This window comes from Cornus florida, unplaced genomic scaffold (genome assembly GCF_030987335.1).
Source record: "Cornus florida cultivar Cherokee Brave unplaced genomic scaffold, ASM3098733v1 CherokeeBrave_3.0.0_Hap2_Chr11, whole genome shotgun sequence".
Taxonomy (NCBI): domain Eukaryota; kingdom Viridiplantae; phylum Streptophyta; class Magnoliopsida; order Cornales; family Cornaceae; genus Cornus; species Cornus florida.
The window spans coordinates 100,085,760-100,157,081 of NW_026775581.1; the positions used below are offsets into that span (position 1 = coordinate 100,085,760).

Here is a 71,322-nt window from a genome sequence, read left to right on the forward strand (position 1 = left end):
GAGGGGCATCGTTCCCTCGAAGGTGACGAAGAGAGAGGTGACATCGAACGAAGCCCTACTAGGTTAGACCAAGGAGAGCGCGTCACCGCATGCATTTCATGAGGTGATACCGTTGTCTCCAGAGATGAGGTAAAGGTCTTGGAAGAGGTGAATGTTAAGTATCCCCAAACTTTTGGAAAGTCTCCGAGGGGCCAGGGATCGTTCTTTAGGCAAAAAAGAGCTCAACTCCCTAGATCGCCTTCTTATAAATTTGAAGAGAACACAAATTGATGTGACCTAGGCCGAAGATATCTTTTCATAGATCAAGGCCTTTGGGGAGCGCGAGAGAATGGTGGAGGAAATCAAGGATCTTTGTGATCAAGTCCTTGAAGAAGAAGGTATTCTTAAAAATGAGAGGATTCGTTTGGATGAGCTACAACAGCAAGTGAATCTAAGGGAGCAACATATCGCCTCTTTGAAGAACGAGATCGAGCACAACTCAGCACAGCTCGGCCTTGCCCTTCTAGTTCCAGGCGATCTACACTAATATTGTATTACTGAGAATAATTTATGTAACGAAAAAATTATGGATCAGTTGTTTATTAATGAATAGTTTTTTTTATTAATGAAGCAGTTGATCGGTTGTCAATTATACATCAACCTTTGCAATATCACAAATCATTGTAAAATAGGGTTATTGGTCGGGTAAGTCGAACCACTAGGACTGCTAGCTTATGGCAACCTAAGTGTCTAGAATCTTTTTAGAATGATAAGGGGGTTTATAGAGGATTTGTTGGATTGTCACTAAAACTAAGAATGTGAAGTTCATAAAATGAAAGCTTGCAGGAATTAAAAGAGGTAAAATACAAGTTAAGAAGACTAGGGAAGTGAATCTGCCTCCATCCCTATACACATGCTAGGTTAGGACTAATTTAAGGGAAAACAACATATATGATGGTTATGATACATAGCAACTCTTGGTTTCTATGTATCCTCAAGAAGTTCATTAAATAAAAAGCCAAGAATAAACCATCAAAGATTCACATGATCAACTACCTAAACTAAAATGTAGCCTAGAACATGCTTACTAAGTCAAGGATTATCAAGCCCTAAATTAAATGATGAAAGCACATAAAGCTAAGAATCAAGTATAGACCATCAAATGGGAACCCTAAGTAATGAACTATTTAGGTTCTCCAACTCTATGTCATTAAACCATTCCATGATCTAACTTCCATTGTCACTATGAAAGTGTAAGCAATATGATTAAGAAAGGTAACCATCTAAGACAACATGAATAACTCAGAATAATCATTTATAAACATTTAAAATCCATTACAACAAATATGGGGCTCTAAATCATGAAAAAACAAAAAATATACATTATAATCCCCAAAATAGAACCAAGCTAGAACATGCTTACAAGGGAGGGCTTCATCACCTCCATAGAGGAAGGTTTAGTTACCCATAGGAGCAATGGATGAAGGAGAAGAGAAAGCTCCACCCTCCATTTTCGCCTTTCAACCTTCAAGACCTATCAAGTCCTTCAACACTCAATAATTCTCTCTCTAAAACCTTCCAAAATTATGAGATGCCCCCCTTGTAGCCTCCAGCCCTTCTTTTATCCTTTGGCCTCTCCATTTCCCCCCCATTTTCGTGCCCTACCAACCCTAGGAAGATTAGAGCCACAAAAATAAGTCAAGGGGACAGCATTGGGAGCAGGAATACAGAGCTGTCTGCAGATCAGCGGGGGCCCGCGGGGCGCCGGCGGGCACTCACAGGTCCTTGGCTTCGCGAGGGTGGTACTGCCCATTTTGGCAAGCGCCCGCGGTGCGATGGTGGGCGCCCGAGGGGGCTTACGGGGGGCCTTCGCGGGGGCCTTGTGAGGCCCCGCCACATGAGGCAGAGAGGATGAGGGTTCGGCGGCCGCCTGCGGTGGCTTTACGGGCGCTCGCGGGAATTTGCAACTGCACCTTTTACACTTCTTGCAAGTGTCATCAAGCTAGGCTGTGAACATGTTTTCAACTCAGAAGTACTATGAACTCTAAGCCATGTCTTCACAGTAACAGCAACAGAAGAGGTTAGGTCCCGAAGACGACTTCCCAACACGGCGCACATATTTTAACACAAATGATGTCAAAACCGCTTCATTGATCATTCTCGGGCAAAATACCTGAAATTAGAAATACATACATAAATGGAGTTAAACTGTACATTATACTCCATTCATGGATTTAACTAGTGCAAGAAAGGGCGCTTGAATATGCAATATTCGGTGCTTATCAGCAGTTCTTTTTTTTTTTGTGTCATCCATTTTGCCTCCATTTAGACATATGTTAAATAGAAATTATTACAGATGTCCTCTGCAAGCTATGGGGCAATCCAGAAATCATAGATGGCACCGTGATTATGAAAAACCTCTTCCAGGGGTAAGACAGGTTATAGGCTCATACGAATGCCCATTCAGAGTTCTATTACACGTGTATTTTTATGACCTTTACCAGGGATGAGGTCAATCCAAGAATTAGATTCGAGAAAAAAAAAAAAAAGGAAAATTATTCAGACATTAGACATTGATAGGGAAGCATAAGGTCCCTCGGGCTCTTTTAAAGTTTTACACATTCTTACAGTAGTTTGAAATTCAGGATCTCAATACAGTCACAGGGCCTTGAGTGAGGCCTAGAAATTAAGAATAGTATTTCTTCAACCACTTGACATTGAAAGTGCCTAGTATCTTGTTGCTTCCCATTCTCCAGATGTCATAGTATCCGCTGGGGCTTCAGCCTTGATTTCGAAGGGGCCTTCCCGTTTCGGAGTGAATTTTGGCACGACCAAGTTTCGCATTACATGCATTGCGGCCTTTAGAACCAAGTCACCTTCTTAAAATGCTCAAGGTCTGACAGTGGCGTTGTAGGCCCGAGCCACCCTTCTCTGATAAACCACTATCTTACTATTTGCCTGCTTCCTCCGCTCCTGAAGCCCATCGAGTTCCCCAATCCGTTGATCAAACTGTAGTTGGCTTCGCTCGGTTAGACTCCCAGAGGGGATTGCTACCTTAATTGGGAGCACTGCTTCTGTCCCGTATACTAAGGAAAAGGGTGTGGTTCCTGTAGCTCCTTTTGTGGTGGTACGGTAAGCCCAAAGCGCGAGCGGTAACTACTCAGCCCATTTGTTGTGCTGCTCCTTCAACGTTCTACTCAAAATATGAATCAATGTCTTATTAGTGGCTTCGGCTTGTCCATTACCTTTTGGATGATTGGGTGTTGACTTTCAATGAGCCACCCGATACCTTCGAAGAAGCGCACGGACCCTGCTATTGACGAAGGAGGTTCCATTATCTGATACAATGATCCGAGGTATGCCAAAACGGCATATGATATTTTCTTTGATAAAGTTTGCCACCACTTGTCCAGTTGCTGTTGACAAGGCTATCGCTTCGACCCATTTAGTATAAACCTCTGTTGCCATTAGTATTCACTTCATCTTTTTGGACTTCGGTGAGATTGGTCCTCTCTAATCCATGGCTCAAGTGTGGAATGGCCAAGGAGCCTCCGTGGGATGTAGCTCCACAGCTGGCGCGTGGATCGCATGATTGTGGACCTGGCATTTACGGGTATAATCTTTGCTATCAGTTTGCATCATAGGCCAGTAATAGCCTAGCTGTATGATGCGATTGTACAATATCTTCCATCCCTGGTGTTCGTCCTCATGCGTCTGCTTCAAGACTTCACGGGCTTTAATCAAACTGATGCACCGCTTAGCATTGCCGTCAAAACCTCGCCTCATTAACTCGCCATTACAAATGAAGAATCGGCCTGCGTCTTTCCTAAGTAGCCCAGCCTCCTTAGGATCTTGTAGGAGCAATCGTTTTTCAAGATACTCCACATACTTCTGCCTCCAGTCTTCCTCAACATTAGCTACACACTAGGCTTCCTCAAGCTGTTCTTGGCACTTAGGACATGCTTTTTTGGACAGCCGCTGCATCTTTTGCCATTGTCAGCCAGTATTATCCCTACCTTTGTATTTTTCGATACAGGCTTAATGAGTTGTCGACACACGTGTGCTTATGAACCTCATTTAGCACTCGGCTGGCCTCTTGTTTCCCAATGCATCTTGCCAGGGTCCCACCAGGTGCTCTAAAATACAATACTCCAAGATACAGAGTAAAGTTTCTGAGTACTTGCAAGGGAATTTCTCCCGCACTGCCCTTCAATTACGATTCGTACGGGCTTCGCCAGTCTTCCTCGTTCTTTTGTTCAACAAATTCTTCATTATGCAAGCAGGATTCCTCTTTTTTCTAGATTCGAATGTCAACTGATTCTCTTGTAATTTCAGCTTTAGATCCCAAGGTAGCCAGAGCATCCGGGTGTCGATTGGCCGTCCGAGGTACATGAGTTATACAGAGCTCATTAAAGTTACTGCTGAGTTTTTAAATGATTGTTCTGTATGCCGCTAACGCCAGCTCCTTGATGGCATAAGATCTATCCAACTGTTTCACCACCAAATTCGAGTCACCTTGGATGCACAACCGCTTGATCTTAACTTCCCGTGCTACCAGTAGGTCTAACACTAGAGCTTTATATTCCGCCATATTGTTGGAGCATCCAAAAGTGAGCTTGAATAAGAGATTTTGGACTTTCCCTTCCTCGGGTGTTAATACCACTCCCACGCCACCTCTTGTGGAGGTTGACGATCCATCAAATGACAGGGTCCACATCATGCTTTGATCCGCACAACAAACCGACTCGAACTCATCATGAGGCAAGTCATCGTGCAGTGGCTCGAAGTTTTCAGAAGGGAATTGAGCAATCATGTTCGCCATGGCCTGACTCAGGATGGCGCGAGGTGCAAGGCACTGGATATCAAACTCGGCCAATATTAGTAGCCACTGCGCCACTCGCCCTGAAATGATGGGTCGCGAGAGCAGGTACCTCAAAGGGTCATATTTGGTGATGAGGTGGATGGTATGAGCTAAGAAGTACTGGCGAAATTTTTTGGCTGCGAATGCTAGAAAAAGATAATGGCGCTCTATCGGAGAATACTGCACCTCGGCACCTTGTATGACCCGACTTATGTAATACATAGGACATTCTCAGCCATCATTTTCCTGGGCGAGAAGTGCTCCTATGGAGCGTTCAGTCGAAGTGATGTAAAGCCTGAGGGGGACCCCTATCTGGGGAGCTATCATTGTGGTCGTTAACGCTAATAACTTCTTGAGTTAGTCAAAATCCTGTTGATGTCCCTCATTCCACTTAAACTCGGAGCCTCCTTTCATCAAGGTGCCAAAGGTGTATGTTACCTCGGCAAACGCCGGTATGAAGTGTCATAGGTACGAGACCCGCCCTACCAAACTCTTCAGCTATTTGAGGGACTGCGGTGGGGGCATCTCCATGATAGCCCGAGCCTTGCTTTCTTCAATGTCCACACCTTGCCGATGAACCATAAAACCCAGGAATCGGCCAACCTCGACACCGAAGGCGTATTTCAACGGATTCATCCTTAGCTTGTACTTTCGACACCTTTCGAAAACATTTCTCAAGTTAGCCAAATGATCACCCCGAGCTCGCGATTTTACCACCAGATCGTCCACATAATCTTCCATTTGCCTGTGTAACATATCATGGAAGATAGCTATCATGGCTCGCTGATAAGTCGCCCCAGCGTTCTTTAGGACGAGGGCATGACTGTGAAGTAGAAATTCCCCATGGGGGTACGAAATGCCGTTTTCTCCGCATCGCACTGCGCCATCCTGATCTGATTGTACCCGCTATATCTGTCCATGAATGAGAACACGTCGTGCCCCGAAGTGGAGTCTACCAAACTATCAATCATGGGTAGCAGGAAATCATCTTTAGGGCATGCCTTGTTCAAATCTCTGAAGTCAACACAAATCCTGATTTTTCTATTCTTCTTCTTTACCGGGACCACATTCGCCAACCATGTAGGATACTGAATCGGTTTGATAAAGCCAGCTCGTAAAAGCCTCTGTACTTCCTCTGTTATTTGCAACTCAAGCTCTGACCGAAAACTCCTTTGCGCTTGCTTAACCGGGCATGCGTCTGGTCGCACATGAAGACAATGAGCCACTACCCGAGGGTCTAATCCCGGCATTTCTTTATACGTCCAGGCAAAGACGTCTTCAAATTCTTTAAGCAGGGCTATCAACGCCACCTTTTCATTTTGTTTCAACTGCTTACTTATATAGACCACCCGGTGACGGCCGTCGTTGGCTAGATTAACTTCTTCCAGCTCTCCCTGAGTAAGCCGGACAGATTCAGCTGACTCCGTTCTAACTTCCTTCTCATGGCCCGGAGACTTCACTTGACATGACTCCACACGGGGGCACGGTCTAGCCCAAGGTTGTGCCCCCCAACACCGTCATAAGCGATAAGCGATCCTTCCATCGGCTAAATGTACCCTTTTGCAAATAGCTAGCCTCTTCTGATTGGCACTCGCTCCTGGCATCTTTTTACTTCCTTGTCGGTCAATATCCTCCCACTTCAGTAGAGGGCAAGCCTTCAACGGTTGGGGTTCCTCCGCGTCCTCTAACTCATTAAAGAATCCAGCCTCCACCATATGAGACTCTCTGCTAGTGAACAGTCGGTCAGAGCAGCGAAACGTTACTTACTTCCCGTTCTAGAACCTTTTCATACACTGATGGTACGAAGATGGGACAATCCTAAACTTATGCATCCAACCTCGACCCATAAGTAAGTGGTAAGAGGTGTTTGAATCAATAACATGGAACTTAACTGGACCTTTGAATTTTCCAATAACCAGCTCGGTTGTCACATATCCCTTAGTCCTTCGGATATCACTCCCAAACCCGGCGATTTCAGTCGACTTTCGGATAAGTTTCTCGCTCGGCAATCCAGTGCGACAGAAGATTTCCAATGGCATGATATTGAGGGATGAACCATTGTCAAGAAATGCCCGCTTGAGCTCGACCCCATTGAGAGAAGCCGTGACATACAACGGCCTATTGTGCGAAGTAGGAACACATTTGTCTTCCTCAGTAAAGATTATGGCCAATCTGGATGATCTCTGAGGTACGAGGAGTGATGTGATTGATGCGACTTCCTTTACACCCTCCTTCGCCGCCAACCACAGGAACTTAGCAATTTCTTTCTGAGCAAGAGGAGAGAAATCCATCTTTTGAAAGATACTTTTGACGGGGGCAGTTTCCAATAAGCAGAATGCATTGAGATCGTCTTCCCTAACCAGCGCGACCTGGGCAGCGCTGTCCCCATGCTGATAATAGTCATCGCTAGGCAAGAAAACATCGTGCTCGGTTCTTTCCCTGTCATCTACCACGCTGGAGACCATCATTGCAGTTCTTCGATCATGTGCAGGAAAAGGTTCCTCCCTTACGTCCCTGGGAGGGAGGATGAGTTCATCATTAGCAATCTGTCTATGAAAAGTATTTCGCAATGCCCAACAGTCGTAGGTAGGATGGCGAGTATGTCGATGATACATGCAGTATTTGGGGTGAGCCATTTCTTCTGTGGTGGGCTCGCGAGGAACCTCAGGCAGTCTGATATCTCCATGTTGGATCCACTTCTTAAGAATGGTTTCCACCTCTTCCGTAGTGCATGGGAATGGAGGAGGCTCCTCGTCCAGATTCTTTGCTCAAGGGGCGCGGGCTGGTCTCGCACTCCTTTTGCTGTTAGGCTCGTCTGCAGCTGAAACCTGAGGTCTATGTCTGCCTCAATACTCTTCTTGTGTAGTGCCCTGCACGCAGATAACAAGGTTACTCGCCAAATTTCGAGATGCCTCTATCAAATCAACAAAAGTGGGGAGTTTTAAGTTAATGAGATGGATTCGGTAGGATCCCTGCATACCCTGTATGCAAATTTTAGCCAGTGCCTCTTCTTCATGGGTTTCGTAACATTCCATAGCTCGATCATGAAATCTATAGACGTACGTAAGTAAGTCCTCACCAGGACCCTGAATCTCCTTAGTCAAGGAGAGGGTAGTCACCTTTTCCTCTGCCTGAAAGAACTTCGATTGGAAAATCATGGCTAATTGGTTCCAAGAAGTGAGCGACCCGGACTCTAAATTCGCATACCATTTGTAGGCCCTATCCGTGAGAGTTTTTGAGAACTCTCTAAGTCGCAGAGTATGATCGTTTCCGAAGGGCCCCAAGGCTTCAATAAACCGTACCACATACTCTCGCGGATTCCCTTTTCTTCCATCAAATTTGCTGAACTTAGGGGTCAGATACCCCGGGGGGTAAGGGAGAAGCGCGATGGATTGCGTGTAGGGTGGCTCGGGAGCTGTTTCTTGCATCAGCATATTTTTTTCATTTCGCAGCAGCGTTTGCAGATCCGCCATAGTTACATACGGCGACCGCTGCGCGAGATCCTGTTGACATCCGAGTTCTTCTGAACCCATGCCCCCATACTATGCCTCCCTTCGGTTGGTACTTGGCATACTCAATCTTGCGGGTGCCATGAGGGGAGTACTAAAAAGAGTTCGGCGGGCCCGTGGCGGTGCGTCTCGTGACCGTCTATATCGGCCAGCGGCTCGTCTTACCTCAGCTGATGATGAGAGTGTACGTCGCGTCACATTTTTTGGGGTCGATTGCCCCCCCAGTGAGCTCGATGGAGGGAACACCGCTCGGACATGTCTCTCGTCGAGGTACCCCTCTATTAACAATCTCCCGCAGTAGTGTCACCACCTCTCTTTACGTGCTCTCTAACTGCTCCATCCTATGTGATAGCGCATTGTGGGCTTCAACCAAGGCATCAGGATAGATAATCCTAGTTCCAGGAAAATACGATCCAAGCATACTCACAGATCCGTTATAGCCCTCATCTAGAGCAGGGCTAGTTTGGGAAGGTGGACTGATCTCCCGTATGCTTGACATATGCGAAGCGCTCCTCCCCAGTGAAGTCGCCAAAATGTTGATGATGGTTCGTGAGTAGGATGAGGAGATCACTCTACGTAGGCCAAGAAGTCTGAGATCAGTATCTAAGTGGAGATCCAAGCAACACAAGAGATTCTCTAGGTATGGAGATTAAGAAAGGGAAAGCTAACTTTAGTACCATGTGAGCTCGAGCTTGTCAGAGAATAGCCGTTAATGTGGTAGTTGTGTCTTAAAAGGCTGATTAACACCCCTATTTATAGTGTTCACCTCATCGGTCAATGTCTTTTGGTCCTTTAGCTGAGCCCGTTCTTACCCAAAGGTTCGATGGTCTCTTCTTCAGACAGATGAGACATTGATGGATGGGCCGCAGCGCTTTGCCCCCCGGTCAAATGAGGTAACAGCGCTCCCTAATTAATACGGGTTTTGTCAAACGTCTTTCGCAATTAATGCATTTATTATCCTTCATTGCTCGAGCTTAGGTACCAAGTGTCCTTTCCCCCTTGTGTTGGCCTCGAGCTGAGGTGAGCCCTTAGATCTCAGCCACCTATCCACATGTCCTCAGATTTCCGTGCTTCAGTGGGGATAAATCCCTTTTGAGGTCCTACCTTCATGACCTCACAGGGTCCAATCTCAATTTTATCCCGAGGTCCTCTTTGCCGAGACGGGAAATGTGTAAACAGGTTAATCGAGGTCGCTCTTTCAGAGAGCGTCCTCGAACGAGCCAGGGGGGGAGGAGCCCATCCAACTAGAGCGGGGCACGTCCACAGTAGATAAAGGGTAGCGACCCCTTCCTCGACCAGTGAGTTCAGTTATCGGATAGGTAGCTCGAGAATACCTAATCCATCATGGACACGCCAGGTCAGCACTGGCCAGTTGTGTCTATGTTACAGAGGTGGCGCCACTTAATCAGCTATCATGGCGCGGTCATCAACAGTATTTGACAAAATATATTTTGTTTTACAAGGTAAGTCTGTTCTTTCACAAGCCTAATTTTGGCATCCTTGATGAGTGCACCAAGTATGCAACAAAAACTTGCTATTTTTATTTTTTTTCTCCTTTAAAAAAACAGGGCTTATCTGTGATCTCATGGTATCTTGCTATTTTTTTTTTTTTTCACCCGGATCCTCGATGGCAGTGCTACAAGTGTTGACGTTGAAGAACACCTTTATAGACTAGCAACTGATATGGGCATCACGTTCATAACATCCTCACAGGTAAGTAATAATATGAATGTTGTAATAGTAAATTGGTATGCATCAAGTATTGTGAGCAGTGATGCAATAGATCTGATCATATGATAGATTGGGCTGTGCTAGATTAGCCGATTTTTTTTTTATTATTATTTTTTTATTTTTCAATTGATCTACCTAGTATACATCATGATTTACTCTCCCTCCTCATACTTTGTTTTATAAAATATTTTTTGTCTTACATGGTTCATAACTTTGGTTCTGTATTACAACAGCGGCCTGCTTTAATATCGTTTCATTCGAAGGAATTGCGGTTGATTGATGGAGAGGGTAGGTGGGAACTTTGTTCTATTAAGCAGTGACTCGAGAATGTGTATCCCCATGGCTGTCTTGCCCAAATGTAATGTAGTGTAATTTCCTACATTTGGTGGAGTGAATGGTAGTGGGCGCAAGCCAACGTAGACTGAGACAGACGTCCAGGAGGAAGTGATTAGTTTGCTCATACCACATGCTGTGTGGTGGCATCCCATGTGAAATAATGAAGGGCCAAAAGAGCAGAACCAGGTGGTACTATTATTATATAAATTGTTGAATCAAGTCATAGAAAATAAGGTTAGAGCATAGAACATGTATTGATTTTTTTGTAATCTGTGGGAAAAGGAAGAAACTATGTTGTGGAGGGAAAGATCTCCCTCCAATAAGAATGAAACACGTCACCATTATACCAATCTGCATTTGGAAGGTCTCAGAAGTTGCGCTGTGCTTTAACCCATTATCATTCATGTTGGGCCTCCAAAACCAGGTAAGAGTATCGATCAGCTTAACGTCACCGCTGTTGAAGTTTTGGTCCATTGGTCAAACCACTTACACCAAACCACACCCGGCCCAAATATAATTAAATATGGCTTAGTCCTATTAAGCAAATGAGTCAACCCGGAAGGAAAGTTTTTATACAAAGCAAGTTCTATGTAGGAAATATTATACAATGGAAAGAACTCTATTTGTAAAGAAAGTCATGTATGGGAAAACGTGATTTTAGGGGGGGTTTCTTCACAATATTTTTCGGGAAAATGCCATCTCGAACCCGAAAACCCCGCGTAAAATCTGATTTCCTATGCGCACTTACACTATTTGAAAAAGTCTGTTGTAAGGGCATTTTGGGGATTTCACGTCAAAAATAAAATTTTCTTTTGATATGGTCAGCTTGGAAAAATTATTTTAAGCGGGGTTTCTTCTTCGTGTTTTTCCAGAAAATATCGTTTAGTACCTCAAAACGGCACCCGAACTTCAGCATTTTGCTCAGGTTACTACTCACGGCCGCGGTGACGTCAAAACTTTGTTTTGACTTTTCTCTCCCTTCCGGACTCCGAATCAAGTGATTCTTGAGTCTAACTTAATTAATTTTTTGCTGTCTTCCCAGTGATGTGCTCGGTAGTACCCGATTTTATATTTTTAGGAAATGACCATTTTGCCCTTGGGACTATTTTGTCCGATTTTCTTGTAATTCGCTTCCGCTACTTTCTTTTGAGTTCCGTGAATTTATGGGATGTTACGGATGTGTTTCGGGAATGATATACATTCTAGGGACATCATTTCCATGTAAAATGACTATTTTGCCCCTAGGGACTTAATTATTATTTTTCCGATCTTTTGCTTCCGCGTCAGTTCTCATTGAGTTCCATGACCTCATAGAAGGTCATCAAAGTGTCTTAGAGGTGTGTTGTGCCTTGGGAGATCGTTGACTTGTTTCTTGCTTCTGCATCTGGATCTGCTATCGGGTCAATCTTCAGTTCATCACTATAGTACCGGGTTGAATCAAAACCCGGGTTGTTACACACGACCTGCCCTCCCAAGGATACATGCTGACTGGTTTCGGCCAGCCTTGGCCTCGTTAGGGGAACGGCTCCAGCTCCTGACTAGTTTGTGCAGGGATAGTCAATTCCCTTCTTCATAGTCAAGTTCACGACTAGCGACAAGCTCCTCGCACTCAACCGAGTCGACCTGCCTGAACTCTGAAGATGTACCATCCTATGGTCCTACACCCCCCTTCACTGGAACTATTCCCAGTCAAACTCTGCTCTTTTCCAACCAGCATGTGTGTCTTCCATCCTCCAAGTGTCTTAAGAATCACTTCGTGACACCCTCCCCCACCCAAATCCTGCGACGCCCTCGTCGCAGTGCGGCGCTTCACGACTGCGTCCAATCCCTTCCAAAGTCTGCCTCCAAGCGGTATGCTCGCCTTCCCACCATCGCTTCCTTGTACAGCTCCCTGCACTGCACTCGCCCAATGATAAGCCTCGGACCAAGGGGACGTCCACTCCTCAAGGACGTGACTCTTCTCTATCATGCCACCTCAGTGACATCCCGAGCAAGCAAGGGCCTCCTGCCGACTTGATGTTCGCCCTTCACCACGGTTGCATCACCCAAGGATTAAGCAAGAACTTTGGTGCGCACGGCCCTTCGGTGCGTAACTTCAACAGACGCCTCTTCCTGGGGAGATGAAGGATCTCCCCCCCCCCAACTGCATTGATTCTTCCTCATCGACGCAACTTCAGTGCACCGTCTTCATTCTCAGACCCCTCCCGGATCGACAAGGGGGCACCCCACCGTACTTTACCTCAAGTCCAGCTCTGATACCATTTGTCACGGGCCTAGAGATTTGGCGCAGCTACACGGCCAATGCGTCACCAAGGCGTTGTTTCAGCTCGCGCAAGCGCCCTAGTCAGCCACCATGACCTGCCCTCCCAAGGATACATGTTGACTGGTTTCGGCCTGCCTTGGTCTCGTCAGGGGAACTGCTCCAACTCTCGACCAGTTTGTGCAGGGATGGCCAACTCCCTTCTTCATAGTCAAGTCCACGACCAGCGACAAGCTCCTCCCACTCAACCGAGTCGACCTACTTGAACTCTGAAGAGGTACCATCCTGTGGTCCTGCACGCCTCTTCCCTGGAACCATTCCCAGTCAAACTCTGCTATTTTCCAACTAGCATGCGTGTCTTCCATCCTCCAAGCGTCTTAAGAATCACTTCGTGACACTAAGCTTGGCATAATGGCTCTAGATTATCCCTGACATCAGTAAAGGGTTAAGTCCGTTAGTGAATGATTTTTAAATACCGAAATTACCCTTTCATAAAGTAAAAATACTTAAATAACTGTCTGCATCCTAAAATAAAATTTTAATTAAGCCATATGTTGTTGGTTGAAAGAAGATCTTAATTAATCCAAATGGCCATAGTTGATTAGAAGGTAAAACATTGCGAAGGTATTTGCATTCTTTTCTAATTTAGTCATGTGAGCAAATATAAAGGTTGATCTGTCACGTCATCAAGTAAATTGATCTCATGTGTTGAAGATGGATTCTGCGCAACCCGAATCTGATCTGAATTCCTGAATAAAGAGAAGAAAAAGTGATCCTACAAACACCGGTGTGTTACCGGTGGAGTAGGCTCCGACGAACAAGTCAGTGTGAATGATAATCTCTCTGGAGAAATCGAGATATTGAGTTAGGGTTTTTTGCCTACCTCCAAACGTCGATTAGCCCTCCCTATTTATAGGACTTGGGTCAGGATGTTACGTAGCGTCCACGTCGTCCTTAATCCTTATCATAATCTGTTGGTCTAATCCTTATCGTATTCTGCAATTCTTATCGTAATCTGTAACCCTTATCTTAGTCGTAATCCTTATCTTAGTCTGTAGAGTCTATCTCAATCTTATGAGATAGCGCGTTACTTTAACGATCTTCCCCTATCCACGGGTAATTAAATTATAATCATCAGTTGCCCCCCCGTTTCGGAGGATTGCTTGTCAAACCATCGGAACGTTAATTCTCAAATATGACATAATAACAAATAGCTGGAATTGTAGAACTGTTTACCCTGTATTTCTACAATAAGTTGGTTTGATTATGAAATAGTAGAGCCTTATCCATTAACTTGACTTAGATTGCCACTTCGCGGATACAGTCGGGGGTTGAGCTGCCTTTGAAATATTTGTCGTAGTGCCTCATTGGCAGGACCGTAGTGCCACATTGACAGTTTGTATATATGGCAGGTTGCCATGCTGGTAGCCTATCTTTTGGCACATAGGTAACTCATGCAGGGTTGCCAGTGTGGTTGTCCTATTCGAACTCCGAATCCTATTCTACCTTGTAAAAGTAAAATAGCCCGCAAAATAGCCCGCTGAGAGCTACTTGTCCCTCACGAAACAGATTTTTGTTAGAATTCCACCAGAAATACTTTCCTTATCTGTTTACGTTCTTCTGCTATAAACCGAGATGGTTCGAGTAAAATTCATTCAAATTACTTCCATCATCCAGAAAGCCAGGTAGTGCCAGTCGTAGTGATGTGGTAAGTTCCATGCCCTCGTTTTCTTCCTGCTTCTATTTAATTCGTTGTTGTTTTTTCCTCCAACTCAGTATACCAAGACCAAAGTTAGAAAATTTTATAAGTCACTGTGAAGCTAGGCTCTTGCATACAGTAGCGTGTGTTACTACAAGTATGTTTTACCCATAATCTAACACTATGTCAGACGAGGAACACCGCCAGTCTGATTCGGCTCCGTCAGAGACACATCTGGTACAGGATATAGCAGGCTCCCTTACCTCATAGGATCTGGATCGGATCAGGCAAACTTATTCAATTCCAGACAGTGTTGCCCTCAGACTTCCTTCACTTGATGATAGAGCGTCCTCCTTTTACCCAACTGATATTTGTTTCTATGAGTCTGCTTTCATTGCCGGATTGCGTTTCCCAATCCCTCTTTTTATTAGGGAACTGTTGCGTCACCTTAATCTTGCTCCGACTCAACTATCCCCGAATGCCTGGAAAACAATGATGGGTTGTTTAGTTCTGTGGCGACCTTGTTGTAATACCTCGCTCACTATCCAAGAGTTTCTTCATTGCTACATTCCCAAAAGGGGTGACTGGCTGTACTTCTCCCCACGGGACAGAATTCTTATCTCTGGAATTCCCCTTAAGCACAAACCATGGAAAAACAGTTTCTTTTTCGTTTCTGGTGATGGCTGGGAGTTCTTTCCTGAAGAAAGTGTTTTCCTACGAATAGGGACTTCCATTCCTCGTGCGTGGTGTAATCAGAATTCCACCGATGAGTTGTCCATAATGATACCCTCTTATGTTTTAAAACTCAAAGTAAATTTTGTTTGAGTTATTAACAGAGTTGTTGTTCTTTCAGGCGTTAAAGAGATTGCCGTTTCATCTGATGATCTCCAGCGAATAAAAGGAAGCCTTTAACTACCCAGTGAGGGACTGGTCTTCACTCGTGACACCTCAGACTTTGTTTACCCATGGGATTGGTCCTCAGCCAGTTGGCAAGTCCTCTGTAACTATATCCCGAAAACTTAATAAGAGGCTTCTAGCTCAGTTCAAAGAAGGCTCAAGTGACTTCCCACCTAGTTTCCCCGCCAAGAGGAAAAAAAAGAAGCCTACTGTTACAGCACAAAGGGTCTTACCTGTTTCAGTTGTTTCTCCACACGAATCCGACTCGCAATTCCCTCATCAGCTTGTGGATGGGACTATGCCACTCCTTACTGAAGCAGCGGTACTCCCCTCAGATCCCTAGTCTTCAGCAGCATCTGTTCTAGGCAATGCTCAACTTGCTTTTAATAAGATAAGCGAGTCTTTGTCGAAGGAGGATATGATGTATTTGAATTCACGCCCTCCAACTGAGATTGTAGACAGACTCATGCATGATCTCGCACGGGTTAACTTTCGCACCATCCTCTGTTTTTATTTAGCTTTTCTTTTCCTCTTCATTGTAACTTTTTATTCCCACGTGCGTACAGGTGAATACACACGCGTATTACTTATCGTGTCTAGCTGTAAAAGGAGGAGAGCATTACACCAATATGTTGGCTTCTACTCGCTCCCAACACCAAGCCGATTTACAAGTGGAACGTGATAAACATGAGGTCGCTCTACAAGCAATGCGTGCTGAGTTAGAAACAGAACGAGCTTGTCATGCATCTTATGTGCAAAAACTCAACAAGGAGATGTCCCAGAAACTAATGGTGGAAAGAGCCAATGCAGTGGGTGAGTTTAAAGCCTCACCCACCTTCAAGGAGATTATGTCGAAGGCCTACTTTGACGGCTTCGAAGATTTTCGGAATCGTGCTGCTTTTGAATTTGCAGACCAAGACTTCTCTATCATTCAACTAGATGAAGCGAGTGATTCCGAATAGGATAGATGTGTAGCCATTCATTTATTTGCTCCCATGTTTCTCTTTGTGCTTGAAACTTTTCTTTCTTTACAATCAGTTTTCATTTATATTTGTAGGGTTGATAAGTAGGAAGGACAGTTATGTTTTACCATTACGACTGCCGCATTATGTTATTTTATTGACATCTTTGGTCGGCTCATCCCTTTGATAAGGAAAGTAGATTAAGACGAGTTTTACTCAGCTCGTCTATGTAATGAGGTAAGTAGATGTATACGAGCTTCACTCAGCTCCCCCTTTAACAAGGGAAGTAGATTACTATGAGCTTCACTCAGCTCACCCTTTAACAAGGGAAGTAGATTGCTATGAGGTTCACCCAGCTCACCCTTTAACAAGGGAAGTAGATTGCTATGAGCTTCACCCAGCTCACCCTTTAACAAGGGAAGTAGATTATTATGAGCTTCACCTAGCTCACTCATTTAACATGAATATCTTAACATATCAAAATGATAATGAATTATTTGAAACAACTGATCCAAGTAGGGAATACTTTATTAAAGCCAAAGTTGATAACAAGGCTATTGAAGACATTCATTCGTAGAGAATGAAGTAATTATTGCAATTAGAAGTATTAACAAAAATAAATAATAAATTGAGACTAAACTGAAATTGTTTATTGATAATATTTCTTTAGATGCTCAACATTCCATGGGTGAGGCAGTGGCTTTCCCTTTAAGTCCTCCAACCAGTATGTTCCTGGTCGCTGACATCGCGTAACTTTGTAAGGCCCTTCCCATTTGGGACCTAGTTTCCCTATGGTTGAATCCTTAGTTGCTTGAGTAACTTTGCGGAGTACTAAATCTCCTACTGAGAACCTCCTAGGCTTGACCCGAGCATTGTAATACTTGGAAACCTTCTGTTGATAGGTAGCCATCCTAATCTGGGCTAGGTATCTCCTTTCTTCGATTAGGTCCAAGCTTACTTCCAACTCCCTTTCGTTCTGCTTGGGCTCGTAGTGCTCCGTCCTAAAGCTTGTTAGGCCAATCTTTACAGGTACTACTGCCTCACTTCCAAACGCTAAAAGAAAAGGGGTTTCCCCTGTGGGAGTCCTTGCAGTAGTACGGTAAGCCCACAGTACACTCGGCAGCTGCCTAGGCCATAGTCCCTTTGCAGCATCAAGTCAAGTCTTGATCATCTGAAGGATTGTTCTGTTAGTGACTTTGGCCTGTCCATTCGCCTGGGGATGTCCTGGCGATGAGAAATGAATTTGAATCCCGAGCTCGGAACAAAAATTTTTGAAGTCAGAGTTATCGAACTGTTTTACATTGTCTGTGACAATCACTCTAGGAATCCCAAATCTGTAAACTATTGATTTCCATACGAACTTCCTTATATTGTTCTCTGTGATCTTGGCCAGAGGCTTAGCTTCTACCCATTTAGTGAAGTAATCAACCATAACAATGGCATACTTAGTCTGCCCTTTGCCTTTGACGAGAGGGCCAATCAAGTCCATTCCCCATTGAGCAAATGGCCATGGTCCTGACATGGGAGTCATTTCCTCTAACGGTTGTCTCGGGATGTTGGCAAATCGTTGACACTTGTCGCACTTTTTAACGAAGTCAAGTGCATCTTTCTGCATGGTGGGCCAATAGTATCCTTGTCGGATGGCCTTGTTTGCAAGTGACCTACCCCCAGCATGGTTTTCACAAACTCCTAGGTGGATCTCCCTCAAAATGTAGTCAGCTTCCTCGCTAGAAACGCATCGTAAATACGGCATGGAGAAGCTTCTCTTGTAGAGCACCCCTTTGATAAGCGTATACCTAGCTGCCCGTATCTTGACCTTTCGAGCTTCTGCTCGGTCTATTGGTAGCACCCCATCCTTGATATATCTGATGATAGGATCTGCCCATTCCACACTCAATATCGCTTGTTGCACTTCAATTTGTCTCTCCTGAGATATAGATGGTTTATCCAAATATTTCAGTGGTATATTCTTATTGATCTCAGGTTTTAATGCAGTAGCTAGCCGGGCTAAAGCGTCTGCTTTCCCATTCTCTTCTCGTGGTATTTGATGAATTGAGAATCTTTGGAAGTGATTCTTTAATTCATTCACCTTTTGTAGATAACTCTTCATCTTCTCGTCTCGTGCCTCATATTCCGCTTGAACTTGTCCAGCGACCAGCTGGGAGTCGGTGTACACCTTTAATTGCTCAACCCCTAGGGCATTTGCCACTTTTAATCCTGCTATCAAGGCTTCGTACTCTGCTTCGTTGTTGGTTGCTTTGAAACCAAACCGAAGTGCGTACTGTATATTTCTCCTTCTGGGGAGACAAGAACAAGCCCGGCTCCGCTAGCCTGAGCAGTAGATGACCTATCCACGAACAAGTCACAGACTACTTCTGGGCCCATCTGCTCACTTAAACTTGGTTCTGTCAAAAATTGGGGTTGTTTCTCCTCTTCTGGAGGGGTAAACTCAGCTAAGAAATCAGCCAACACCTGAGCCTTTACTGTTGTTCTTGGCTTATACTGAATGTCGAACTCCCCTAACTCTACTGACCATTTCATCAGTCGACCAGAGCTTTCTGGCTTATGTAGGACCTGTCGAAGGGGTTGATCTGTTAGGACCACTATCGTATGCGCTTGAAAGTATGGTCTCAGTTTCCTGGGGGACACAATTAAAGCAAAGGCCAACTGTTCCATCCTTGGATATCTTTCCTCCGCACCCCTAAGTGCTTTGCTCACGAAGTATACTGGCCTTTGGACCCCTTCTTCTTCTCGTATCAGAGCTGAACTGACAGCTGTCGTGGAGACTGCAAGGTATATGTATAGTTCCTCTCCCGATATGGTTCGAGACAGTAGTGGGGGAGAACTAAGGTATTGCTTTAGTTCTTTGAATGCCTGCTCACATTCTGGGGTCCATTCAAAAGCCTTCCTTAGCACACGAAAGAAAGGTAGACACCTGTCAGTTGACCGAGAGATTAGCCTACTCAAGGCAGCAATCTTCCCTGTTAGTCGTTGTAGATCCTTGGTTGATCTTGGTGATCTCATGTCAATGACTGCTCGGATCTTCTCTGGATTGGCCTCAATTCCTCTTCTGCTTACCATATATCCCAAGAACTTTCCTGAGGAAACCCCAAAGGCACACTTGCTGGGGTTGAGTTTCATCTTATGACTCCTAAGTACCTCGAAGGTCTCCTGCAGGTCAGTCAAATGGTCTTCAGCTTTTAAGCTTTTCACCAACATGTCATCAACATATACCTCCATGTTTCTACCAATTTGATGCTTAAACATTGCATTCACTAGCCTCTGGTATGTTGCACCAGTGTTCTTGAGCCCAAACGACATTACTTTGTAACAGTACAAACCTCTATCAGTGATGAAGGCCATTTTTTCTCTATCTGAGGTGTACATAGATATCTGGTTGTATCCAGAATATGCATTCATGAAACTTAATAGTTCGTGTCCAGCCGTTCCCTCAATGAGCATATCGATTCTTGGGAGAGGAAAGCTGCCCTTCGGGCAAGCTTTGTTAAGGTCGGTGAAATCCACACATAGCCTCCATTTTCCATTTGTCTTCTTCACTAGGACCACATTTGCCAGCCAGTCGGGGTAGTACACCTCTTGAATAAAGTCGGCTTTTAAGAGCTTTTCCACCTCTTCTGATATAGCCTGATTCTTTTCTGGAGCAAAAGTCCTCCTCTTTTGTCTGACAGGTTTGAAGTTAGGATTTACATTTAGGCGGTGCTCCATGATAGTGGGGTCTATACCCCGCATGTCTTCATGTACCCATGCAAATACGTCTTGATTCTTCCTGAGGAATTGAGTAAGTTCATCTTTGATACCTGGGGGGAGTAAAGACCCTATACTCACTTTTTTCTTGGGCTCACTAAGGATGACCTCTTCTAGCTCCTCTGTAGGTTCCGCTCTGTGAAAGTCTGGTCTGTCTTTCCCTTCCAGCCCTTCAATCGTAAATGCCTCTTGCGGTTTTATTTTTCTGAGAGAGGCGACATAACATTCACGAGCCATTGTTTGGTCCCCTCTTATCTCTCCCATACCATATTCAGTTGGGAAACGCATCAGGAGATGGTAAGTGGACGTGATTGCTTTCATAGCATTCAATGTCGTTCTCCCCAGGATAATATTATATGATGATGGGCAGTCCACCACTACAAAGTCCACCATTACAGTGACCTGCTTTGGATTGGCTCCTGCAGTAACTGGAAGGGTAACTGCCCCTAGTGGATATACTTTGTCGCCTGAAAATCCCACCAGTGGTGACTTCATGGGTCGGAGTTTCTCTCGGCCAATTTTCAATTTCTCGTACGCCCTAAGAAATAGTATGTCAGCCGAGCTACCATTGTCTATTAGTATTCGTCGAACAGTGAAATTAGCAACGACTATGGAAACTACTAGAGGGGCTGGTGAATTCCCTTGTCATCTTCTTCAGAAAAGGTTATGATCGGCTCCTCAACTCGAGGTAATTTGGTTGGAGGACTTGTCATTCCAACTTCATTCACCTCTGAAAAACTCCGAATTCTCCTAGCATGAGCCTTCCGAGCTGAACTCGTCTCACCACCACCAGCGAAGCCACCCGATATAACTTTGATCTCACCCATTGGTTGGTGTTGAGGAGGGCGATCATCTCGGCCCTTCCGGGTTGGGTTGGAGCCTCCTTTTCCATTTCTAGTTGTGAATTTGCGTAAATGACCTTTACGAACAAGGTTCTCAATCTGGTTTTTGAGGTTGAAACAATCCTCTGTGTTATGTCCATGGTCCCGGTGAAACCTACAGTATTTATCTCGAGACCTCTTTGTTGGATCAGCTTTTAGTTTTGGTGGCCATTTCAATGATGCGTCATCTTGAATCTGCAGAAAGACTTGCTCTACAGATGTATTTAGGGGGGTATAGTTATTATACCTGCCTGGGCTCGCTGGGTGGCGAAACGATCTGTCAGCCTGGTTGTTTGAGAATTTCTTGTACTTCAATTCCCTTTCCTCCCTAGTGCTAGGTGCTGGCCTTTTCTTATCCGACCTCTTATCTTCACTATCTTTGTTTTTTCGTGCATTCATAGCATCGTCAGCGTTCATGTGCTTTCGCGCTCTAACCATCAACTCTGTCATGCTTGTAGGGGTTTCCTTTGATAAGGAAAATAGGAACTTAGAAGTCTGTAGTCCTCCCATAAAGGCTGTGAGGGCAACCTTGTCGTCCACCTCTTCAACTTGCAGCATTTCAGTGTTAAAACGACTTATGTAATCACGAAGGGACTCTCCCTTCTGCTGCTTCACATTAAGTAAATGTGTTGCTGGTCTCCTGTGCTTCTGCCCAGCGATGAAGTGTCCTATGAATTGTTTGCTCAACTCTTCAAAGTTTTCAATGGAGCCTGGCTTTAATTTATTGAACCAGAGACGAGCCCAACCCTTGAGTGTGGTAAGGAAAGCCCTGCATATAATCTCGTCCGGTACGGCTTGCAAATATATAAGAGCTTTGTAGGTCTCCAAATGGTCGAGAGGGTCCGGCGTCCCATCGAAGCTCTCAAGAGTTGGCATCTTGAATTTGCTAGGTAGAGGACAACTCATAACAGCTGGGCTAAAAGCTAGGTTAGTCTTTTGTACCATATAGTTCACTGCAGCCTGGCCCTTCCCTTTCATCACTTGCATGACATCGTCAACCTTGGCTTTCAGATCCTGCAACTCTAGATCGAACTGAGTGGCGTCCTCAGTCTTGTCTCTAACATAACTAGAAGTATCTCCACGGAGCCTGTTGGTATTCCGTTCAGGGGACCGATGGTGATGGCTTCTCTGTTGACCCCCTATTTGACTAAGCTCAACATCGTTGTTAACCCTACGGGAGTCATCGTTGGGTACTTCACTGTTTCTCTCCTCGTTGGGGGCGGCTAAGCGTTGCAGAATCATCGCATTTTGCTGGACTAACTGGTTCACCAGTTGTTCCAACGCTGCGACGCGTTCCTGATCATTTGGAACGACGGGGGGTTGCCCCGTTGAAGTCCCTGCATCAGAAGCCTGCAACCCTTCGCCCTCACCAGCAGCCAGACCAGATCGCAATAGAACCATGCTTTGTTTAGAGAACAAAAATAAGTTCCCACAGACGGCGCCAACTGTTGAAGATGGATTCTGCGCAACCCGGATCTGATCTGACTTCCTAAATAAAGAGAAGAAAAAGTGATCCTACAAATACCGGTGTGTTACCGGTGGAGTAGGCTCCGATGAACAAGTCAGTGTGAATGATAATCTCTCTGGAGAAATCGAGATATTGAGTTAGGGTTTTTTGCCTACCTCCAAACGTCGATTAGCCCTCCCTATTTATAGGACTTGGGTCAGGATGTTACGTAGCGTCTACGTCGTCCTTAATCCTTATCATAATCTGTTGGCCTAATCCTTATCGTATTCTGCAATTCTTATCGTAATCGGTAACCCTTATCTTAGTCGTAGTCCTTATCTTAGTCTGTAGAGCCTATCTCAATCTTATGAGATAGCGCGTTACTTTAACGATCTTCCCCTATCCACGGGTAATTAAATTATAATCATCATCATGTAACTTGATAATTGGCACAATAACACGTGTTTGAAGACGAAGATAAAGACACGTTTGGTTATATTTAAATTCAAAGAAAATGTTTGATTTCATAATGGAAGTTCCAAATGTTAGGTAAACTGCTGCTAATTGACTGAGAGATGCAACTATAAATATTACCAGAGGATAATATGCAAGAGGTCCCCGACCTACACAATTCTGCATTTACTTTACATAATGTAGTTTTCACATATAGTCTTTTTCTTGCATTGTATTTCTTTTTTCTATAGGAGTAGTGTTGTTAGAATCAAATTCTTGTAAGTACGCCAGAACTTTAGTGTTCCCTCTAACATTTATGTAATAAGTTTTTCATTTATTTTTAAAATTTTTGGAATAGATGAATGCTTGTGTAATTCTATTTGCTCCCATTCATCCATTCCACCATTATTGCAAAAAGTCCTCTTCATTGAGACATTGAAGAACCCAAAAAAGAAAGTGGTAATCCTTGTTTTCCTAACAATTTTCTATTAGGACTGATTTTCTTTTTCGGTCAAAAGAATAAATTTGGTTACTTTCAATTTGAGTCAAGAGACTCCACTGTTAAAAAAACAGCCAAACAACAACATAGCTAATAAATGAATAAAGTGATCATTTCAATCCATTTTAATTGGACAATAATACTCTTCCTTATATCTATATAACCTACCCCCACTTTCTCTTCTCTCTTTCATCTCTAAGATCGGCACCTAAATTTGACAAAACCCGTATTTAAGTCTTAAGGGCTCAAGGTGCGAGAGACTTCCAAAGAGTAAGTAGATTGCCTTGTGGTGGTTTTTTGAGTTTATCAGCCCCCCACGTAATAAGCTGTTTTGCGAGTGAGAATCCACCGACTCTAGCTGCTCATCAATCACATGGAAAGCAATGGGTCCAAGATATTGCTGAAGGATTTGAGTTCTTTCAAGTGGATTTTTCTGATTGCTACTAATTTTTAGTCATTTGCTGATTGGTAATTTTATTTACATTACATTAAACCAAATTAATAAAAAAATATATATGACCAGTGAAATGTAATTTTGAATGAAAAGTTTTAAATTTGATTTCCAGATTCTTTGTTTGCAAATCGGTTGGTAAAGGGTGATGAAGTCGCCATTGTACAAGAAATTCTCACACTGCTTGGTATTCACTGCGACGTTAGCATTGCTATTGAAATTTCTCGATACTCTTTACATTTAATGAGGGCTGCTATATCGCCTGCACAAATGCGTCATTAACATCCAACTAACTGAAAATAAAACAAGGCATTGGAACTCTATCTGCAACAAATGGAATCGAAAAGCTTATCATTAAAAAGAGTAGAATTGCATATTGACAGTGTGTCTGTGAGGAATGCCTGCTCCTAGTACTTGATTCGACTAGTTTGGGACCGTGAAGAGAGAGAAGGTCAACAGTCGAATGAGTCTATAATGGTTGAAAAACTACAGAGGTTTCAGGAGTTGTATTTCGTAGGGTTTCAGGCATATTAGCATCTTTACGGTAAGAAGGGCATAGAGGTAACTTACTGGAAGCATAGTTTTGGGAAAAGATTGGGAATGTTGGGTGGTGTGTTTTTTAAGAAATGCCTTGAAAGAAAAGCAGTTTCTTTGCATCCTCTAATGATGTTCCATTTATTTAGGCAGATAGGGAGTAATACACAGCCAAATAGTCTGTCATTTTGAGGTTTCAGAAGTTTATTTGCTGATTTTGGTTCACCCATATCATGATTAGTCGCTTGCAACACATCTATACATCAGAAGTCATCAAGTACCTTTGGCATCTCTATTAATTCTTTCCTTCAGCAATATGAATGGATTGAAAACTACTAGTACAACTCTGATTATGAAACTTTGTTTTGATCATCTCTAACCCTTGTGACAGAGAACTCCTTTAGATATATTATCCACTTCCCATATGAAGCTTCATCATTCTGTAACCATTTATCAACACCATGCATTTATAAACTATCTCAGGTTCGACTGTTCTTTATCACTTTTCTCAAAATAGAACATCTTAATCCTGTCACAAAAACTCTATCATTGTTTCAAAATTACAACATGATTTCTTTAATTGAATGTCAAATTTTGAGAGAACGAGTATGCTCTCCTTACCAGATAGTGATTTACACCCTCTTATTCTTTTTTTTTTTTAACCAAAAAAAAAAATAAAAAAATAAGAGGGTGTAAATTCTTCAATTTGTAGCAAGCCACTTGTTCTTATTTTTCATACGATTTGTGCCAAGCTCTGTGCTGATGCTAATATTCCGTCTTCATTTTGTGCTTTTCCCCTGGAAGAAGCCGTGAAGCAGACGTACCACAGACCTCTCAAAGCAGCAGCTGATTTTGGTTACTAGAAAGGAAGTCCCTAGCAAGTTCTTATATATACATCTTTCGGGAAAAAAATGTTCTTATATATATAGGCACCCTGGCAACCTCTTATCTCAACTATCAAACAGATTCACAGCAAATAAATTGTCCCCAAAAATCAAGGAATGCAAAAAGTGCAACAAATGTGCAATTTTTGCCTAAAGTAATTTTATGGCAGTCTATTATTTAGAACAATTGAGCTCAAACACTGTTTCTGGTGCACATTGTGCAACTCAACAGAATGTATTCCCTTTTCATGGACCATAAATGTCCATATAAAAATCAGGATTTGGATTGCTCAAGGAATGAGTGGTTAAGGATGTAACTGTTAATAAACATAAGATTTTAGGGCAGCCTATTTGCATGTTGGTTGACCTGAGCTGCAACTTTAAATAAGTCTGGAGAAATTCTTATTTAAAATCTACTGCTGCTATCGGGATTTCTTATTCATAGCATGCAAACACGTGCTGGTTGTTACATGACTCTCTTAATACAAAGATTGAGGAAAAAACAAAAAAAGAGAATGAGCAAGTCATTTAACTAGCAATTGTATGACAAGTCAATTTTTATTTACTCAACATCACGGACCTAGTAGAGGAGCAAATTGATGCTGCTACAAAAAGATAAAATCTGATTCAAATTGGCTTCTTATCTTAAAGAGTACTAAGAAATGAACATCATGCATTTAATTCAAAATGTAGTCTTTTTGATTGAAATTTAGATTGCAAATTGTGTTTATTTATCCAAGAAAGGGAGTCTCAAAATGGGCCAATGGGTTAACTATTAGTACAATTATTCCTTTAAATGCATTTACTTCCTATTAGATCACCAGTTTAACCATTTTCTAAAAATATTGTGTAAGAGTCATCTATAAGACTACTACACTAATTAAAGACCATATAATTAAGCGTTAATAGAAAGTCATCAAAACGGGCATCATATTCAGCAACTGACAAATTCATTAACATCCCATAAATGAGAGAACGATTTATTTGAGTAATATGCAAACGGACCAAATTTAATTCATATAAGTTACTGTATATAACTAAGCTAATAAATTTCCTTGAATATCAGACCATAAAAGAACGAACATATAAGCGGTTGCATATAAATTAAGAGAATGCAGACGCCGAAGCATAACCCAGCATGTTGGATATATTTGGATGGTGGTGGTTGGTTGGTTGTAGTGGTGGCCGCCAGTGGCTGGTTGGTTGGAGTGGTGGCTGCTGGTGGGTGGTTGGAGTGGTAGCATTTTTCTTAATTTAGTACATGACAGTAGCCCAATTAGTTATTGACTGAAGTTGATTCTAACACAACGGAGGTAAGGTTAGTTTTATTTTTAGCAAAAATTCAAGTAAATTTTCAAATGTAGATTTCTATAATTATGGCAAATCATAAAGGACACCGTCTGAGCTATGGGACAATGACAGAGAAGCCTCCGGAGTCTATTCCAGAGCGTATGTTGACAAACCACTTCGAGAAAGAAGATTCCCTGCTGTAGCAATCAAGGAAGAAAGAGCACTATTTTGACCCGCTGTTAGAGCGTAATGTCACGATCCGATTCCTAACGACGCCATGAGCATAGAAGATACGCATGCTGGTTGGCTAAGAACATTCATTGACTGGGAATGGTTCCAGGGAAGGGGCGTGCAGGACCACAGGATGGTACCTCTTCAGAGTTCAGGCAGGTCGACTCGGTTCAGTTCGAGATGCTTGTCGCTGGTCGTGGACTTGACTATGAAGAAGGGAGTTGGCCATCCCTGCACAAACTGGTCGGGAGCTGGAGCCGTTCCCCTGACGAGGCCATGGCAGGCCGAAACCAGTCAGCATGTATCCTTGGGAGGGCAGGTCGTGGTGGCTGACCAGGGCGCTTGCGCGAGCTGAAGCAACGCCTTGGTGCCGCACGGGCCGTGCCGCTGCGCCAAATCTCTAGGCCTGTGACAGTAAGCAAGGCATCTTTTGGACTCTGTAATTTACCTTTAATTTATCAAAGGGTAAGTGAACAATAAAATCTCAGCCCTCTGCAATGATAGATAATCCAAAGAGAATAAATAAATAATTACAGAGAAAGTTTTGAGTTCCATCCAAATAAGGCAGAAATTGCAATAAGGGGTAATTTGTTTCAAAATTGATAATACATAATTTATATGCATAAAATAATAAGTAAAAGTGGTTCTTGCACATTTTATATGCAGTGGAGGTGTTTTTTTTTGGACTTTACACTACTTTGTATTAAAGTGCATCTAAAAATTAAGGATAAAAATGTCAATTCACACATGTTAGACAATAAGCAGTAATTTGGAGTATAAGTAAAAATTAAAAACTAAATATTTTTTCGTGTGACATAAGATCTAAGTCATCCTAATTTACCCTAAAAGATAAATATATAATCCTAATTAAGACGTGATAAATTTTTTTTAAAAAGAGTAAAAATTGTGTTAAACATCATTCAAGCTAAAATGATAATTTAAAAAAAAAAAAAAAAAAAAGATTGAACAGAATAAAAACATGCCATGTACTCCTAATTCATATTACCTTCGTCTCAATATAGTTGTCCCCAAAGTTCTCAAAGCCCGTAACGATAGCCGATAATTATATTGAAACTGAGGGGAGTATATTTTTTATTTTATATTTTATAGGAAAGGGCAAATTGGTATTTGAAAGTTTTGTTAAAAGGCAAATCTGAAAGTAATGTGGACTCCTTGCTATTAACAAGTTTTGGTTGTAGCATTGCGTAAATTTATTGGAAGTTTCTTAGTTCTGTGATTGCCTGGAAGATGCTCCCGCTTTAGCCAAACGGAGTTGACTTGACTCTGAAAGTAGCTGCTGGGTTCTCTTATCACTTTCCAGTTCCAGATCTAGCGATAGAGATCTAACCATCCTGCATATGATGGGGTTCGTATCTGAAATGGATTTAGAGGCATGTCCAAGTAAGTGGAAAATCGAATCTGAAATGGATTCTGAGGAAGGTCCAATTACTCCTTTGCGCTCTTCATCCAAGTCCCTTCCTCTTCCGGGCGGCGAATATGAAGTGTTCTTGAGTTTTAGAGGCTCAGACACTCGTTACGCCTTCACCGATTTCCTCTACACCCATCTCAAATGTGTTGGAGTTCGAACCTTTCGAGACGATAACGAGCTTCGCAGAGGAGAAGAGATCGGATCAGAGCTTCACAAAGCAATCAGTGAGTCACAGATTTTAATTCCAATATTCTCCAAAAACTATGCTTCCAGTAAATGGTGCCTCCGTGAGCTAGCTCAGATGGTGGACCACAAGAGAACCACCGGTCAACTCATTTTGCCCATCTTCTACGATGTTGAACCATCGGATGTGAGGCATCAATCTGGGACTTATGAGGAAGCATTTCGCGAGCACGAGAGGTGTTTCGATGAAAGGACTATTGTGAAATGGAAAGAGGCACTGAAAGAGGTTGGAGCACTCAAGGGTTGGGAAGTCAACAAAGAAGCTGATGGGTATGTTAATTCCTTCCTTCTTCCTGCTAATGAAGCCCCTTAAATTTGTAAATAAATTTGTAAATGGGTAATGTTTGAATTCAAGAAATTACAATCAATCTAGGTAATTTGAAGGTTATTTTAGTTTACTGAGCTAGCTAGTTTCTAAAACAACCCAAATTCAGTATTTGATTAATAAATGTTTAAATTACCGAATGATGATTACTTAAATAAATAGTTCAAAGAAAGAAGTAGAAGTGAATTGTCATATTTCTTTCCTATTATTGTATTTACTTTGATTTTTTCCTTCTACGTACTAATTATATGTTCTGTTTTCCACCTTGATATCAATCAGGTATCAAGGAAAACTAATAAAAGACAAAATTGTTCCGACAGTTTTGTTTGAGTTAAAGAAGAATTACATGGTTTTAACTGAGAACTTGGTTGGAATCAATCACCACGAAAATGAAATGATGAGATTATTAGATGTTGACTCTAATGATGTACGAATTGTTGGTATCCATGGCATGGGCGGTATTGGCAAGACTACCATTGCCAAATTCATCTACAACAAACTCTTGGATTGCTTTGATTGTAGTAGCTTCCTTGCAGATGTTCGAGAAACAGTGCAACAGCACATGGGGGGTTTCGGTGCTTTGCAAAATAAACTTCTCACTGATACCCTAAAATGCCAGTATGACATTCCTGATGTTCATCGAGGAATCACCATGATTAAACACAGTTTTTTCAGAAAGAAAGTTCTCATTGTTCTTGATGATATGGATGAAAAGTCTCAATTTGATTGGCTTGTGGGAAATTGTGATTGGTTTGGTGCCGGAAGTAGGATCATTGTTACAAGTAGAGACAAACATGTTCTTAATGCTCTTAAAGTGAATGCATCTTATGAACCCCCATTTATGAATTCGGCGCAATCTCTTCAACTTTTCAGCATGCATGCCTTTAGAAGTAAGTTTCCTCCAAAAGACTATGACACTATCGCTGGAGAGGTTGCATCCACTGCTGCAGGGCTTCCTTTAGCTCTTGAGGTTATAGGTTCATTTCTATCTGATAAGGAGTTCGTGGTTTGGGAAGATACACTGAAGAAGTTGGAGAAAATTCCTCATGATGAAGTCGAGAAAAAGTTGAGAATAAGTTATGATGCATTGAATAGTGAACAACAACAGATATTTCTTGATATTGCATGTCTTTTCTTTGGAATGGATAAAGCAACTGTGTTTTACATGTGGGATGATTGTAGCTATCATCCAAAAACAGAATTTAGTGTCCTTTGTCTCATGTCTCTTGTAAAAGTGGGAGATTCTAATGAGCTGAGGATGCACAATCAGCTTAAAGCTCTTGGGAGGAAAATTGTCTATGAAGAAAAGATTCCTGGAAAGCGTAGTAGGTTGTGGAATCATGAGGAAGCCCTAGACATTTTGGAGGGACGGATGGTAAGATCTGAGTTCATTGAATTTTATACCCCTTATTTTTAAGCATATTAGGCTGTAAGATCTTATCCTAATATGTTGTCTAAGTACCATTTTTTTTTTTTTTTTCATTGCAGGGAACAGAAATGGTTGAGGCCCTAAGTCTTCGCTTTGAATTAGGGTCTAGAATCAAGCCTCGCTTTACAAATGAGGAATTCACAAAACTATTATGTCTAAGGTATCTCCGAGTGGATGGCGTGGACCTTTCTGGGGATTTTGAGAATCTTTTCTCTCAGTTAAGATGGCTTAATTGGCGTGGGTGCCCTCCATACTTTAAACTAACCAACTTTTATATGAAGAATCTAGTTATTCTTGATCTATCAAATAGTGGCATCACAGAAGACTGGGACGGCTGGAATCATATCAAGGTCTTGCAGAATATCTCTACTTCTTTTTTCCTTGTTTCCCAGCATAAACTTGTTTAAAAATAAAAATTTTATGTCATTATTTTTATTAACAGATGGCAAATAAGTTGAAAGTCCTACAACTGGCTAATTGTGCTTTAAGGAGAACTCCAGACTTTTCATCATATGCAAGTTTAGAGATATTGATTCTTCGACGCTGTGAAAGTTTGGTCGAAATTGACCAATCCATTGGCAACATGAAGAATCTAAAAATTCTAGACATTTCATATTCTGATATAAGGAGGTTACCTGATGAAATTTGGATGTTAGAGAAGCTGGAAGTGATAGATTTCACATGCTCTAGTTATTTGAGAGGTGACATTCCTAGTAATATGGGAAGACTATCATCTCTTAGGTTCTTGAGCTTTCGCGATACTGAAATTCAAAGCCTACCAACAAGCATGGGGGAGCTCTCTTGCCTCCAAACTCTTAACTTAGGGGGCTGCACAGAGCTTCAATCACATCCAGAGCTTCCCTCAAGTTTAAGGGTTCTGTATGTTGCTTCTATCCCTAATCTTACAAATCTGGTTAATCTGCAAGAATTGCACTTTGTTGGGGGTGAGTATGTGGAGATTCCTAGAGATATTGGGTTATTATCCAAATTGGAGAAATTGACCTTGGATTCTACCAATATTAGGACCCTGCCAAAAGAGATTGGTGACTTTTCTCAGCTTAAGGTGCTCAATGTACGATTATGTGATGATCTTCAATGTATATTGGGGTTACCCTCAAGTCTAGTTGATTTATCTCTTGCACTTTGTGATTCATTGGAAAGGTTGCCGGATCTGTCAAATTTGAAAAATTTGTTGAAATTTTCGCTTAATACTTGTGTTGGGCTGACAGAGGTTCAAGGGCTTGGAAACTTAGAGTCGTTGACAAGTTTGGACATAAATGCGTGCGATAAGCTAGCCAACCTTGAAAAGATGCGAGATCTTTCAAATCTAAAGAAGTTAGAGATCTTATGTATTACTGATTGTCTTGAACTTCTTGTGATCCAAGGACTTGACAAATTGGAATCACTGAAATATTTGGATTTGCATGATTGTGAGAACTTACTTGAGATTGAGGGTCTTGATGCTTTGGAATCTGTGGAGGTATTGAACCTGTCTGGGTGCACATCACTGGGAACAAAACCAAATCCGCCAAATGCGCATACCCAACAGTGCAAAGATCAGATTTATTATCATGCCGATTCAATGTACAGGTATGTATGTATTTCTAATATTGGCTGGGAATAATATTTTTATGAACTATGTGATGGAATTCCATCATCTCTCTTTTGCTGAGTTATTGTTTGGTTTCTGCAAGAAGGATTTTTCTTGGTTCCTTGCTAATAGTCTTTTCCTTGTGTATCAGTTCAGGTTATGATTGGAGAAAGTTCATGAAATGTTCAAAATGAACATCACTTATCAGTAAATTTTTGAAAAAAAAAAAAACATCATCAGTACTTGCTGCAAGTAGTATCAAAAGTATTACTCCTAAATTCCTAATTAACAAGAAGGGGAAATGGTCATGTACATGAATCAACAACCAAACTACTAGCCTCTGAAGGATCTCCCAAATGGTCATTTAAATGGGTTATAGGAGCATGTTAATTTTCTTGGTGGTCAGTTTCATGTACCAGTTTTGTCATGTCTGCCTTTAATTCTTCATCTCACTAATCTGTGATGGAATGTTGGTTATGATAAAAATGGTATTGAATTCTTAAACCTAGAGATTCAAAGCTTAGTAAGGTGGTTTTAAACCTCCATCTAAGTGCTTTTCTGGAATTGAATGTTATTCAAATTGATAGTAATTATCTGAAACCTACTTGGGCAGTTATCTGAAACAAAATTAGATTATTTGACGCTAAAAAGGATGGTAACGAGGAAATTTAGAATATTTTGAAGTGTAAAATATTTAATTTTAGTAATTAAATATTGATAGTAATTATCAATATTTATTCAAATTGATAATTAGAATATTTAATTTTATTCAAATTGATAGTAATTATCTGAAACCTACTTGGGCAGTTATCTGAAACAAAATTAGATTATTTGACGCTAAAAAGGATGGTAACGAGGAAATTTAGAATATTTAATTTTATAGGTATCAATTTGAATGTTATTCAAATTGATAGTAATTATCTGAAACCTACTTGGGCAGTTATCTGAAACAAAATTAGATTATTTAATTGAGAAGGATTTTTCTTGGTTCCTTGCTAATAGTCTTTTCCTTGTGTATCAGTTCAGGTTATGATTGGAGAAAGTTCATGAAATGTTCAAAATGAACATCACTTATCAGTAAATTTTTGAAAAAAAAAAAAACATCATCAGTACTTGCTGCAAGTAGTATCAAAAGTATTACTCCTAAATTCCTAATTAACAAGAAGGGGAAATGGTCATGTACATGAATCAACAACCAAACTACTAGCCTCTGAAGGATCTCCCAAATGGTCATTTAAATGGGTTATAGGAGCATGTTAATTTTCTTGGTGGTCAGTTTCATGTACCAGTTTTGTCATGTCTGCCTTTAATTCTTCATCTCACTAATCTGTGATGGAATGTTGGTTATGATAAAAATGGTATTGAATTCTTAAACCTAGAGATTCAAAGCTTAGTAAGGTGGTTTTAAACCTCCATCTAAGTGCTTTTCTGGAATTGAATGTTATTCAAATTGATAGTAATTATCTGAAACCTACTTGGGCAGTTATCTGAAACAAAATTAGATTATTTGACGCTAAAAAGGATGGTAACGAGGAAATTTAGAATATTTTGAAGTGTAAAATGATTGATATTGGAAACGTAGAAAAAATTTCGACTGTCCGAAGCCTAAAGTGGTTGGTCATTTGCAACCTAGTACTTTTAGACTATTTAAATGCTTTAGGTTGGTTTGTTCTATGATGAGTTTATATTACTTTTTCCCTTTTTTTCTTAATTAAATTAATTGAGACTGATTCATGATACGCAACGTACTTTATTCACTTTTCACCTTTAATTTTATAGGTATTGGACAGCTTTGAGAGAGGAAAGATTGAGCTCGAGGCTACAGGTGGTAAGTGGATATACATATGATGAAGGTACACAAGAAGAATTATGAAAGCAATGGAAGCTTGCATTAGAAAATAGTGGTGCTCTCTCTCTCTCGTCTTGTGCTTTTTTTATTTTTTTTTATGTTTTCTCTGGGCTTGTTATTACTGAAACATGAGTTAGTTACGGACCACTTTTCAAACTGTTTTAGCTAGTTATTCCTGAAGTTTGTGATAAGTTGTAAAAAGACTACATTTTGAATTAAATGCATAATGTTCACTTCTTAGTACCCTTTAAGATAAGAAGCCAATTTGAATCAGATTTTATCTTTTTGTAGCAGCATCAATTTGCTCCTCTACAGCTCTACTAGGTCCGTGATGTTGAGTAAATAACAAATGACTTGTCATACAATTGCTAGTTAAATGACTTGTTCATTCTCTTTATTTCTTTTTTCCTCAGGCTTTGTATTAAGAGAGTCATGTAACAACTAGCACGTGTTTGCATGCTATGAATAAGCAATCCCGATAGCAGCGGTAGAGTTTAAATAAGAACTTCTCCAGACTCATAAAGTTGCAGCTCAGGTCAACCAACATGCAAATCGGCTGCCCTAAAATCATATGTTTATATACAGTTACATCCTTTACAACTCATTCCTTGAGCATCCAAATCTTGATTTTTATATGGACACTTATGGTCCATGAAAAAGGAATACATTCTGTTGAGTTGCACAATCTGCACCAGAAACAGTGTTTGAGGTCAATTGTTCTAAATAATAGACTGCCATAAAATTACTTGAGGCAAAAATTGCACTTTTTGCATTCCTTGATTTTTGGACACAATTTATGTGCTGTGACTCTGGTTGATAGTTGAGATAAGAGGTTGCCAGGGTGCCTATATGTATAAGAACATTTTTTTTTCCCTAAAGATATATATATATATATATGTATAAGAACTTGCTAGGGACTTCCTTTCTAGTAACCAAAATCTGCTACTGCTTTGAGAGGTCTGTGGTACGTCTGCTTCATGGCTTCCTCCAGGGGAAAAGGACAAAATGAAGACGGAATATTAGCATCAGCACAGAGCTTGGCACGAATAGTATGAAAAAGAAGAACGAGTGGCTTGCTACAAATTGAAGAATTTAAAGAATAAGAGGGCGTAAATCGCTATCCAGTAAGGAGATCATACATGTTCTCTCAAACTTTGACATTCAATTAAAAGAAATCATGTTGTAATTTGGAAACAATGATGAGTTCTTGTGACAGGATTAAGATGTTCTATTTTGAGAAAAGTGATAAAGAACAGTCGAATCTGAGATAGTTTATTAATGCAAGGTCTTGATAAATGGTTAGAGAATGATGAGGCTTCCTTCACATGGGAAGTGAATATCCCCCTCTTCCTGTCTGATTTGTGAATTTAAAAGTTCAAATTTCAAAATTTCTGGACTGAGTTTAGATTGGGCTATATGGGGTGAACCAAAATTTGTGGCAACAATTAGATTGTGTAGCAACAAAAAAAAATTCATTACAATAAACTAATTTTGTGGCAACAATTAGATTGTGGAGTAACAAAAAAAATTCATCACAATAAACTTTTTGCGACTAATTTCATACATTTAGATGAACCATATAGATTGAAAGGAAACATCCCACCAATTTTTACTTAACTTTAAAGTGTTTGACTACTTAATTTATGTACTTGAATTTTAATTATAACATTCAATGGCTATAATTAATTTTGGGGAAAGTATCTGAAATTCACAAAAATTATTTGGTATTCCTAGGTAAAATGGATTCACAACAAATTTTCGTGATATGGATTTAAATTTTTTTTTTTGATGACTCTTCCAGAGATCGTAAAAGATCTGAAGAACGTTAGGAAATGGATGGGACTGAAATTCAGAATGAATTTCAAAGGGGCAATGTAAAGGCACAAAAATAGAAATCCAATCTCAAATAATAAAACCTGAGTTTCTTGTCAAATGACCCAAAAAATTATAATAATAATAATAAAATAAAATAAAAAAATCTCAAATAATAAATAATTACACATAAACACAAGATTTAAAGTGTCTAGAGACAGTTTATAAGTGAGTCCACAAATGATAAGAAATTCAATAACTTTAATTTAAAATATAAAAATGCACCTTTTAGAGGTCTAAATTCTCAAACTTTTGGGCCTTAAAATAGAGAAACTAAAACAAGTTCCTGTTACGGAAAGTATTGCAACCTTTTTTAGCCCAAAGATGAATCGTTGTGTACCTGTTTGATTGGCTTGTCAATTAAGTTGACTTTTCTGTTGGGTCGGTTGTCTGAAGCTTATGAATTTTGCAGATCCTTGCCCAATGCCCAACTTCAAATCTGTCTCCCAAACATTATTCCCTATCTCTGTAAATATATATGATTCTGTCTCTAACTCTCTACAAGAAATGGCTTCTGGAGAGACAAGTGGTGGCGATGAAAAGTACGATTCACGCTTCGGATCGATCTCAGCTTTCTTGAACCCAACCGCCCGTTTTGGTCCCACGTCTAACCCACCGCCAGAGTCGCCAACGGATGACGTAGAGTACGATTTATGCGCCGAATCCACCTCATCTTTCTTGAAACCAACTGCCCGGGTGCTTGATCCACCACCACCCGATCGAGCAGTGGTGGTGGAGAGAGAGCAAATGTTCGACAAGGTCGTGACGCCGAGCGACGTGGGCAAGCTCAACCGACTGGTCATCCCTAACCAACATGCCGAAAAGTACTTCCCGTTCGATTCGTCGACGAAGGAGAAGGGAATCCTCTTGAATTTCGAGGATCGGAACGGGAAGCTGTGGCGGTTCCGTTACTCCTACTGGAACAGCAGCCAGAGCTACGTAATGACCAAGGGCTGGAGACGCTTCGTCAAAGAGAATAAGCTTGTCGCCGGCGACATCGTCTCGTTCCAGCGCGGTATCGGCGATTCCTTCAAAGACCGGCTCTACATCGACTGGCAGCGCAGCCCGACTCTTTCCACCACCGAACCTATGCTTGACCTATCTCTCTACTCTTTCGACCCGTCTTCAAGACCAATTTCTTCCCCTCGGGTTGATTACACCGTCTCGTCCGAGACACTGAGATCTGAGCTCACTCACGCCGACGAGATCAACCGCTCTGCACATAACCCAAAGAAACGATCCAAAGGGCGTGTAAAAATCTATATTTGCACCCCCACCGAATTCCAAGCCCTTGTTCAGGAGTTAACTGGGGTTCGAGCATCACCCTCCATATCCTCATCCCGACTTGCAGAAAGCGAGAAGACGAAAATGGCAGAGCTGGCCCCAAACACGCCAAGTGGTGCTTCGGGATTGTCTGGGCCTCTTGCAGGAGGCGAATTCGAAGTCTTCTTGAGTTTCAGAGGCCCAGACACCTGGGACACTTTTACCGCTTACCTATACAGCCAACTCAGTGGGGTAAGTGTTCGAACCTTTGTAGACGATACCGAGTTTCGCGGAGGAGATAAGTTCCGCCCGGAACACCTCACAGAATCGAAGGTCTCAATCCCAATCTTCTCCAAAAACTATGCCTCGAGTCATGGGTGCCTCCGCGAGCTCGCCAAGATGGTGGATTGCAAGAGAAGCACGGGACAGCTCATTTTACCCATCTTCTATGATGTTGAACCATCGGATGTGAGGCATCAATCTGGGAGTTACGAGGAAGCCTTTCGCAAGCACGAGAGGTGTTTTGATGAAAGGACTGTTGAAGAATGGAAGGAGGCGCTGAGAGAGGTTGGGGCACTCAAGGGTTGGCAAGTGAATAAAGAAGATGATGATGGGTAATTCACTCACTCTTGCCCAGAAACCCTAATTTATTTTATTTTATTTTATATATATATAGCTTAAGAACTTCATAACCTTGTTGGAATTCAGTAATTCATAAACCTTAGCAAGAAGTTTAATTTCAGGCAATTTGTAGGATTGCAATTCAGAATCAAATTGAATGGGACAAAAATATAAGAACAACTTCAATATGATTGGTTTTGCTTTGCGAGTCAACTAGGCACTAAAATAACTTCTACCAGTACCAAAGTATTCCATAAGTCTAAAATAAATAACTTTTAACTTAAACTCGACCACACTGTAAAAAGCAGAATTCACCATTCTTATGAATACTCTTAACTTAGGTGGTATCTCCTCCTTTCAAATAGAAACTTAGGATTCAAGTCCCACTTGGAGGCACTTGTGAGTTTGTTTGAGTTGAGCTTACAAATAATTTACCCAACATAAATAAATAAATAAAAAGGAAAGAAAAGAAATCATCATTTCCACCCCCTTTAGCCCTTATTGTTTACTTTGATTTCCTTCTAGGGGCTAATTATTGGTTTCATTCCCCCCTTAGCTTTAATCAGGTATCCAGGAAAACTAGTAAAATAAAAGATTATTCCAGCAGTGTTAAGTCGAAGACGAAATACATGGTTGTAACTGAAAATTTGGTTGGAATCAATCATTGCGCAAATGAAATAACCAGACTATTAAATACTGTTCCGATGATGTAGGAGTTGTTGGCGAGATAACTATTGCCAAGTTTAAGGGCTTTTCTCTCTCTCTCAGTCTCTCTCTCTCGGTGAAGAAGTATTGCCAAGTTCATATACAATAAACTCTTGGAATCCATGTGGTAGCTTTCTTGAAGGGAAATTCCTCCAAAAGAATTTTTCTTTTTTATGTGCGTAAACATTCTCAATTTTGTATGCTTTTGGAAAACTGTAAATGGTTTGGTTCACAAAGTAGGATAATAGTTTCAAGTTTTCAACTAGAGAAAAAATATGTTTTATATCTTCTAAAGTGAACGAGATTTATGAACCCTCAGAATTGGACGCTGAGCAATCTGTTCGACTTTTCAGCATGCATGCCTTCAAAATGGAGTTTCATATGTTAGTATCTCTAGAAAGGTTATGTCAAGTGCTGCAGGACTTCCTCTGGCTCTTATGGCCATAGGTTCTTTTCTATCTATGTGTTTTTTTTTCCTTCCTAGTTTCTATTCTATCTACGAATGGGAAGCTACATTGCAGGAGTTGAAGGAAAGACCAAGTTATGCAGTGATGAATACATTGAGAATATGTCATGATGGACTAGATTATGTGCAACAATAATTTTTTCTCGATATCTCATGTAATTCTATTGGACTGGATTAAAACATATGTATGCATTTTACTTTGGGATGATTGAGGCTATCATTAGGAGGGCAAAATAGATGTCCTTTTCGTAATGTCTGAAGTAAAATTGAGAGATGACAATGTATTGAGGATGCATGATCTCTTGGAGACCTTGGTAGCGACATCATCGATCAAGAAATCATGTATCCAGGAAAGCATAGCAGGTTCTGGAATCACAAGGAAGCCTTGGGTGTGTTGCTGACATGAATGGTAAGATTTTAGTGCATTGAATCTTATGCTTTTTATTTATATAATTGATGTTTTGTTAATTCTCATTCATGTCATCTCATATTATACATATGCATAAATGGTGTTCATCATATTGTCAACACGGGTGTTGATTTTATGCCCACTATCTCATTTTTATGACAATTAAATAATGAGAATTCTAAACTCCAGATTGAATTGTTGGTTTCCATTGCATGGTTGGTATTGGAATGAATAAACACTGCGAAGTTCATCTGCAACAAACTCTACAGGAGCTTTGAATGTCGTAGCTTTCCTGGAAATGTTCAAGAATGGGTGCAACATCGCATTAATCTTCTAAGGTTTTAGGAACAACTTATTGATACCCTAAATTGCGCCCTGACATTTCTGGTGTTAACAGTGAAATTGAGCTGACTAAAAACACAAATTTTTCAAAAAGAAAGTTTTTGACGATTTGATTGAATAAGTCACAATTTGATTGTCTTCGTGGGGAACGTTGGTTGGTTTGGCCAGGATCATTGTTGCAACTAGAGATGCATGTTTCAAATGCTTCTGAAGTGAATGGGACTTATGAAAGCCCATGTATGAACCCTGTGCAAGCTCTTGAACTTTCAAAAACAATGTTTCGGCCGAAAGAATATGATAGCATCTTTGGAGAAATTAGATCCACTTCTACAGGGCTTCCTCTAGTGCTCGAGGTTGTAGGTTTGTTTCCATCAGACAAGAAGAAAGTGGTATAGAAAGATACATTGAAGAAGATGAAGAGAATACCAAGTGATCAAGTGAAGGATTCATCGAGAATAAGTTATGATGCACTAAATTATGAGGAACAGCAGATCGTTCTTGATATTACTTGTTTTACTTTTATTGAGAAGGATAAAACATATGATTTTACATGTGGGGTGAATCATGAATGTGGCTATCATTTAGAGGACATTGATTGATGTCCTTTGTTCAATGTCTTTAGTAAAATGGAAGATGATTGTATGTTCGGAGTCCAATGGGTTATGTCTCAGTCTTCGAGGGATTTGATTGATGCTTGGAGAGGTTGCAGCGTGGGGTCCAGGTCCGGGATTTTTGAAGGGCGATTCCCCTCTGCGTTTGTTGGTGTAATTGGAAGGAGCGGAATAGAAGATCTTTTGATGGGGGAGGAATCCTCCATTGGGGCTTTGAAATTTCTTATTATTAGTTCTCTTTTTAGTTGGGTGACGGGGAGAGATTGTAAATTTATAGAGGAAATGGTTGATTTTTTGGGTTCCTTGGGTCCTTAGAATCCTTTATTTGGCTTCTGCCCTTCTATAGTCTTTGGGATGCATTCCCCTTTTGAACGCTTTCTAATATATTCTTACTTATAAAAAAAAAAATTTAAATAATGGAAGATGACTGTAAGGAGTTGTGTATTCGTGATTGGCTTAGAGATCTTGGTAGGGAAATCGTCAAAAAAAGACAAAAACTTTCAAGAATCCAGGAAAAAAGTATTATGCAATGGGATCAAAAGGAAGACTTGGACATATTGGAGATACGAAGGGTATTATTTGAGTGCAAAGAATTTTACGCGTCTTATGAAATAATTGAATATTTTCTTCATCCTCATTCATGTCATCTGTTAATAGACATGCATAAACACACTTGCACACAATAAAATGGAGTTCATGCTGTAAATCTGTTCTTAATATGGTGTTGGCTTATGTTTTAAGTTTTCCATTGTTAGGGAACGGATAGGATTGAAACCTTCAGTCTTCTCTCTGTAGAGATGATGTCTCAAACTTTGCTTTAAAAATGAGGAATTCACGAAAATAGTAAATTAAACAACTGAGGAATTCACGAAACTTAAAAATTAAGGTATCTCCAAGTGGATGGTGCCGACTTTGTTGGGTATTTTAAGCATCTTTTTCCCTAGCTAAATGACTTAATCGGCGTGATTGCCCTCCTTATTTTAGACCAACTAGTTTTCATTTGAAGAATCTAGTCATTTTTTTATCTATACCAAGTGACATCATTGAAGACTGGAAGGTTGAAATCAAATCGAAGTCTTGGTGGTATATCTGTACTTTGTTTCTTGAGTCCATCCAATTAATTGTTTGAAATTATTATTATTTTTAATAAACTTTTGGTTCCTTTTTCCTTTTGTTTTTTTGCAAATGGCATAAAAGTTGAAAGCTCTCGATCTCAGTTATTGTGCTCTAAGGAGAACTCCCGACTTTTCAATACATTCAACTTTACTGAGATCCCAGTTATTGTGCTTTAAGGAGAACTCTAGACTCATATGCAACTTTAGAGAGATTAATTCTTTGATTCTGTAAAAGTTTGGTCGAAATTGACCCATCATTGGTCATCTCCAGAATTTAAAGGTGCTCGACATTTCAAGGTCTTTCAATATAAGGATGTTACCTGCAAGGAAGTTACTTGATGAAAGTTTGAAAAATCTAGTTAGTCTCGATTTGTCACAGTGACATCACAGAAGACTGGGAGTGTTGGAATCAAATCAAGGTCTCATAGAATATCTCTGCTTCATTTCTCGTGTCCCACCATTTAATTGTTTGATATTATTTCTCACTCTCTTTTTTCCTTTCTTGAGAAGATGGCAATAAGGTTGGAAGCTCCTGATCTCAGTCATTGTGCTTTAAGGAGAACTCCTGACTTTTAAACATATACCACTTTTGAGAGATTGGTTATTCGATTCTGCAAAAGTTTGGTCAATATTGATCAATCCATTGTTTATTTAAAAAACTTAAAAGTGCCCGATGTTTCAGGGTGTCTTGGTATAAGAAAGTTAACTGATGTAATTGGATGTTGGAAGACCTGGAAGTGGTAAGCGAAGATGAAGTCTTTTTGAGTTTTAGATGCCCAGACACCTTCACCATTTCCAATACAATGATCTCAATGGTGTACAAGTTTGCACCTTTCGAGATTATTATGAACTTCGCAAAGGAGAAGAGAGCAGAACATAGCTGCTCAAATCAATCAGGGAGTCAAAGATCTCCATCCCAATCTTGTCTAAAAACTTTAGTACATGGTGCCTTTGCGATCTTGCTCAGATGGTGGAGTGCAAAAGAACTATGGGACAAGTGATTTTACCCATCTTCAATGTGTGAACATCGAGATCCAATGAAAGCCAACAAAGCAATCACACACAAGCACAAGATATAACGTGGTTCGGCCAAAATCTGTCTAATTCACAGATAAGAAGAGATTTTGTAGAGATATCATAGTAGTAAAGTAACACCGTGTATATGTCTTTTCACCATGTACCACTCCACGATCCTAACTCCTCGCTACTGGTGTTTTTACTACTCTACCAATCCATAATGTATCTCTACCCAATCAACTCCCCCATGAGATTACATCTCTCTTAATCTCACAAGTCTCAACCCCAAACCTTGGTATTTGTAGTCCTAAACCCAATTCCTTGGAGCCCAAGACATATTTAACAATAAATTACCTAGCAAAATACAACTCTAAAGTAGAAATCTAATTCAATTAGGAATGTGAGACGATATTCCCAACATTCTCCACTTGGCTCAAATTCCATCTAGCCAATCATCGCTTCCCACGACATTGTTCAGGATAAGTTATTGCAACTTCAATCTTGCACACAAACCAAACCGCTCTTTAGGGACTTTCACTCACGGACCATCTCTTTGATGTTGTCTGATTTAGGGACTTTCATCCAAGGAATTAGTTCCTCCCAGTTTGATTTAGGGACTTTCACACAAGGAGCCAGTTTCTTCTTACTCTTTAGGTGCTTGCCAAGATATCACGATCCTTTTACAAAACTATGATAGTCCACACTGTATGTTGCATCAAATCTCCAAGGCTCCACTTTGACTACTTGAGCTCCATGCCAACCATCATGATCAAACAAGTCGATTGATTGACTCCACTTGCAACTAAAACCCATTGTAGTACCTGTTGAGACTTCTTATGTTTTCTGAATCTCCTTCACCTTTAACTTTGATACCAATTTGTTGGGGCTGCGGAAGCGCGCTAACAACGAGATTCTAATGAAATCCAACAGAGCAATCACAACACAAGATATACGTGGTTTGGCCAAAATCGTCTTACATCCATAGATGAGAAGAGATTCCGTAGAGATATTACAATAATAGAGTACCATTACCGTATACATATCTTTTCACCATACATCACTCCACGAGCCTATCTGCTCGCTACTAGTGCAACTGGTGTTTTCACTACTCAACCAACCTATAATGTATCACTACCCAATCAACTCTCCTATGAGATCACATCTTTCTCAATTTCATAACTATCAACCCAAAACTTTGGTACCTATTTATGGAAGTCCTAAACCCAATTCCTTGGAGCCCAAGACTTATCTAATAAGAAATTGCCTAAACAATATATAACTCTAAAATGGAAACCTAATTAAATTAGGAATTTGAGACAAAAATCCCAACAGGATTGTTGAGGATTGGAAGGAGGCAGTGGGAGAGGTTGGAGCATTAAAGGGTTGGGAAGTCGAGAAACAAGGTGATGAGTAATTGAGTGCACACGGTCCGATTTGGACCGGATTAGGAGTATTTTGGGACCAAATTATTTATAACGGTTTCACTATTTTTGAAATCAGACCGAACCATAATGTCCATGGAACCAAACCAAACCACGAAAAACCGGTTTGGTTTGGTTCGGTTTGTCGGTTTCAGTTGATTTTCTTTTTATTTTATTTTAATTTAGAGGGGGCAAAAAAAAAAAAAAAAATCAACTAACATTGATATAACACGCAAAAAAAAGAATTTTAAGAAGAAAAAAAGAAAGAAAATTGAGACATATTTGAAAGGAAAGGAAAGGAAAGGAAAGAAAATTGAGCTATATTTGAAAAGGGAAATTTGACTTTTTTTAAAAGAAATTTAAAGAACAAAAGAAAGGAAGGGGGCACGTGAGAATTTTACTTGATTTAGGTTTAGGATATGATATGCATATATAAATATAAATATATATATATATATATATATATATATATATATATATCATATAACATAGTAACGGTTAGGTCTGAGCTGGTCCGGTCCAGCACGACCCTAAACCAGGACCGAACCGAAAAATTACGGTTCAATAATTTTGGGTCCAGGACCGGATCAAACCACTATACAACTAGCTCAAACCGCCCAATTCAATACGGTCCGGTCCGGTTTTTCGGTTTACTGGATTTTTTGAACACCCCTAAGTAATTCATTCTTCCTAATATGGAAGTCCTAGACCCAGTACCTTGTTGGATAAGGATTACAATTCCTTGGAGCTCAAGACTTGTGTAACAAGAAATTGCCTAAACAATATACAACTCTAAAATGGAAACCTAATTAAATTAGGAATTTTGAGACAAAAATCCCAACAGGATTGTTGAGGATTGGAAGGAGGCAGTGGGAGAGGTTGTAGCATTAAAGGGTTGAGAGGTTGAGAAACAAGGTGATGAGTAATTCATTCTTCCTAATAAGCCCTTTATTCTATAGCATAGAAACCTAAAAAAATTGTAGGAATTCAAGAATCATATACAATAGCAAGAATCTTTAGGCTATTGGTAGAATAGAAATTCAAAATCCAATTAGAGGGACAAACAAAAGTATAATTGGTTTTCTGAATTAATGAGTCCCTAAAATAACTTAAAGTTCTGTATTAATTAATTCAATACGTCCAAAACTTTGTTACATAGACTTTTCACAAGTAGGTGAAATACTCTTGTCGGACACGCATTACACGTACACGAGTATGGGATGTGTGTTGAGACACTTTGGTTGGGCATACACCTACCAAGCAATAAATTAGACTAGTGCATGAGGCTCCTGCTATTGCGGGGAGGGTCAAATGTAGGCAGCCATACCTCCGCATGTGGAGACACTATTTTCTTCTTTTGACCCCATGATCTCTTGGTCACAGTGGAGCAATCTTACCATTGCTCCAAGATTCACCCTCACATGTACCTAAAAAGTATATCATATAATTTAATTTTATTATAGTGTTGTTTTAAATTATAAAGATATTATTTTATTATTTTCTTTATAATATTAATAATTAATAGTGTCCTTGTGTCCTTTTGTTTTCGGATCTGAAATGTCCAACGTGACGTACCAGCACCTGACACACATACTCGAGTACTTGTAACAGTGGTCCAAAATAATTACATGCAACTTAAAATCATTTGTCTGCTCTATTGTTTATTATGGGCCTGTTTGGCTAGTGCTTTTGCTTCGTATTTTTTGCTTTTGCTAGTGTACTGTAGCGAAGCAAAAACACGAAACATGTTTGGTAATATTTGTTATGCTTTTGAATAGTACCGAAGCGCTTCCAAAATTGAGGCCAAAATCGGAACTCGGAAGCATCAAAATGATGCTTTTGTTTGCTTTCGCACTGTAGCAAACACTGTTCAAAAAAAAAAAAAAAAAATCTGAAATAACATTTTTAACTAACCATTCAAAATTGCAACACTTTTTACCAAACATGCTTTCGTGTTTTTGCTTCTAAAAATCTTGTAACAATTTACCTTACCAAATAAGCTTCTAAATAGTGTTGAACACACTCTAAAAACAGAAACATTGCTTCTGCTTTGGGTCAAAGCAAAAGCACAAAGCAACTATGGTTGCCAAATGGGCCCTATAGTTTTCTTCTCCGCACTAATTTATTGTTTTGTTTTTCTGTTGACATCAATTAGGTATCAAGGAAAATTAATAAAAGAGATTATTGTTCCAACAGTGGTGTTAGAGTTAAAAAGGAAAAGCATGGTTGTGACTGACTACTTGGTTGGGATGAATTACCACCTAAATGAAATGATGAGATTATTAAATGTCATCTCCAACGAAGTACAAATTGTTGGTATCCATGGCATGGATGGTATTGGCAAGACAACCGTTGCCAAGTTCGTCTACAACAAACTCTTTGAGAGCTTTGAGTGTCATAGCTTCCTTGCAGATATTCAAGAAACAACGCAACAATGCAATGGTCTTTTTAATTTGCAGAAAAAGCTTCTCACTGACACCCTAAAATGGTGTCCTGACATTTCTGACATTGATAGTGGAGTCAATGTGATTAAGTACGTATTTCTCAGAAAGAAAGTTCTTCTTGTTCTTGACGATGTGACTGAAAGCTCTCAATTTGATATGCTTGTTGGAAAGCGTGGCTGGTTTGGTTCAGGAAGTAGGATCATAGTTACAACCAGAGACAGAAATATTTTAAATGATCTTAAAGTGGATGCGACTTATGAACCTCCATTTATGAATTCCCTGCAGTCTCTTCAACTTTTCAGCATGCATGCCTTTAGAAGGTATTTTCCTTCAGAAGACTATATTAGTATCTCTAGAGAGGTTGCTTCTACTGCTGCAGGGCTTCCTCTAGCTCTTGAGGTCATGGGTTCCTTTCTATCTGACAAGGAGAAAGTGGTATGGGAGGATACATTGAAGAAATTGAAAAAAATATCTCATGATGAAGTTGAGAGAAAGTTGAGGGTAATTTATGAAACATTAACTTATACCCAACAACAGATATTTCTTGATATTGCATGTCTTTTCGCTGGGATGGAAAAAGCAACGGTGTTTTACTTGTGGGATGATTGTGGCTATCATCCAGAAAAGGAATTTAATGTCCTTTGTCTCATGTCTCTTGTAAAAGTGGGAGATGCTAATGAGCTGAGGATGCATGACCAGTTTAGAACTCTTGGTAGGAAAATCGTTTATGAAGAAAAGTTTCTAGGAAATCGTAGTAGGTTGTGGGATCATGATGATGCATTGGACATATTGGAGGGACGAATGGTAAGATTTGAGCGTACTGAATTTCATACCCCTTAGTTTAATGTAAATGGTTGTGAAATCTTCTCATACTATATTATTGTTTACTTATTTTTTCTATTGGCAGGGAACAGAAAAGGTTGAAGCCCTATGTCTTTGCTTTGTATCGGGTTCTGAAAAGAAGCCTCGCTTTACAAGTAAGGAGTTCATGAAACTAGTATCTCTGAGGTATCTCCAAGCTGATGGCATAGACCTTGTTGGGGATTTTGATAATCTTTTTCCCTATTTAAGATGGCTTAGTTGGCGTGGTTGCCCTCCGCATTTTAAACCAAACAATTTTCATTTGAAAAATCTAGTCATTCTTGATCTATCAGATAGCGGCATCACGGAATACTGGGGGGGTTGGAATCAAATCCAGGTTTTGTGTGATAGCTCTACTTTTGTTTTATTCTATTCAGTCATTTACTTGTTTAAAATTAATCTTTTCTGTTATTTATTTATTTTTTACAGATGGAAAATAGGTTGAAAGTTCTAAAACTGGCTAATTGTGCTTTAAGGAGAACTCCAGACTTTTCATCATATGCAGCTCTAGAGATTTTGATTCTTCAACGGTGCAAAAGCTTGGTCGAAGTTGACCAATCCATTGGTAATCTGAAGAATTTAAAAGTGCTTGACATTTCATATGCTGATTTAAGGAATTTACCTGACGAAATTTGGATGTTGGAGAAGCTGGAAGTGATGGATTTCACACATTGTAGCTATTTGAAGGGACACATTCCTAGTAATATGGGGAGTTTAACATCTTTGAGATTCTTGAGCTTTTATGATACCAAAATTCAAAGCCTGCCATTGAGCCTTTCGAAGCTCTCTTGCCTCCAGACCCTTAAATTAGGAGATTGCACAGAGCTTCAAGCATTGCCACCGCTTCCGTCAAGTGTAACGAGCCTGGATGTACCTTGTATCCCTAATATTGGCAAATTTGCCAAATTGGAGAAATTGACCTTGGACCCCTTAATAGAAAGGTATGGAATTTATTTAAAAAATGGCTCTCTCTCTCTCTCTCTCTCTCTCTCTCTCTCTGTGTAGAGTAACTATATGGTTTTTGCAAGAGTGATTTTTCTTCATTGCTTCTTATTATCCTTTGTTTCTATATATCAATTAAGGTTGTGGTTGGAGGAGTTGATGAAATCTACAAAAGCATCATATATCATTATCATGACAAAGAGTATCGATATTATCTCCTAACAAGAAAGTTAAAATGGTTATTTACATGAGCCAACAACTAAACTGTTAACTCTCTCACACTCTGTTTCATAAACCAGTTTTGTCGTTTTGACTTTGACCTCCTACCCACGTGTCTGTGGTGGGATGTTGATGATGATAAAAATGAGGCTCAATCCGAAACCTAGACTTAAAACTATTTGAAGCCTATTTAGGTGGTTATTCAAAACCAAAAATTAAACTACTTGAATTTCATTAGGTGTGATTTGAAATCAAATGTTAAACTATCTGATGCTATTTAAGCGGTCAAGAGAGACATAATTTGAAGCCTAGTTACAGTTATCCGGAACTGAGTAGATTATCAGAAGTCTATATGATTGGTTATTGGAAATCTAGGAAATTTAAACTAGTCTAAACCCAAGGTTGGTTAATGGAAAATTAGACTTTTCTTGCCTAAAAAGGTTGGTTTAGCCTATTCAAGGCTTAAAATGTTGGGTATCTGAAACCTGAGAAATTTATACTTTTCAAAGTCTAAGAAGGACACATCTATTCCAAGCTAAAAGATTGTTTTATTGTTTATGTTTATTGAGGATTTGTTTTTTTAAAATAAAAATAAAAATAAAAAATAAAAATAAAAAATGAGGTTGAGGCATGATTCACAGTTTTCTTAATTTACTTTCTTACTCTTATTTTTTATAGGTTTCCTGAAAAGCGTAAAATGGGCATAAGGCTACAAGAGGCAAGTGGTGGTGCTGTTGAGGGAGAGAAGAGGAGGAAGATGGAGGAAAGCTACAAGGGAGTTCGAAATATGCAGTTGGGGAATTATGCAGTGAAGATTCAAGACCCCTGGCAAAAGCTGCGCGTGTTCTTCAAGGCTGTGAATGCATTCCGAGGAGCCAAATACTACACAGATAAGCACTAAGAGTGGGATTTGTCTTACTATGCAGATAAACAGAGCTCACAGCACCAAGAGAGGGGTCAGAGAGCAAAGAAGAGCGAAAGCTCTTCTGTTACCGCGAGATTCGAGACCCCTGGAAAAAGCTCCGCTTGCTGTTCAAGGCTGTAAATGCATTCAAAGGAGCGAAACCATAGCTCAACTTCCTATTGTCCTGACATTTAGATGTTGATAGAGGAGTCTGTGATAAAGTACATATTTCTCAGAAATAAAGTTCTCGTTGTTCTGGACAATGTGACTGAAAGCTCTCAATCTGCTTTGCTTGTTGCAAAGCGTGATGGTTTGGTTCAGTAAGTAGGATCATAGTTACAACCAAAGACAGAAATATTTTAAATGATCTTAAAGTGGATGCGACTTATGAACCTTCATTTATGAATTCTCTTCAACTTTTCACCACGCATGCCTTTAGAAGTGTTAACCTTCAAAAGACTATATTAGGATCTTCACAGAGGTTGCTTCTGCTGCGGGGCTTCCTCTAGTCCTTGAGGTCTTGAGTTCGTTTCTATCTGAAAATGAGAAAGTGATATGGGAAGATACATTGAAGAAATTGAAAGAACTATCTCATGATAAAGTTGAGAGAAAGTTGTGGGCAATTTATGAGACGTTAACTTATATGCTTGTTTAAAATTAATCTTTTTCTGCTATTTTTTTTTTTTTTTTTCACTGTTGGCAGACAGGTTAAAAGTTCTACAACTGGCTAATTGTGATTTAAGGAGAACCCTAGACTTTTCATCATATGCAACTATAGAGATATTGATTCTTCGGTAATCTGAAGAATTTAAAAGTTTTTGACATTTCACTTGCCTCCACATCCTTAAATTGGGAGGCTGCACAGAGCTTCAATCCTTAGATTAGTTTTCTCTTGGTACTCTGTTTCATATACCAGTTTTTTTGTGTTTGACTTGAGCATTTCAAGGCCTAAGAAATAAAGTTGAGGCTCAATCTTTAACCCAGAATTAGATAGGTTATCGCAAACAAAAGACTATTTGATGTCCAACTATCCAAATGTTAGAGCAAATATTCAAAATCAATAGTGAGATTCTTTGAAGCCTTCTTGGGGTTTTATCTGAATCCAATTAGACTATCCAATGCCTAAAAAGTGGGTTGGCTGAAACCTTGGAAATTTAAGGCTAATTGAGGTCTATAATGTTATTGTTCATTGGGATATAGGAAACTTGGGCTATTTGAAGTATTGAAACCTAGAAATGTCAACTATTCGGGGGCATAAGAAGGTTGTTTTAAACTATTCAAAGGCGAAAAGATTTGTTATCAATTAGGGAATTTAGATTTTTTTGAAGTTCACGAAGGCTGATTAATTTTAAACCAAGGAAATTTAGACAATTCAAAGCTTAAAAATTGCTTATATTTGATGACGAGTTGAGGTTTTACTTTTCTTTTTTCCGCTTTGAAGTGAATTGATTTTAAGGCATGATATGCAATCTGCTTAATTTTTACTCTATTTTTATAGATTGGAGAAAAAATTGATTTTGATGCTACTGGAGGCAAATATAAGAATATCATTTCTTTTTAATATTATTCAAGAATATCTTTTATTTTTAATGTGACTATTCCAACTTACGCACAGAATGTAGCTTAGCCTCAGCAAAATCAAGAATTGGACAAAGTGAAGATGAACAATTGACGAAATGTAGGATGAAGAAGGAACAAGGAATGTCGATAACTTCTTCGTGCCAAGCCCACTCAGGAGCTATCAAAGCTTGAAGTTTCCAACCAGAAGGCCGTAGACAAGATTCAACAGTCAAAGCATGTTTGGCCTGAGTTTAAAATTTCCAATTATTCCAGTAATGTTTTGAACTTTCTCTTTCCACGTGGCTTGTAATAATCCTTCACATTTGCTTTTTTGGATATTGAATTTTGTAAATGTTTTTCCAAATAATTGCTTCACCACTGTTACAGTTCTCATCCTTTTCTTTTCTACTTGAGCAAGGGCAAGGGGTTTATGTAATTTTTCCTAAAAATATATAGAATTGAAATTTGCAAAGGACTTCAATTAATGCCCATGGACATAACTCTCTGTCATTTTAAAAAAAATTATTTTTCAAAGATAAAATTAAAATTAAAATTAATATAAATAACTCTTTCATGATGGTATTGTTAAAAACTACTTTCAAAAAAATTATTTAAATGAATAAATTTGTGTAAAAAAAAAATTATTAGATGCGTCTATAAGAAAATGAAAAAAACCTTGGAACAAATTTCAAAATTTTCTTCAATTTCTATTTTTTTTAAATTAAATAGAAAAGAAAATATAACATTTTAAAGAAAAACAAAATTTTTATTAAGTTGTAATTTTGTCATTATAACATCACTTTAGTGGTAAGTAATTTTTAAAATTTAATTAAAATTTTATTATTTTTTGTAAATTAAAAGGGAAAAATAAAACTTAAAATGAAAATTATTATAAATTTTTTATATTCTATTAATAATCATTTTCATCATTATAACATCACTTTAACTTTGCACCTTTATCATTTTGTTCTTAAATTTCAGTAAGGAGGATTTTGTGTAAAAGAGTCCGATTGTCCAACAGATTTTATGTAATTTACTCTTTTTAAAAAATTTATTAGGGACTTTTATTTTTCGGATGGTGAATTTTTTTTTTTATTTTTTTTATCCTGTGAAAAAAGATGCCCTTTACGGTTGACTTGACTCAGAAACTCAACTGTTGGGTTGTCTCCAACTACAGCAGGTCTATGCCCAAATCTCGGAGAGAGAGAAAGAGATATTTGAGCCTTGATGGAGAGAAAAAGACAGAGGACGATTGTCTCTGAAATGGAGTCTGATCAAGCAGTGGGTCCAAGTAAGAGGAGGATTGTATCTGAATTGGAGTTTGAGGCAAGGGCAAGTTCAAGTTCATGCAGAGCATCACTTCAAAGAGGTGAATACGAAGTCTTCTTGAGTTTCAGAGGTCCAGACACTCGCTACACTTTCACCGATTATCTCTACAACGATCTCAAAGGTGTCGGAGTTCGCACCTTTCGAGACGATGATGAGCTTCGCGTCGGAGAAGAGATCGGCCCGGAGCTGCTCAAAGCAATTACAGAATCAAAGATCTCAATCCCAATTTTCTCCAAAACGTATGCTTCGAGCAAATGGTGCCTCCAAGAGCTTGCCCAGATGGTGGAGTGCAGGAGAACTAAAGGACAAGTCATTGTACCCATTTTCTACGACGTCGCGCCGTCGGTTGTGAAGCTTCAATGTGGGGATTACAAGGATGCGTTTCTCGAGCACGAGAGGTCTTTCGATGAACACACTGTTAACAATTGGAAGGACGCATTGAGAGAGGTCGGATCACTCAAGGGTTGGGATGTGGAGAAAGAAGCTTATGGGTAATTCATCCTACTTCCCCTTGTTTATTTTATTTTTATTTGTAAAGTTCAAGCAAACGTGCACACTAACAATATTACCAGCTCGAGCAGTCACCCTCACCTTTTAGGAGGAGAGCTCATACCATTTAGACTAATGCCCCTAATATTGTCCCTAATAGTTCCTCTTATTTTATTAGTACAAAAACACTTCATAGTAGTAATAAATTTTGGAATTTAATAGATCATTGACCATAGCAAGGTCCTGGTGATGGGTGAGATTGAAATTGCATATCAATCACATGGAAAGAGAATGAATAATAAAAAGAATCTTAATACCTTCAGTATTAATTCATTCCATTAGTTTAAAACAAATAACTATATCTTAAAATCAACCCGTTTGTGAAAAGCAGAAATCATTATTTTTAGCACTGGCTCTTAACTCAACTGGTATATAATTGGTGTTTTTTGAGTTGGGTGTGTGATTGGCTTCCCTACCAAAGTAAATAAATGGATAAAAGAATCATCTTCTTTTTCTCTTTACTTTCACATTAATCTTCGTCTAGGCTGTAATTATTTGGTCTCATTTTCCACCTTGGCATCAATTAGGTACCAAGGGAAACTAGTAAAAGAGATCATTGTTCCAGCAGTGTTGCTAGAATTGAAGAAAAACTACATGGTTGTACCTCACAACTTGGTTGGAATCGATCATCACGAAAAAGAAATGATGAGATTGTTAGATGTTGACACCAGTGATGTAAGAATTGTGGTTATTCATGGCATGTGTGGTATTGGCAAGACGACTATTGCCAAGTTCATCTACAACAAACTCTTGAAGAGTTTTGAGTGTCACAGCTTCCTTTCTGATGTTCGAGAAATGGCGCAAAAACACCAGGGTCTTGTTAGTTTGCAAAAACAGCTTCTCAACGACACTCTAAATTGGAGCCCTAACATTGCTAATGTTGACAGCGGTTTAATAATGAGCAGAAACAAATTTCTTAACAAGAAAGTTCTCATTGTTCTTGATGATGTGAATGGCAGTTCACAATTTCATTCTCTTGCGGGAGAGCGTGGTTCATTTGGTAGAGGAAGTAGGATCATTGTTACAACTAGAAACAAAGATCTTTTGAATGCTCTTGAAGTTGATGGGACTTACGAACCCCCAATAATGAATCATTTGCAATCTCTTCAACTTTTCAGCATGCATGCCTTTAGAAGGGAGTCTCCTCCAAAAGACTACGACAATATCTCTAGAAAGGTTGCATCTTCAGCTGCAGGGCTTCCTCTAGCTCTTGAGGTTATAGGTTCATTTCTATTTAATAAAGAGTTAGAGATATGGGAAGGTACATTGAAGGAGTTGGAGGAAACACCGCATGATGAAGTCGAGAAAAAGTTGAGAGTAAGTTATGAAGCATTAAATCATAGGCAACGACAGATATTTCTCGACATTGCTTGTCTTTTTGTTGGGATGGATAAAAGAACTGTATTTTACATGTGGCGGGATTGCGAGTATCATCCAGAGAAAGAATTCAATGTCCTTTGCCTCTTGTCTCTAGTAAAAGTAGGAGATGCTAATAAGCTGAGGATGCATGATCAGCTTAGAGCTCTTGGGAGGAAAATTGTCTGTGAAGAAATGGTTCTGGGAAACCGTAGTAGGTTTTGGAAGCACGATGAAGCCCTATATATTTTGGAGGAACAGAAGGTGAATTTACAAATGCACTGAAATTTTCACTCTTATTTGATTAAGCGTTTATTCTAATAATTTTCACTGTTACTTTTCTTTTCTTTTTCCATTGGTAGGGAACAGAAAAGGTTGAGGCTTTAAGTCTTCGCTTTGAATTAGGATCACAAAAAAAGCCTTGCTTTACAAGTGAGAAATTCACAAAGCTAGCATATCTAAGGTATCTCCAGGTGGATGGTGCAGAACTTGTTGGGGATTTTGAGCGTCTTCTATCGTGGTTAAGATGGCTTAAGTGGCGTGGTTGCCCTTCCTACTTCAAAATAATCAATTTTCATATGAAAAATCTAGTCATTCTTGATCTATCAGATAGTGGCATCACAGAAGACTGGGGGGGTTGGAATCAAATCAAGGTGTTGTAGATATCCCTAGTGTTTTTTTTTTTTTTCGGTGTCCCTTCAAATACTTGTTTGAGCTTAGTCTTTTTCTGTCATATTATTTTTTCACAGATGGCAAATAAGCTGAAAGTTCTACAACTGGCTAATTGTTCTTTGAGGGAAACTCCCGACTTTTCATCTTATGCAACTTTGGAGATATTGATTCTTCGTGGATGTAAAAGTTTGTTCGAAATTAAACAATCCATTTGTAGTCTGAAGAATTTGAAAGTGCTTGACATTTCATGTGCTGAAATAAGGAAGTTACCTGATGAAATTTGGATGTTACAGAATCTGGAAGTGATGGATGCCTCACAATGTCATTATTTGGAGGGGGGTATTCCTGGTAATATGGGGAATCTATCAAATTTGAGCTTCTTGAGCTTTTATGATTCCAAAATTCAAAGCCTACCAAAGAGCATATTGGGGCTCACTCGACTCCAAACCCTCAATATTGGAGGCTGCACAGAGCTTGAATTGCAGCCAGGGCTTCCCTCAAGTATAAGGATTCTGAATGTCACTTATGTCCCTAACCTTACAAATCTGGTTAATTTACAGGAATTACAATTGTCCGAGTGCCATAATGTTGTGGAGATTCCTAGAGATATTGGGAGATTATCCAACTTGGAGAAACTGACCTTGGATCATACGAACATAAGGTCCCTACCAGAAGATGTTGGTGTCCTTTCTCAGCTGAAGGTACTTGATGTACGGTTCTGTGATGATCTCCAATGTATATTGGGGTTACCCTCAAGTCTAGTTGATTTATCCCTTGCATTTTGTGATTCATTGGAAAGATTGCCGGATCTATCAAATTCGAAAAATTTGTTGACTTTGTTGCTTAAGAATTGTGAGAAGCTGGCAGAGGTTCAAGGGCTTGGAGAATTAGAATCATTGACTAGTTTGTACATATTTGCGTGTGATATGCTAGCTACCTCTGAAAACATGCACAATTTGTCAAACTTAAAGAAGTTGGAGATATTATCTATTAATAATTGTTCAGAACTTGATAAGGTCCAAGGGCTTGGTGGATTGGAAATGCTGAAATATTTGGATTTGCGTGGTTGCGAGAACTTACATAAGATTGAGGGTCTTGAGGCTTTGAAATCTTTGGAGATTTTGGACGTGTTAAGGTGCACATCATTGGAAACAATACCACATCTTCCAAACACATATGTACGACGGTCCAAAGATCAGATCAGTACAGCCAATTCACATCTGTACAGGTATGGATTTATTTCTAATATTGCCTTGGATTGGAATAACATTTCCAGTAAGCTATGTGATGGTATGCTGTTACAAATCCCACCCCTCTTTTCTTGTTGACTTACTGTTTGGTTTTTGCAAAAGGTATTTTTCTTGATTGCTAGCATGCTTAATATTCTTTTTATATACCTCAGCTTAGGTTATGGTTTGAGTTAATGAAATGTTCAAAATGTCACTTATAATCAGTACTCAAGGGCAAGTATCAAAATCATTACTCCTTTCAAAGAAAGGGGACATGCCGCTAGCAGCCTCCAAAAGATATGTCAAATAACCATGGGTCATAGGAGCATGTCCATTCTCAACTAACCATGGGTCATAGGAGCATAGTCATTCTTTTGTTGCTCTGTGATTTTTTCATGTTTGGCTTTTAACCTTAACCCATGCATCCAAGGTGAAATGCCGGTTGAGATAATAATAAGTTTCAATCCTAAGCCAAGAATTAGACTGTTGCAAGCCTATTTTGGTGGTTATCAAAAACCAAAAAGTAAAACAATTTTAAGGCCAAGTGTTTGTCTAAATTAACTATTAGTTTGTCTGAAGTTATCTAAGTGGTTATTTAAAGCCAAGAGTGAGATTATTTGAAGCCTAGTTAGAGACATTTATCCAAAAGGGGAATTGAACTATTTGATGCCTAGAAGGCTGCTTATCAGAAACTAGGAAATTTAGATGGTTTGAGGCCTAAATTGATGTCTATGTGAAACCTATGAAATTTAGACTGTTCAAAGGCCAAAAGGTTTGTTGTCTTTGATTTTGAGTTAATTTTTTATTTTTTTTTTTGGTTTAATTACAGTAATTGAGGTTGAGGCATGATATGCGCCCAAATTAATTTGCTTTTTACCTTTAAATTTATAGGTATTGGACGGATTTGAGAGAGAAAAAATTGAATGTGCGGTTACCGGTGTTCAGTGGATATAGAAATGAAGCTACAGAAGAAGCATTGTTGAAGGCTTGAAGCAATTGTAGCTTATACGGTGCATAAGAGATCCTTTCTTCCTCCTCTTTTTTCTTATTATTTATTTATTTTCTTTTTTAGCTAGTTCTAAAATTCAAAATAAATTTTGTAAAAGCTACCGTTTGAATTGAAAATAGGGGGGAGTGGCTTCTGGTTTCTTTTTCTTAATTCAAATTTTACAAAATAAATTTTGTAAAAGCTACGTACGTCTAAGTTCTTGAGACTTTTTATCCAAAAGGCGACTCGGGATAATTTGGCAAAATTTTTAATCTTGGAATTGCTTGCTTTACAAAAGTATCCTCTAGTGGCTCGGTAAATGCTGCAGTTTTAGCCGAATGATGCTACTGAATTGTATTATCCCGTTGGCTTGGCTTGGAAAATTAACTTGGCTATTGGGTAGTCTTCAGATTATTACTTTCACATTCCAGAGAGAGGGTTTGCAGATCCATTGCCATAACTCCATATATATATATATATATATATATATATATATATATATATGGGTTAAATGCATAAAACACTTTGACGTATATTTTGTGTAGCACTTTCAACTCCTATTTGAAAAAGTGTACTAAAACTACCCCTATTTTTTTAAAACTGTAATACCCTTTTTACTCTTTCAAAAATGCCAAAGGGTGTGTAAGCTAATAATTTCATTGTATAGAGGTGTTATGTGAACATTAACTATATTTAATTAACTTTTAAGAATTTTCTTACCTTTGCGAAAAAGAAAATTTCTCTCTATATATTTCCGCTAACGCTGTATTATCTCTCTAAAAAAAAAAAAAAATTGTTGTCACAGTTACCAAATTAATGTACAGTATATTATATGGAATGAAAACCTTCGTTCCTTTTATAATCATAAAAAAGAAAAAAAATTATTCCCAATTAAATTTTAATATAGATATCATTTTTCATTTATAATTAAAAAATTAAATTAAAAATACTTATTCATTATATATAAACAATATATTAATTTTTTAAACTTTAGAATTTGAAATATATTTTCACAAATATATATGTGTGTATATGAATATATATATATATATATATATATATATATATAAAATTATTTACATAGCAACAAATCGGTGTTCAATCTTTATTGGAAATAAATAAATGGATGTTTAATCACCTACCGTCATCATACTATTCAAATCACGATAAAATTACTGTGGGTGCAAAAATTCTCTTAACCAAAATAGTTAAAAGAAATAATACAACTCACTCAAGAAAAATAACAGTTAACAAGAATTATCTAGAAAAAAACGTATATTACTCGATGATCTTTATTGGAGGACTAAGCCTCTATTTATATACAAAAAGGAGGTGGAATTATGGTAGGACTCGCCTTGTTTGTCCTCCAATTTATTCTATATACATCATTCTTCACATATAGAGTTCTTTCTTTTTCATAATTCTTTCCATGCCAGACTTTTCCTATATGGAACTTTCCTTTCATGTAGGATCCTTTGATTATTAGGGCTTGTTCCATCTTTAATGAATTTGGGCCGAATATAACTTGGATCGGCTAAGCTTGCTAACAGGTTGAAAGCTTAACATTAGCGATCTTGGGCTGGTAATGACTTTACTTGGGCTTGACCAGAGCTAGGCTTCTGTAATCCATGAAAGATAGATATGTACTTCTTTATTGCGTTGACGTGGACGACTCTCATTGGAGGGAGATTTTTCCCTCCACACTTTACTCCCAATTCCCTTTTTAATTAGACTACGGCTCTTAATTAAAAGGAAATTGAAGTTACACGGTTGCCAATTTTGCAAGAGGCGGTTCAAGGAGTGTCTATTGCTATTCTGACCCAAGAGCCTCTTTAAGACTTGCTTTTGCCTTCACTATGAGCACCTCATCCACTCACGACCACATAGAAATTGTAGATTCTAAGTCCACACCCTCGTTTTCCCCTACCCTTAATTGTAGATTCTAAGTCCACACCCTCGTTTTCCCCTACTCTTATTAGGGTTCCTCCTCTTAGGATTTCTAACCCTCTTGAATCTGCAAACGATTCAGCCAATCAAATGGATGATTCTTTACCTCAAGCTAAAGTATCCACCTCCGGGTCGGATAGTATCTTCACCAAAGAGGAGAAAGAAATGATTTTGTCTATTCAGCGTCTCAAGTTCACCATTGACTCTGTAATGGAGGAATTTGAAATCCCTGAAGGGGTAGAAATTGTTGAATATCCAAGGACGGCTGATTTCAGTTCAGGCAAGGGCGTCAGAGAGAATGAATTGCTTTTATCGGTTGGGCACCTTAATGCTCTTCGCTTTCCTCTTCACCCCTTCTACCACTTAGTCTTCAATAAGTTAGGTCTTGCCCCTCTTCAAGTAAACCCTAACTTTCTTCGAATAGTCTCGGCTCTTCTTGTTCGCCGAAGACTAGAGAGTCTTGACTTGACTCTCGCTGACCTATTGATTACCGACACCATCTCCAGGCATGGGACCGAGCCTGGCCGTTTTTATTTTACTTTCTCTCTTCAACAAAGGATATGTACGGACCTCCCTTCCTCCGTGAAGAAGTGGAAAGAGAGGATGATAATTGTTAAGGGAACTGGTCTGTGCATCAATCGAATAAACTCCCAATCCCTCGCATATTTGGGAAGTTAGGTATAGAATGTCTTCCTTCCCTTCATGAGAAGTGTACTGGTTGCTTCATATGTCAAGTTTTACTTTTTCGTCACACTTACGAATTTCTTAGTATTTTTTCAACAACTTTCCCTTCTCCGCAGCCAAGAAGAGACTTGTTTTCCTTGAGAATCAAGTTTGGAACAACCCCCCATCTGCAGAGGACTTTCTTTCTCCTTCCAATCTCATGGAAATTGCCTCCAGTGCTGAAGATGCTGATCTTATGGATCTGTCACTCCCCTCTTTTGACAGCTTCCTTTTAACCGACGAGGAGAAAAAGAGAGCTAAAGCTCTAAAGAAAAAGGCTGTGGAGAACTAGCCTCTGGTAGTATTATGATCTACTGAGTAGGAGAAGGAAGTAGATTAAGCTCATTTACATTAAAAGGCAAAGCTGAACCCTTCCTCATCCTTTAAATCCAATAGTGTTACTCACTCAAAGAGCAAGGGGAAGAAAGTTGGAGAAGTTGATCCTGAAGAAGAGGTGAGGGCTTTTGTCTTGGCTGAGAAAGGTGAGCCTTGGAGGCTTACCTTTTCTAGGGCAAATAAATCAGTCCTTCACTCCGAGGATTCGGTTGTTACAGATCCTTCTGCAGCACTAGCAGTCACACGGGGGGTATGGATGCCCAAAGATGAAGAAATTATGGGTAACATGGGGCTAGACCAGCTTCTTCCTTCTGCACTAGTTCGTGCTGTGGAGGTTTATTCTTTTCCCTCATTTGTTAGTTCCTTAGCTTTTTTTCCACTTTACTTACACTGTTATTGCTATTATTGATTGTGTAGAGCCTATACCACACTATGGCCCTATGGTCCACAATTGAGGCTCAGTCTCTTTCTATCAAGAAATTGGAAAGGGACCTTGCCAATGCTGAGAAGAATGCTTCTAATGCAACTCTGAATGTAAAGATAGCCTCTGAGGCGAGGGATGTTTACAAGAATCACTTGGCAGCATTTGAGGCTAAGGTGGAGGCATTGGAGGCTGAGAACCAGCATTTGAATGATGCAATTGGCACCTGTATCACTGTTGGGAAACAGGTGCAAGGACACTACTCCACATTGGTACGCTTATCCAGCGCAAAGGCCTTCAAGTTCGGCTTCAACCAAGGCTCAGGTGACAAACTGAAGGACCCAGAGGCTTTTGATGCTGACATGGAAGTGTCCTTCCCTTATGCTGAGGGTCCACAGGCCCAAGAAGCTGAGATGTTATTCGCTGAGATGGTAAAGTCTCACTAAGATGATCATCCAGCTCCAAGTTCGTCAGCTCTTCCATCTTCAAGCCCATTAACTCCTCTAGCCTCAAGTCTGAATTTGGTGGACGCTTTTGATTCTGCTCCTTTTGACCCCAAAAGGAAGTGAACTTGTATAATATTTGCTCTGAAACAACCTATTTTTTTGCTTGTAGACAGTAATTATTATAATTTTTATATTTACTTTTAAAAATTTACATATCTATAAATATTTCTGAGCTGCATATACTTGCTGAGTAATTTATCATGCCTTTGAGAAAGATTCATTTTCTCTGGAAACTTTGGACTCCTATGGTTCGAAGCAAAAAACGGGGAGTAGTAAGAAGGGAGTTCCTATGACAATTCGGTCACCAACTGAGGAGTGTTCTACCATTTAGTGATATAACTGTCAAGGGAACCCTTCTTGCCCTTAACTTATATGAGGTAGGTATATCAATACTCGTTTTTCTTGTATTATTTCGATGTGGGACAAACTTCTTTTAATGGGCCTAACACTATTGGGCCAGATATTGGGGCCTGAAAGTGAGGTGTCAATAAAGAATATTTGCCCCCATTTGGGTTTAAACCCATTGGAGTACCTTCGGACTCATGAAGTCCGAGTTGTTAAGTTTTTCAATAGTTATGTATTCCTTAGAGGAATATTTCATTGTTGTCTTTGACGTATTAGGATCCGAATCGTTGATTTCCTCGGCAATGAGAGGAATTGTATTATACCAGACACTTAGGGTCCGTAACATAAAAGTCCTCGGCAATGCGCCTGAGAGGAACTGTATTGTACCGGACATTTAGGGTCCGAAGCATAAAGTTCATCGGCAAAGAGTCTGAGGGGAATTGTATTGTATCGGACACTTAGGGTTCAAAGCATAAAGTTCCTCGGCAATGAGCCTGAGAGGAATTGTATTGTACCGGACACTTAAGGTCCGAAGCATGTAGTTCCTTAGCTATAAGCCTGAGAGGAATTGTATTGTATCGGACACTTAGGGTCCGAAGCATGTAGTTCCTTGGCTATGAGCCTGAGAGGAATTGTATTATATCAGACACTTAGGGTCCGAAGCATATAGTTCCTCGATTATGAGTCTGAGAGGAATTGTATTATATCAGACACTTAGGATTCGAAGCCTATAGTTCCTCGGTTATGAGCCTGAGAGGAATTGTTTTGTATCATTCGGACTCTTAAGGTCCGAAGTTTGAGGTGGAAAAATACCACATATGTAGAAGTCGCAGCAGGCGAGGCCGAAGATTTAAAAATGATAGGAGGCCACGAAAAAGAGTAACCGTGGTTGGGAAGTCTCCCATTTGTTTGTTTGGGAGACTATCTTCCATGGAGACTCTTTTCGTGGCCTCTAGATGTGGTGAGCCACGAGTATATGAACTACACACTCTTCTTATTTCCGATCGATAAAGGACAAAAATAGAGTTTAGAGTGTGGGCCAGAAATTTGAGCTTAAAAAGAAAGAATTATTGCAAAGAATGCCCGCTGGTACTAAGGGTTTGAACCCAATTTGGGCTGGGCCGTTTCTGTTACCAGCGGGCCCTCTTTGCAATGCATTCAAATACTTTAATATTTCCCTATATAAAGAAATGTATAAAGGTATTTTTTATCGATTTGGGATAATAGTAAAAGTAAGTTTTTGCTTAAAAACTCAAAGTAGATTCCAAAAATGAACAACTATTGTGTCTAATTGAAGATAGTTTCCACAAATAAATAATTGTTGATATTCTGTCTATTTGTCTGTGTTTTCTTTCTTTTCGTAACATCGATACATAGTAAGGTACTAGTCTTGCCCCTTTTTACGAAAAGAAAGAAAAACTATAAAAATATAAAGTGAAACAGCATCCTCCACCGAGTATTAACATGTGTGTAAAAAGTGACCACTCATGCGGATTGATTACTTGTAGATGCAAAGAAGATCGTTGAATTCACAGAACCGTTGATCACACGTGTACCCAACGCCATCTATTACGGGAAGCATCACATACTTAAAAAAGAGGATGTAATCGTTAATATGAAAGTTAAATGGGCCATAAGCAGCCTTATTTGCATAAATAAATTATAAATAAATTGACAAATCTTCCTAATGATAGTACCTTTTAAGGTGTATGGCATTCCATGGGCGTGTGATTATGTGCCCATTAGCTTCTGCTAGTCTGTAGGCTCATTTCCCCACCACTTCTGTGACTATGTAGGGTTCGGTCTAATTGGGTTGCAATTTCTTTACATGTGTCGTTTCCTGCTTCAGCACCCAATCTCCGACTACAAAGCTTCTGAACCTGACTCGTGGATGAGGCAAGCCTAATTGCTGCGGCATCTTTTTTTTCTTCCAAAAGGTTAAGGCTGTGCTCGAGCTACTGGTTATTGTTTCCTTCGAGTAATAAGTACGTCCGAAGGGTCGAAACTGCTACCTCTGTAGGGATGACAGCTTCGGACCTATAGGCCATTACGAAGGGGCTTTCCCGAGTCGGGCGTCGTGGGGTGGTTCGGTATACCCAAAGTACCTTAGGTAGATTCTCATACCACTTCGATTTGAGTTGTTGTAACTCTTTCTTCAGACAATTAAAAATGGTTCGGTTGGTTATTTCAGCCTGCCCATTCCCTTGTGGATGACTAACCGCGGCCAACTTCTACCTAATTCCATGTTTGGCAAAGAACTTTTTTGTATTCCTGTTGTCCAAGTTCTTACCGTTGTCCATCATGATAACCTTCGGTACTCCAAATCAGCAAATTATATTATTCCATAAAATTAAAAAAAATTACTTACTCATGAGTCACACTCGAGTCAGCCTCTGCCTCCACCCACTTTGTGAAGTAGTTTGTGGCTAGTAACATGTATTCCTTCTACTCTACAGCTTTGGGTAAAGGTCCGACCATGTCAATTCCCTATTACACAAATGGCCATGGATTTGCCATTGTGTGTAAATCTTCAGCAGGCTAATGCTTCACTGGGCCGTATCGCTGGCACTTATCACATCTCTTCGCATATTCCTCGGCATTCCGAACCAGGTATAGCCAGAATTAACCTTGAGTTAAGACTTTATGTGTAAGGGATTTTCCACCGGAGTGGTTGCCAAAGTTCCCATCATGAATCTGCTTTAGTATTTCGAGGGCCTCAGTAGGGTTTAAGCACTTCAAATAAGGTCCTGAAAATGATTTTCTATACAGCTAGTTATTAATAATGGAATATCAGGCTGCAGCGAACCTTACTTTTCTTGCCTTAGCTTTCTGGTTCGAAGGGGTCCCATGCTTGAGGTAAGCTTCCAATGGGTCCATCCAACATGGCTCTCGTGGAATGTCCGGGATCACCATTACCTGCAACTAAGGAATTATACTAGGTTCGTCCAGGATGTCGATAGGCACTACCCGGACTAAATCTTCGTCCGAGGAAGATGCCACGGTGGCCAGTTGATCTGCTTCGGAGTTCTCTTCTCGAGGTACTTGGTGGAATTTGATTTGATCAAATCCATGTGTAGCACTCTCTACAGCCTTTTTGTATGCTTTCATTCTTTCTTTTTGGGACTGATACTTGCCTGTCACCTGATTAACAACAAGTTGGGAGTCACTAAAAACCTTTAGACACCTTACCTGGAGCTGGTTTGCCAACTGAAGCCCGGCAAGTAAGGCCTCATACTTGGCCTCATTATTAGTGGTAGGAAAATTTAAATGGATTGACTGCTGCAGCTTGGTGCCTTCAGGAGTTGTAATAACGATACCCTGCACTAGTTAGATTCGAGGAACCGTCCACCCGAAGCTCCCATTGTGGTTCAGGAAGCTCTGGCTCTTCAAGCTTATCTTCATATTCTAAGAGAAAATCGGCCAACGTCTGTCCTTTGTATGACACCTCTGACTCATAAGCTATATCGAAGGAACTGAGTTCTATTGCCCACTTAGTAATTCTTCCAGATAGATCTGGTTTGGAGAGAATAGCTCGCATAGGTTAGTTGGTGAGGACCACGATGCTATGAGACTCAAAATAGTGCCGAAGCTTTCTTTTTGCATATACCAAGGCTAGTATGATCTTCTCTGCTTTACTATATCTTGTTTCAGCATTTGTCATCATCTTACTTATGTAAAAGATCGGGTACTGATTCTTTCCCTCTTCTCAGATTAGTACGACACTAATAGTTATACTAGAAATTGCTAAGTACATGATGAGGGCTTCACCAGGCTTTGGAGCAGACAAAATTGGTGGTTTGGCCATGCAATATTTTAACCGACTGAGTGTTTCCTGCTGCTAAGGTCCCCATAAATCCTTGCTCAGATATTATGGCATCAAAAAATGGTTTACACTTATCAGATAATCGGGATATGAAGCGGCTAAGAGCTGCGATTCGGCCAGTTAGAACCTATATTTCCCTGCGAGTTTTTGGTTCCTAATTTTGTATGAGGGCCTGAGCTTGAGTCAAGCTGACTTCTATTCCTCTCTTGTTGACAAAATGGCTGAGAAATTGCCCTAAAAAGACCATAAAGGAACACTTGGAAGGATTCAACCTCATGTTATACTTTCTCAGAGTGTCAAAGACTTCCTGGAGGCACTTAAGATGATCCTCCTTCTTCACACTCTTAACCACCATGTCATCGATGTAGGCTTCGACCATTCTTCCCAACATCTTATCAAAGATCTTATTAACAAGACGTTAGTAAGTAGCCCCAGCATTCTTAAGTCCGAAGGGCATGACTTTGTAACAGTAAGTTCCTTTCTCTGTAATAAAGGAGGTTTTCTCTTCATCTTCGGGATTCATAGGGATCTGATTATACCCGGAATACGCATCAAGGAATGTGAGTCGCTCATAATCAGTGGTAGCGTCAACCATCTTATCTATCTTGGGTAGTGGAAAGCTATCCTTAAGGAAAGCCTTGTTGAGATTGGTGAAACTATGCAAACCCTCCATTTTCCACTCTTCTTTTGAACCACCACTACGTTTGAGAGCCATTGTGGGTAATGCACTTCTCGGATGAAACCTGCTTGAATCAACTTACTTACTTCTTCAGCAATTATTCGGTTGCACTCAGGAGCAAACCTTCTATGCTTTTGCTTCATTGGCTTGAATGAAGAATCCACCTTCAGGCTATAGCATGAAATCGAAGGGCTGATTCCTAGCATGTCCGAATGATCCTAAGAAAACGCATCTGCATTCTGTCGGATGACATCGACTGATACCCCATTCTCTTCAGCTGTGGGGGAAGAACCCATATAAGTGATTTTATGGGGATCGCCGAGGATAACTTCAACGGTTTCGAAGGATTCCTCGGTAAGTGTTGTAGCTTCAACTTCCTCATCTGCTTTCAAGTACTTGGGCAGAAGACTCTGTAATTGTTATTTGGGAATATCTTCTGGGGTCGCATCTGGCCTGGACTACTTCACCCTCCTATTTGCCTCATTCAGTGTCAGCATGTAGCACTCTTTTGCAGTGACTTAATCTCCCCAAAAATTAATGACCTATTTCCCATCCCGGGATAAGCATCGCATTACCTAATGAAGGGTAGATGGTACCCCATTTATTCGGTGGATCCAACCTCTTCCCATAATGAGATTTTAGGAATGATGGATTTCTGTCAGAACAAAGTTTTCCTTCAATATCTTTTTCGCAGCAGTGACAGATAAATCGATTACTTTAATTGGGTCCACCTTCGTCCCATCGAATCCCATCAATAAACTGGAAGTGGGCCGAATTGAAGATGATGGGATCCCCAACTATTCAAAGACTGTCTTCGTCATAATATTGGCGCTGCTACCTGGATCTACTAAAACTTTTTTGATTATGCAATTTACTATCAGAAGACTGATGACGAGTGGATCTTCGTGGGGGAGTTGAACTCTGAATAGATCTCTATCTCCAAACCCAATATTAATACTACCCGAAGCAATAGTGTTAACTGAGGATAATTTCCTTAGCTTATGGGCTGCCCTTAACCTGGAACAGTACACCTCTTCTGACTCTTGGTCTTCCTCTGACCTCCCATGTATTGCATGAATGACATTGACTTGGCTTCCTTCTACTTTTCGAGGATTGACTTCCCTCGGCCTTGCCTGCTCTTTTGGTGCGAGGTAGTCTGCTAGATCTCCTCTGGTTATCATATTTTCCACTTATCGCCTGAGGGATCTACAATCATTGGTTGTATGCCTATAATCTCTGTGGTAGGCACAGTGTTTGATTTTGTCCCTTTACTCCAGGGGTTGTCTCATTGGTTGAGGGACGGTGAATCTTACTTTGTTCTCTTGGAATAACCGAGCCAATGTGGTACGAAGAGGTGTGAACCTCTTCTCGGTCCTTTATCTTTTCTCAGGTATCTGAGCGGCTGGCGCTAAGGCATGCTGGCTTCTTTAAGTTTTTGAACTTGAAGCTTTTTCCCGAGGCTTATTTTCTACCGTGACGAGGATGGCATGTTGTGCTCGGTGGGCTACATTCTCCTCAAGTTTAATGTAGATTTGTGCCATAGCATTAAGAGTCTGCATGTCCGAAGGGAAATATTTGACTAGGGAGGTTGGAACTTGGTTCCCTGGATCATGCCAATCTTGAACGTTTCTATAGCAGTCTCAGGATGACAATCTGCTATCTCCGAAGCCTCCATGTTAAATCTGGACAGGAAATCCTATAGCGTGTGATGTTTCCATTTTTCGGCATTTTTCATTTTTTCGAAATTTTTGTCATTTCAAGGGCATTTTCGTCTTTTATCGTTTTGGTGTACCGGACACTGCGGAGTGTGCCGGTTGTGTCCGAGAGTTGTTTAGGACATTTCATTGAGTCCAGGACTCTTTGAAATGAAAGGTGACCATTTTCACAATTTTCAATTTTTCGAGCCAAACGGTCCCGTATGGGACCCACTACCGGAATTGTCGAGTACGGGGGATTTAGTTGGATTCATTTGCATCATATTTATTTTATTTAATGTGTTTTAAGTAAGTGTGAATTAAATATGTATTTATGGATGTATGTGGTATAAATTGGAAACAAAAGAAAAAAGAAAATAAAAGAAAAAGAAAGTGGGACCCACCACCACCTTAAAGAGGTAATTGGTCCTCATTTCTCTCTTCTCCCACTGGTCTCTCTCACTCTCTCAAGCTTCCATTTTTTCTTTTTTTCTTTTTTTTTTTTTTACTTCAAAGCTTCAGCCCTTGATTTCTCTCTCAATACTTAGTATTTTTAAGTGCCGTTTGCGACAAATTGAAACTCACGGCAAGATCTACAAGTTGATCGAAGCCAATCTCCTTTTGGTCACCATTTAGAGAATCTCAAGATCCTAGGGTTTGAGGAGAATTTGGGAATTTTCATCACTTTTGACGTAGGGGTCTCTAATTCATTCAATCTTGCACTTTTGTGAGTTAATCTTACTTGATTGGTGATCTAGCATGCTAATTTGTGTTTATTTTGCCTTAAAGTGATTTATTTGTGTATATAAAGTATATGATTCTGTGTGTAGTTGATGTTGTGCAAATTAACATTCTTAATTGGTATTACTTCTTGCTTATTGTTCTTAGAATTTGCCAAATTTCAAGCATAATGTTCTATTGGGATTTCTTATGAAATTTTGCTATGTGATATAAAGTTGAATTTGGTGTATGATAATGGATAATGACATGACATGGAATAGCATGATGCATTCATGAATAATATTGGGTAAGGAAAATGGGAAAGTTGTTTTGAAAATGGAAAGAAATGGGTTTTTGGGAAAAAGTTTAGATAAAAGGATTTTGTGAAAACCCGGACACCAAGGGGGTACCGAGGGTCTGTGGTGATAGTGTAACGTAGAGGGAACTAGGAAGATCGCCCTAACATGGTTGAGTTATCTGGGCCCAAATGACGCCGCGGGGTTACCAAGGGTCAGGGACAGTAGCCAATCCTTCTTTTGTGTCGCCAAGGGGGTACTGAAGGACGGGTTACATTAACGGTTTGAAAAACGAAGAATTGAAGTGATTTTGAGAATGGGGAGTGACATACATGCAATCATACTTCATGGCACGGCATATTTTATTTTGAATTTGGAATTTATTTTTGTACTCTGTCCCGACATGGCATGACCCCTATTCTTAATCCCTATTCATTATTTGGATTCACGTGGCCATAAGAGGTATGTCTTAGGCACCACCTACTGAGCAAATTACTCACCCCATTATTTAACATTTTTCAGGGCCGGGAAAAGAAGTAGTGGATGCCGACCTTCCACAAGCATGAAGAAGATTAGAAATCTATTTTGATACCTTTTGTATACTTTCTAATTTTTTGTAAAGTCTCAAAAACATAGTGAAGTGTATTCATGTTGCAAGCCAAAACCATGTGTTTTATTTAAGATATTTGACTATATTTAATGTAAGTTTGAGGCCATGTAAATGCTTATATAGCATGGGGGAAAGATGTTATGTTTTGATAAATTAGTAATGTTTATAGGTGTGTGATGTTGTATATTTTGCTCTGAATTCATATTGGGTTTATACTGTAAAGAGCACAGCCAGAATGCATTTCCAAGTAGTTCAGGGTTCAGGGGTTTAGTTTCAGCCGGCCGACCCTCACCATCAGCTAACTGAAACCCCAGGTTCGGCCAATCGAACCCCCCTTGTCAGCCGACCGATACGCCTACAGTAAAAGTCCTGAGAGCTTACATTTTTCCCCATCATTTCAGCCGACCGACCCTGTAGGTCAGCCGACTGAACCAATCCTGTCAGCCGGCCGATGAAGGCCCATCAGTCGGCTGATCATCCCATTTGACCTACATTGTTTGACTATTGTTGTAAGGTTGTATTCTAAGGTATTTTGAACCCCAGATTGATCTTTATGATGATTCTGGACACAGGAAATAGAGGATATAACCTAGTTAACCTCGGGTCAAGGCAAGGAACCGGTTAACGGTTCGGACCCATGGGTTCGGGTCGTTACAAAATTGGTATTAGAACGATGGTTCGAACACTATTGGGACGACGGGTAGAGGTTTACATAGGGTTTCATAGGAAGTTGCTTGTATTGTTTACGTGATTAATTGTTACATGTTTTATTACTTGAAGAAGCATGTTTAACTGTTTAATTACTTATGTGCTTACGCGTTTATATTAAAGTGCTTCTTGTACAGTTATGCATACTAAGTAAGTATGGCATCACTGTATAACGTAGTCCATGGTGGACCTTAGTGTCATGTCATTGAACCGTTTCCTTGTTTTATAGTACGATGCTGCCACAAAAGGAACCCAGAAAAGTCGGCTCTAGGCCGACAAAGGGTGACGTTGGTGAAAGCTCTAGCTCCAATCTTGCGGAGCAAAATGAAGAAGATACATTTCTTAGGGATTTGATTACCCCAAAAGGTGTTCCCACCAGAGGGGATGATGTTGAAGCACTCGTCGAAGAGGGTGACGGTCCGGCAAAACTAGCATTGAAACGCTTGTTGTAGAATGCCTTGAGGGCAACAATTTCTACTCTTCTGCAACCGGTACCTCAACCGGTAGCTCAATCGGTAGTTCAGGTAGAAGAGGCGCCAGCGTAGAAACGTCTCAATTTGATTTTGGGGTTTTCAAAGTTGATGCTAGTAATATTTGAAGGTGGTGCAGATCCCATGGTAGTGGATGACTACATGGATCAAGTTGAAACTCAATTGACCTCTATGGATGTGATAGATGATTATGTGAAAATCATCCTAGCCACTTACAAGTTTTCCAAGGATGCCAAGATTTGGTGGAAGTCAGTCACCAACCGGCACAAGGTGGAGGAGATGAGTTGGGAAAAGTTTAAAAAGCTGTTCTACGAGAAGTATTTTCCGGTCACCAAGAGATGGGAGCTAAGGGACCAGTTTAATGGCCTTATCCAAGGTAATATGTCAGTGAAAAAATATGAGAACAAGTCCACGTCTCTTTCTCGCTTTGCTCCAGAGATGGTGAGCAATGAAGTTGATAAGGTTCAGAAGTTTATCTCCAGGCTTGACTGCAAGATGAGGTCGTTGATAACGGCACAGTACATCAAGGTTTATTCTGAGGCAGTGGAAAAGGCATTAATATTAGAGGCGGAGGCCAAAGATAGAAATGCAGGAAAGGAACTATGGAGACAAAAAAGGAATGCAGGGTCATCTTCAAAGGGACCTTCATAAAAAAGGAACATGGGTGGTTCGTCTCAATTTCAGGGGCAGCAATCTGCACGATCCGCTCCTACCACTCCTATGCCAACTAGGTCTGATAAGAGTGGAGTTATTTGTTATCAGTGTCAACAGCTTGGACATTACAAGTTTAGATGCCCTATGAACTCGAGCAAAGTTTCTGCACCATCGAGAGCTTGTTATGGGTATCGTCTGCAGGGCCATTTGATTCGAGATTGTCTGAATCAGGGAGCAGGCACCAGTAGTGGCAGAGGGTCACAGTAGAGGTCGTCACAGTCGGCTACAGTTCAATCAGGTTTCAGACCATTGAAGATCAAGGTGTAAATGGCATTCAAATCTGGATCCTGTCTCTATGACTCAATCACTTGTCTGACAAAAGTAGACTGAGCCACAAGACTAAACAAAAATGCCGACTCATAGCAAGCATCGTCATCAAAACACTGCAATCCCATTTCTGCCAAATTCTCAAGCATCTTCCGTTTCCGAAAAGCCAAACCGGCCAAATTTCCACGAGATTTCCGACTTAAGGCATCAGCTACTACATTTGTCTTGCCCGGATGATACTGCAAATCAAAATTGTAGTCCTCCAAGAACTCAACCCATCGCCTCTGTCTGTTATTCAAGTCCTTTTGGAAGAAAAGGTACTTAAGACTCTTGTGATCGGAAAACACTTCAAATCTCTCACCATACAAGTAGTGTCTCCAACACTTCAAAGCAAACACAACGGCCTTTAATTCCAGATCATGAGTAGGGTAGTTTTACTCATGAGTCTTCAATTATCGAGACCCATAAGCCATTACTCTACCATCCTGTATCAACACACATCCCAAACCATCATGCGAAGCATCACAATAAATCACATAACCTAAGCCATGTTCAGGTATCACCAACACCGGAGTTGTAGTCAACCTTGTCTACAACTTCTGAAAAGATGAC

At 39.9% G+C, this 71,322-nt stretch overlaps 5 protein-coding genes across 7 annotated transcripts; 3 read left to right on the forward strand and 2 right to left on the reverse strand.

Moving 5' to 3' along the window:
• Positions 1-4,408: 4,408 nt before the first annotated feature.
• On the reverse strand, positions 4,409-5,062 carry LOC132281674 (uncharacterized). The gene has a single exon (XM_059783351.1). It carries the CDS (start codon positions 5,060-5,062, stop codon positions 4,409-4,411), a length of 654 nt encoding a protein of 217 aa, XP_059639334.1.
• Positions 5,063-20,619: 15,557 nt separating this feature from the next.
• On the reverse strand, positions 20,620-22,281 carry LOC132281676 (uncharacterized). The gene has a single exon (XM_059783353.1). It carries the CDS (start codon positions 22,279-22,281, stop codon positions 20,620-20,622), a length of 1,662 nt encoding a protein of 553 aa, XP_059639336.1.
• Positions 22,282-27,869: 5,588 nt separating this feature from the next.
• LOC132284400 (disease resistance protein L6-like) lies at positions 27,870-34,872 on the forward strand. 3 transcript variants are annotated; one of them, XR_009472263.1, is made up of 7 exons: positions 27,870-28,611; positions 28,946-30,041; positions 30,155-30,445; positions 30,538-31,685; positions 33,466-33,590; positions 33,827-33,859; positions 33,949-34,872. XR_009472263.1 is itself a non-coding variant. In XM_059786512.1 (6 exons), exons 1-5 carry the CDS (start codon positions 28,028-28,030, stop codon positions 33,557-33,559), a joined length of 3,213 nt encoding a protein of 1,070 aa, XP_059642495.1. In that variant the 5' UTR covers positions 27,870-28,027; the 3' UTR covers positions 33,560-33,590; positions 33,949-34,872. The 3 variants fall into 3 exon arrangements, 2 of the variants coding, with proteins under 2 accessions (XP_059642495.1, XP_059642494.1); XM_059786512.1 differs by lacking the exon at positions 33,827-33,859; XM_059786511.1 differs by lacking the exons at positions 33,827-33,859; positions 33,949-34,872 and having other exon boundaries at positions 33,466-33,780.
• An 861-nt stretch (positions 34,873-35,733) lies between these two features.
• LOC132284399 (disease resistance protein L6-like) lies at positions 35,734-49,010 on the forward strand. The gene is made up of 5 exons (XM_059786510.1): positions 35,734-37,284; positions 45,533-46,625; positions 46,729-47,019; positions 47,112-47,623; positions 48,522-49,010. The coding sequence occupies exons 1-5, from the start codon at positions 35,807-35,809 to the stop codon at positions 48,742-48,744; spliced, it is 3,597 nt and encodes a 1,198-aa protein (XP_059642493.1). The 5' UTR covers positions 35,734-35,806; the 3' UTR covers positions 48,745-49,010.
• Positions 49,011-51,320: 2,310 nt separating this feature from the next.
• Positions 51,321-57,285, forward strand: LOC132284550 (disease resistance protein RUN1-like). Its single transcript, XM_059786661.1, has 5 exons — positions 51,321-52,127; positions 52,713-53,805; positions 53,904-54,194; positions 54,291-55,441; positions 56,334-57,285. The coding sequence occupies exons 1-5, from the start codon at positions 51,535-51,537 to the stop codon at positions 56,431-56,433; spliced, it is 3,228 nt and encodes a 1,075-aa protein (XP_059642644.1). The 5' UTR covers positions 51,321-51,534; the 3' UTR covers positions 56,434-57,285.
• Positions 57,286-71,322: the final 14,037 nt, after the last annotated feature.

Coding starts and splice junctions, on each gene's coding strand:
- LOC132281674 (XM_059783351.1), bottom strand. CDS start 5,062: ATGTATTACATAAGTCGGGTCATACAAGGTGCCGAGGTGCAGTATTCT.
- LOC132281676 (XM_059783353.1), bottom strand. CDS start 22,281: ATGGTTCTATTGCGATCTGGTCTGGCTGCTGGTGAGGGCGAAGGGTTG.
- LOC132284400 (XM_059786512.1), top strand. CDS start 28,028: ATGATGGGGTTCGTATCTGAAATGGATTTAGAGGCATGTCCAAGTAAG. Junction 30,042..30,154: donor ACATTTTGGAGGGACGGATG/GTAAGATCTGAG, acceptor TTTTCATTGCAG/GGAACAGAAATGGTTGAGGC. Junction 30,446..30,537: donor ACGGCTGGAATCATATCAAG/GTCTTGCAGAAT, acceptor TTTTATTAACAG/ATGGCAAATAAGTTGAAAGT.
- LOC132284399 (XM_059786510.1), top strand. CDS start 35,807: ATGAATTTTGCAGATCCTTGCCCAATGCCCAACTTCAAATCTGTCTCC. Junction 46,626..46,728: donor ACATATTGGAGGGACGAATG/GTAAGATTTGAG, acceptor TTCTATTGGCAG/GGAACAGAAAAGGTTGAAGC. Junction 47,624..48,521: donor TTGGACCCCTTAATAGAAAG/GTATGGAATTTA, acceptor TATTTTTTATAG/GTTTCCTGAAAAGCGTAAAA.
- LOC132284550 (XM_059786661.1), top strand. CDS start 51,535: ATGGAGAGAAAAAGACAGAGGACGATTGTCTCTGAAATGGAGTCTGAT. Junction 52,128..52,712: donor GTGGAGAAAGAAGCTTATGG/GTAATTCATCCT, acceptor GGCATCAATTAG/GTACCAAGGGAAACTAGTAA. Junction 54,195..54,290: donor GGGGTTGGAATCAAATCAAG/GTGTTGTAGATA, acceptor ATTTTTTCACAG/ATGGCAAATAAGCTGAAAGT.